Source organism: Rattus norvegicus, chromosome 15 (assembly GCF_021556685.1).
Source record: "Rattus norvegicus strain SHRSP/BbbUtx chromosome 15, alternate assembly SHRSP_T2T, whole genome shotgun sequence".
In the NCBI taxonomy this organism is placed as follows: Eukaryota; Metazoa; Chordata; class Mammalia; order Rodentia; family Muridae; genus Rattus; species Rattus norvegicus.
In genome coordinates this window covers 39282255-39354343 of record NC_141548.1, presented here as the reverse complement: position 1 = coordinate 39354343, position 72089 = coordinate 39282255, and the positions used below count along the sequence as shown (strand labels likewise).

Genomic DNA, 72089 nt, shown 5'->3' with positions numbered 1-72089 from the left:
TGGCTTCCCATGGACCCTCAGACAGGCTTCCCACCCCTGAGAATGTACCCCTATTCCTTATCAAAGCTGAGACCCACTGTCAAGCAAAAACAAGACTCTTCCTGAAATACCAAAGACACCTCCCTATTTTCCTTTCTTGGTGTAACCAAACCTTTCGTTTTAATACCTGCTTGAAGTGTTAAGTCATGTATCTGTAGCAATTTTGAACAAAAAAAAAATGTAAGTTTTGTGACGTAAATGAGGTGGGGATGTTTGTGTGAAATAAACACACAGATGTTGGGCAAACAAGATGGACCTATCGGTAAAGGCACTTGCCTGACGAGCCTGGTCACCCGACTTTGACCCTCAGAATCCAGGTAGAGGAAGGAAACAAACTCTGCTAAGCTGCTCTCGACCTCCACTTAGGCCCCCACATACACCTCATGCACACACAACAATAATGTTTGCGACAACTACAGTGAGGTGGGAGGCCACAGTAGAGACCAGCTCAAGGAGACAACACAGTGGTAGATCACCAAGTGCAGAAACTGCACCACCAAATAAATACCTAGGCACTCCCCAGCCCCACCACAAGGCTGGTCAGCCCACACACTGTGCTGAGCAAGCTCTCCTCTGAGCTCCATGTCCAGCCCCCAGTTACCACTTCAGTTTTATTTTCTTGTCCTAATTCAATCACTTCTCAGGCTTTTGATCAAGAGCAAAATTCAAGGAGTAGCAATGAGGAAGAAGCTAGAGGTGGAAGACTTAGGTGCTGTGCCTAATGATGAATTAAACCATTTTTCATTTTCAGAGGTATGTTAGACCTCCACACATCTACAGTATTTTCTGATACTGCTTTATTATAAAACAATCAGAAGTATGCTTAACATAATAACTTACCTGCTATAGAAATCATAACAAATAGTATTTATTTAAGTCTAATCTATAACATATTTTTGAAATCTGAACAAAAGTACCTATATAAAATGAGTTTATTCAGTGTTAAATATCATGTATTGAGCAATATTCATGGGTAACAAAATATCCTACTTCATACAATTTTAAAAGGGCTATAATCTCTTACTTTATTAGTGTTTATTATATAATAATGAATTATTGAAGTATTGGTTTGGCATTTATCAGAGCATCTACTAAATCCCGGCAACTAGTTCTACTAGTCCGACCCTCATTGATTTCCAATATTATGTCTCTGCCTAGTTTGTCAGTTGGTCTGTCCTCTACTTTGTTCTACAAGAGACTTTAAGGCCGGCTAGTTCACTAGTTCACATCAGAAGTGCTAAGTAGCACACTGTGTGTGTGTGTGTATGTTTGTATGTGTGTATATGTGTGTGTATGTGTGTGTATGTGTGTGTGTATGTGTGTATATGTGTGTATGTGTCTGTATGTGTGTGTATGTGTATGTGTGTATGCGTGTGTGTATGTGTGTGTATGTGTATGTGTGTATGCGTGTATGTGTGTGTATGTGTGTGTATGTGTGTATGTGTGTGTATGTGTGTGTATGTGTGTGTATGTGTGTATGTGTGTGTATGTGTGTGTATGTGTGTGTATGTGTGTATGTGTGCGTGTGTGTGTGTGTGTGTGTATAGTGTAGAAAGATCTCTCCACTTACGTCCTTCTCATAATATCTCATGGATAGAGATATTAGAGACAGATGGATAGACAGAGAGATGGATACAGATGACAGATGAATAGATATTGAGGAATAGAGGAGCAGATGGGTAGATACGTGATGGATAGACACATAGACACACACACAGAGCGAGAGAGAGAGAGAGAGAGAGAGAGAGAATGCCAGTGAAAGTGCTGATATTGGACAAAATACAACCAATTCATGAGATGAGTTGAGACAGTCAGTCAGTCACACTTCAGTCTTCTAACTTAGAACAGATTGTAACCTGACATGCCTTTTGTCATCATCCAGATGTCATAAATTAAATGTCACAGTTTTTCAGAATAAAAGTATCTGTTCTATATGTACATTATATTTGCTACAGGTTTTTAAGGAAACATGCATACACACATCATCCAACTATCATTTACATATCCACCTGCACGGAGCCATATTGGATTTGGTCCTAGCCGCTTTTTGACTGCATGGTTCAAAGTGGCTAGGTGACTCTGGGCTGTTTGGCCACAAGAGACTCACCCCTAAGATGACTGCCTTAAGTCTTAAGATTGCTGGACAAAACCTCTCCCATGAATTTACGGCACAGGAAGATAACATTCAAGGGATGCCTCAGCTCGAGCAGATACCAGTTATCTCCTCAGTCAACACCCAGTGTCTCCACCACCTGACCTCATCGCCTGACCTCTTTGCCTCCAGCTATCACTGCCTATACCCTCATCTCCCCCTCCTCTGTGTTTCACAAAGGTCACTCCCCCTACCTGAAAGCCCTAAAAGCTGTAACGTTCATCCCAATAAACGAGACCTTGACAACAGAATCTTGCTTGGTCTCCTTCTTCTCTCGCCCCCCATTTAGGCCCAAGGGTAGCGCCCCTTCGGGACCCTGAATAACTGGGTCCCTGCTGGCGGGGACATCCACCTATCTATATACCAACATATCTATATACCTATATATCTACCTACCTATTTTCACTCTGTAGCTTTTTAAAACAATATAAAAAATGTGGGGAAAATACAAAGACAAGCCGGGATGGGTCCTGTGCTGAGGGGTGTCTGGCAGAACAGAGCTATAAAGACTCATGGAGATTCAAGTGGAGTCAACTTGGCATTTTAAACTTGGCATTAATCTCTTTTACACATGAAAAGGATACCAGTACTGTTCATCCTAGGGAGCTAGACCTCTGGAGTTAACATAGCCGTCAGTCACAGAGCCGTCCTTAGTCACCTGAGAAACCACCACACAAAGACCAGAAACACTCAAGGAATACCACGTCTTTTTCTGATAGCATTATGGGAATCAGAGGGACGCTTGGTTAGTGAACAGGGAATCAGGTGGTGCAATGCAGACAGTCAGGCATATACATATAAACACAAACGAAAAACATGCTGTGGCTGCTGGTAGAGATCAGAAGAGAGCATTGGGTCTGCTGAAACTGAAGCATCCAATTACATGCTTAGAACTGAACTCAGTCTTCTGCAAGAACAGCGTGTGTGCTCTTAACCACTGAGCCATCTCTCTCTCCAGCCCCAAATAAAAATAAATTTAATTCAAAATAAAAGTTTAATTAGCTTCATTCAAAGTTGCAGAACCAATGTTCCCCATAGAACTAAGTGAGTCAGTGGTACTGGCCACTGGGTTAAGCCATTGAGGCTCCATGGAGTATAAATAGAATATCACTATACTGCCCAGGGCCTAATTCAGGCAAACACGAACATTAACAGTCAGCAGATAAACAGAAAGCCAAAGAAGATAAGCTAATAAGACTTGTCACAAAACCAGGAATTTGCATTAAATATAGAATGTTCCAGAGCCTTTATAAGCAAAAGACAGCCTACGAGCTTCTGTGGGCTTTGTTTTTCCTGCTCATCTAAGGTGATGTCATTTTTCTAGTTTAATGAAAACTTGAAAGTGGCTCAGCTGTGCGCGTCACCCCAGCACTGCGTCAGGAGCTGAAGGCGGCAGGCCAGTATGCACTACACTGACCCGGTCTCAGAGCCAACAAAAGAAAAACTACACACAGGCAAAGCGGAAGGGATTTTATTGTGCATTCCATCTAATCTATCAACTGGTAATTCTTCTTGACTTATGGCATCTATTAATTTCCCTCTGAACTTGTCAACCCACATTATTATTATACATGAAAAGTAAATTACAGTCATCAGCAGATATTTCCCTAAATAATTAAGTTTATGTGTTATAAATTAGAGCTAAACATGTGTTACTAGTTATTTCTTCTAAAATCCTATTTACATGTACTTAAGTGTGTAACTTTTTTTCTTAAGATTTATTAATTATATATGAGATCCCATGTGGTTACTGGGATCTGAACTCAGCACCTCTGGAAGAGCAGTCAGTGCTCTTAATCTCTGAGCCATCTCTCCAGCCTAAGAGTGTAACTCTTGAGTGTAAATCTTCAGGTTGTAATAGACACCTGTATCTGTGTACCCCAAATTCCCCTAAGATGCTGAATGGTATTACTATGACAACAGAAGTCCCCAGACATTCATTCATTCATTCATTCATTCATTCATCCATCCATCCGTTCACTTTGGCAGTGCTAAAGAGCCGGCCTGGAGCTGGCAAGGCCAAGTGTCCCCTTCCACGCAGAGCTACAACCCAACCCTTCATAACTTTTAAGAAGATACGGTTTTGAGTGGGCAGAGGATGGGGAACGTTTTGAAATGTCAATGCATTTGGAGTATAGCTGCGTGTAACTAGAGAAACTTCCAGTTAGTGTTAAATTTGCCTCTAGGTGAACAGAGCTGTAGGGGCGCTCGCTGCCTTAAGAAATAACCTGAAGTCACTGGAGCAAAACAGATTGTTCTCAAACTTTCAGATTACGGGAAAGGACAGATGTGAGCAGACCAAGCACCCCCACGCACACACACACACACACGCGCGCACACACACGCACACACATACACACACGCGCGCGCGCGCACACACACACACACGCGCACGCACACACACACGCGCACACACATACACACACGCGCGCACGCACGCACACACACGCGCACACACACGCGCACGCACACACACGCGCACACACACGCGCACGCACACACACGCACGCGCACGCACACACAAGCGCACGCACATACACACACACATGCGCGCACGCACACACAAACGCGCGCACACACACGCACGCACCCGCACGCGCACGCACCCGCACGCACGCACTCTACTGACTAGCACCCCTCTCCCATGCTCTACTGACCAGCACTCAGAAGGAAATGGGTTCCTTCACTCCCATCTTCTTGCCCCACTCAGGCTCCTCACATGATCTGGCTTCCAGGTCCGGGTGCTTTCTGAAAATTTTCTACTCCTCAGGCAAGTTAAATTTTCAACACCAGAAAGCTGTTTCTCCTAATGGCACGTTAGAAACTATTCAAAAAATGTTCTCTAACCATCTCATAAAATAATAACATTATTTACACTAACATACTTGTCTTCCTGTAACTTGCAGTCTCTAGCAACAGAACTTGGAACTCCTGTTACATCTGACCAGCTCCTAGACACTGTGATGTCATTAAGATATCATTTTCATATTTTTATTTTGCAAAATTTTAAGCATATACAATAGGACAGTGATAGTTTTCTACTGGGTGGATTACCACTTTTCCTGTAAACATTGATTATTTCTTTTGGAAGCATTTGTGGTTTTTGTGACCATAGCCAGTATAACTCAATACAGCATTGGGAGAAAACTCCCAAATGCTAGCTCCTCCCAACTTGAGACTTCCCTCTTATTTTTTTTTTTTTGAAGTAAATATATAGTACATGCAAATGTAAGTATTTATCTAATAATACTATTTTGTATTGAGTAATATTGATGAGTAAACAGAGAACATCCTTTATCCAACTATAAGAGCTATTGCATTATTGGGGTTTTTCCTTTTTTTTTTTTTTTAGTTTTTTGAGGCAGGGCTTCTCTATTTAGCCCTGGCTGTCTTAGAATTCATTCTGTAGATCAGGCTGGCCTTGAACTCACAGAAATCTACCTCCCTCTGCCTCCTGAGGGCTGGCATTAAAGCACTGCCTGGCCTATTAATGTCTCTCTCTCTCTTTCTTTAAGATTTATTTATTTCAAATGTGAGCACACTGTAGCTGTCTTCAGACACACTAGAAGGCATTGGGTCCCATTACAGATGGCTGTGAGCCACCATGTGGTTGCTGGGATTTGAACTCAGGACCTCTGGAAGAGCAGTCAGTGCTCTTAACCACTGAGCCATCTCTCCAGCCCCCCTATTAGTGTTTCTTAATAAAAAAAATTAATGAATTATTAAAGTTATCAATTTGTTCTCTAATCAGACTATCTAAATGAAAGCTCAGTATAGTGGCACACACCTAAACCTCTGGCAATTGGGAGACTGAGCTAGGAGGACTACAACTTCTAGGCTAGCCTGGATTAGTAAGTTGGAAGACAGCCTAAGCTGTATAGGAAGATCCTGTCAAGGCCCCACCCATCCCCCAGTGCGTTCATATGACTGATTAGGAATGAACAAATAAGTAACTATTACCTGCTCTTGTTCTTCATCTCCATAAATACATTATTATCCTCCATGTAGGTCTGTGGATTTTGTATTATATTTTCTATGTTATATAGACAGGGGCCCCATGAAAGTATTTACCCAGAGTTCTACATTCCCTGGAGTTAGCTGTACCTGAAATACATTTTGATAGAAAGGCAGGGAAATGGCTTCAGCAGTAGTGAAGGCTAGGGAGGCCACCCCGTGGTAGTGTCCTTGCCTAGCATACACAAGACCCTGGGATTAATCTCCAAAACCATTAACAAAACAAAGCAGCAACAAGATCAATAACAGGCCGATGCCTCGCCAGTCTTTGTGAACAGTGATGCCTTTGCAGCATCTTTATGAACGGTAATAATCTGTAGGGCTTTATAAACTCCATTTTCTGTCAGTCTCTCACCTTCATGTTTGAATTGTTAAGTTAGTGGGAACCTGTGTGAATTTGAAATGCCACTGTGGTGGTTTGAATGAGGGTGGTTTTCAGAGGTTTATATAGTATATTGGAATGCTGGGTCTGCATTTGGCGAAATGGTCTGGGAAGGATTAGGAGGTGTGTTACTGGGCTTTAGGGTTTCAAGAACCCATGCTACTATTTGGACCTAGCTGTCTGTTTCATGGTTGTTGTCAAAACATGTAAGCTCTCAGGGACTGCTCCAGTACCACCTTCTGCTGTGCTCCCTGCTCTGATGGTCATGAGCTCACGTCCTGATGTCAGCCCAATAAACTCTTCAACAAGTTGCTCAGGCATCTGCATAGCAATAGAACAGCTCCTTTGGTGATAAACCTTCTTGGGCCCTGTCAGAAAGGAAGAACTGAAGAGGAAAGCCTACCTTGAACATAGATTCAGGTCCTAGTGTTGGGGGCAGGGCGGAAACTAATAAAACTATTCAATAATTTTTCAATTCTTACAGACTATAGGACACACACACACACACACACACACACACACACACACAACTTAATGCTTCTTTAGAAGTGCCGCCTTTGATTACTGTAGTTGTGCATAAAAGCAGTTTCATTACCTGAACTTGTCTAACGGTCTTAGGCTCACCTTGCAAAACGTGTTATTCCAGTAAACTGCTGCATTGTTTCATGTACGTGTAGGTTTACCATCTTAAAGCATTCTAGTTAATGGATCTCCTTTCTCTTTTCATATATAGAAAATTCAAGCCACATATTGTTTGTCTTAGGGTTTCTTTTGCTGCAGTGAAACACCGGGACTAAAAGCAAGTTGGGGAAGAAAGGGTTTACTTAGCTTACACTTCCCGATCATATTCCTTCATTGAAGGAAGTCAGAACAAAAACTCAAGAAAGACTGGAACCCAGAGGCAGGAACTGATGTGGAAGCCATGGAGGGGTGCTGCTTACTGGCTTTGCTCAGTGTGCTTTCTTATAGAACCAGGACCACAGCCCAGGGATGATGGCACCACACACAACGAGTTAGGCCCTCCACCCCCCATTGATCACTAATTGAAAAAACGCCTTATAGCTGGGTCCTATAGAGGCATTTCCTCAGCTGAAGCTCCTTCTGATGACTTTAGCTTGTGCTGACACAAAGCCAGCCAGCACAGTGTTCGATTGATTTCAGTTCTCCTCTACAAACAGATACAGAATGATTCAGGATGTCTGTCTGTAGCAGATCAAAACGTTAATTCCTATAATTTGAGAGCACAAAAATGATAGGATTTCTGATGTTAATGCCACATATATCCTGGTCTCTTCCTACCTACTACTGAGCCAGATGGACCATACAAGGTAGATAATTGCTACCATGGACTACAGCAACTGCATCCAGGGAAGCAAATATATAAATGGCCAGTGTATGTCAGGACAATCCACTAGTCTAAAAACAAGATCACTAGTTCAAGGATGAAGGATGATCCAGGGGATGGACTGCACTGCTGGGATTTAGGGAAGGCTAGGTGGGCCAGTCTTGCCCCACTCAAGGATTTTTCCATGTTGTATTGGAAATTCAATGGAAGGTAAAACAAACAAACAAAACAACAAACAAAAAAACCTCATCATAGCTGAGCCTAGAACTCAGCTCTGTAGATATGAATGCAGGTGTTCCTTCATTTGTAGTAGTGGTTCGATCCTACAAACCCAATAAACGGAGAACACACAGAGAGGATCCAGGGCTGCTGCTCAGCGGTAGACTGCATACTTACCATGTATGTGTAAGGCCCTGCTTCATCCTCAGCACCCGAAGCAATTTCACCTACCCCACTAAACATCTCAGTCCTGGTACTTACTGATATGGATAATAGTTTTATATATATGCCTATAAAATCCATCAATAAAAATATACCAACCTTGCTAGAGAGGCAGAGCAGGTGAATCTCAGTGAGTTTAAGGCCAGTGTGGTCTGCAAAGAGAATCTAAGCCAGCCAGGGCAGCTGCTGCCCCAACAGGAAGAAGAATGTCATCCAGCTTGGACCAATGAGATGGCTTAGTGAGTAAAGGCACTTGTCTCCAAGTCTGATGACCCAGGCTTGACTCCAGGTCTTGGACAGAGAGATCTGGCTACACACAGGGCGCGGCACATGCGACGCACACACACGCGCGCACACACACGCGCGCGCACACACGCGCGCGCACACACACGCGCGCACACACACGCGCGCACACACACATACATGCACACAAACTAAATTAATGTAATTTAATTTTTTAAATACATTAAACTATATACTCAGATATCAGTGCACTTTTTGATATTACTTGTTTCCTCTTGTGGGTATACCAAGACAAGCATCTGTCTGAATCACTAGCATAGTGACTGAAAACGGTCTACATGTATTACAGGGTCTAGAGGTTAGTACACGTCTGAGCTGTGGGCTGCATTCCTCTGGTGGCTCTTGTCCACTTGTGCACTCAGTCTCTAGAAGCTACATGTTATGCCCTGCTTTCACCGTCCCCTCTCCCTCTCAGATTCTGACCCTCCTTCATCCCTCTTCTGAGGATGCCCTTGTGATTACATGGGGCCCACGTGGATAGCCCAGGGTGCTTTCTCCATCTTAAAACCTTTCATTTAATCAAATCTTCAAAGCCCTTTTTGTTTTAATTTAAACCACAGAAGGCAGCACATTCACAGGCGCGCTCAGCTGCAAAGCAAGCATGAGATGCATCCTTGACCACAGCTTCTGGGTGCTAACCTTGAGCAAACGTCCTCGGATTTCACTTTGAAGGTGAAGATGCTGGGCTCTTCTTACTCATCAGCTTTAGCTCACCACAACCACAGATTCTTTTTTTTTTTCGGAGCTGAGGACCAAACCCAGAGCCTTGTGCTTGCTAGGCAAGCGCTCTACCACTGAGCTAAATCCCCAACCCCACAACCACAGATTCTTAATTCAAACTATCCCAAAGAGCCAATCGTCTTTGATAAAGACTTTCTGTCTTCTCTCAGAAACTCCACAAGCCAGGCCTCCATTGTCTGCAGCGATGCTGGTAGTGTTCTTCCCACAGAAGCTCACCGAGCTCTCAACACTCAGCAGCCTTTTCAACCCAAAGTTCCAAAACTCTGCACTGTTCTACCACAAGATCAGGTCTGTCAGGGAAGTCCACCAGTCTCCATTCTAATTGGTTTCCTATTGCTGTGATAAAGCACAAAGCTCCCTCAGAAGCACTGGCTTGGCTTACACATTCTCGGCTCATCACCGAGAGAAGCCAAAAGCAGGAACAGAAGTAGGTCAGGGCTGGGAAGTGGGAGAAGTGCCGTTTACTGGCTTGCTCCCCACGGTTTACTCAGCCTGTTTTCTCATGCCCAGTGCTCAGGGGTAGCACACCCCCCGCCCACCTCCATGAGCCAGGCCTTCCCACATCAATCAATCATTAATCCGTTTAGTCAAGAAAATACCCTGCAGAGTTACTTACAGGCCAATCTGACAGGAGCATTTCTCAACTGAATTTCCATGTGATAGTCTGAATAGGAATGGCCACCATAGACTCATGTCTGTGAATGCTTGGCCCATCAGGAGTGGCACTATTAGGAAGTGTGGCCTTGTTAGCAGGAGCATGTCACTAGGGGAGGGCTTTGAGGTATTATAACCTCAAGTCTGGTTAGTGTGTCAGTCTCCCTCAAAGAGTAGGAAGCTTGAAGTGACTTCCAGTCTCTTCCTGTCTTTCTTTCTGTAGACTGCACTACACGTTTAATGAAGACTGATTTAACTACCAGACATCTACAAGTCAGGTTTCTTAGGTCCCAGGAAGTCAATATATACAGAAATGAGGTCAGGCTGGACTAAAAGAGGATTTCTGGCAATAAAAGCCAGCTTTCCTCAGGAACTTGTGAAGTAGGTTTTCTGTCTCCAACAAAAGTCCTCTCCCCAGCTACTCATTCTCCTTATGATCCGTGTGACCTGTCTACCTCCTGGTCTCTCGCTGTGCTCTCTGGCCATCTGCACTATTTTCTCCTGCCTCCCTGGCCCTGGTCATACCGGTCTGCTTTCCGTGCCCTGCTCTGGGCTCTTCTGATGCCTCTGATACCCACAGTGAAAACCTTCCCCTTCATGGTGTGGTCATCTCTGCAGCTTTGTTTTGTCTTTCTACTGTGCTCCCTTGCATACAGTTTTGTTATTGGTTTTTCCAGTCCTGGGGCTCAATCCATGACTGGCAAGAGCTCAACCACTGAGCTACATCTCTACTCAGGCTACAAAATAATTATTAAACATTTGATTAAATTTTAGAATAGAAAAAAAAAACCCTCTGGTGTTACTAGAAATTGAACCAAGAGCATACTAAAGAAGTCCTTAGCATCTGCGTGCAGCTGCAAGCAGACTGCTGTGAGTTTGAGGGCAGTCTCGTCTACACACAAATTCTAGCCCAGCCAGTCCTATACAATGAGACTGTCTCGAAGGAAAGAAAGGAAGAGAGAGAGAGAGAGAGAGAGAGAGAGAGAGAGAGAGGAAGAAGGAGGAGGAGGAGGAGAAAGAGGAGGAGGGGAGGGAGGGAGGGAGGAAGGAAGAAGGAGAAAGAAAGAAAGAAAGAAAGAAAGAAAGAAAGAAAGAAGGAAGGAAGGAAAGAAAGAAAGAGAGGGGAGGGGAGAGAGGAAGGAAGATAAGGAAGAAGGAAGGGAGGGAGGAAGGTGGGAAGCAGGCAGGCTTAATTAATATCACTGGTTCTCAGCCTAAAGCTCTCTTGGCCAGTCCAAAAGCATGTCTTTACTGTGGATAGTCCCAGGGTATTTCATGGGTGTTTATTTGTTGAGTAGTTTCAAACATGTTACAGTGATGGTTCTATTGCGTTTTGTTCTGGAATACTACGGATCAAACCCAGTGATAGCCTCCAGCTATCACTACCTATATCCGCACCTCCCCCTTCTCTGTGTTTCACAAAGGTCACTCCCCCTACCTGAAAGCCTTAAGTTGTAACGTTCACTCCAATAAAGGAGACCTTGACAACAGAATCTTGCTTGGTCTCCTTCTTCTCTCGCCCCCCATTTAGGCCCAAGGGTAGCGCCCCTTCGGGACCCTGAATAACTGGGTCCCCGCTGGCGGGGACAGCTACATATCTTAAATTAACAATATTTGATATACTTTTAAATAATCCACGTGTCGTTACTAAACATTTTAGGATTTCTTTTCACAATCTCAACCACCTATACATAATTTATTTTGTCATAAATATTATATAAACACCAAGAACTTCTTTTGCTTGTTTGTTTGTTGTTTGCAAATGTCAAAAGAAAGATTTTTGAGACAGGATCTTGCTATGAAGCCCAAGCTGCCTCAGCCTTTTGAGTACTAGGTTATATGTGTGACCACAGTGACCTCTTGCTCACTGGCCTTAATGTAGGTCAAAGACACATGTCACCTGAATATTTGAGACACTTTGGGAAACCTTTGATTATTTGTCACAGTGTCCCCCCCTAAACACGAGGCTGTATATGTTGTCTTCTTTGTCGTAAAAGTTGCTCAGAATATTACCTGCTCTTAGACAGGCCACTAGTTAAAATGCCCTCTCTACCCCAAGATGAGAGCAAACCCGAGAATCCTCAGTTTTACTGAGCCCCACCTAATCACCTTTATCTCTTATAAGGATGTAAAAACCAACTTTGGAATTACTCTGCTTTGCTTCCTGTATTAGTCAGGGTTCCTAGAGTAACAACTTATAGAACGATTCTCTTTATATATAAAGGGAAATCATTAGAATGACTTACAGGCTGCATTGCAGATAATCCAACAAAGGCTGTGACCAGAAAGTCCAAGAATCCAGCAGTTGTCCAGTCCACAAGGCCAGGGGTCTCAGCTGGTCTTCAGCAGACGAAGGCTGGAGTCCAAGGAAGGCTCTAATGCCAGTGAATGGATGGACTTGCTCACAAGGTGACGGAAGCAGGCAAGGAGAAAAAGCTTCCTTCTTCTCTGTCCTTATATAGGCTTCCGGCAGAAGGCGAGACCCAGATTAAAGGTGTGTCATCCCACCTCAGGATCCAGATTAAGGTTTGTCTCTTCCCACCTCAGAGGTCTGGGATAGAAGTGGATTCACCCACTTCAAACCAAGCCAAAAAGAATCTCCCACAGGTGAGAGATTGTATGTACATTTCCGGATTGTAGTTCTTTTACAGATGTAATCAAGTTGACAACCAAGAATATCCATCATAATTCCCATCTGTCTCTTTAATAGCCTGTTCCTAGAACTATTCTAGCAGTGGATGGTCAGGCCTAAACTGGCAAGGAATAGGCTCTCAGAGGTAGCACTTGGATTTAGAATAAGGGGACTACTGGCTAGACGGGGATGTCACAGCTCCCTTGGGTTGGTGACAGCCTGCTTTATCTTCTACTGGAGGAAAGATGGCTTTAAGTTTTGAGTAAAGAATTGTCGGTGCTGCATGCCCGTAAGAAGGATCGGGCGAAAGCCTGCGGGATTAAAGAAACACACACACACAGGTTATCCGTGTCAAGCCAGAAGAAGAAGAGAGACTCCTGTAGCTTTATTCACCACTTATATACCCAAGTTCCCCAGGTAGAAAATATCTGGGAAGCACAGTGAGAAACCCTGGCTCTGACTTCCTGGCTCTTGACTTCGGTAACAAAAGACCGACTATGTGACCTGAATTAATTAGGGAGAAATCCGAGAAGACCAGCCTAAATCTCAAGGACAAAGGCGGAGAGAGCAAAAGGCAGGAATTGACCACTGCCCAGGTGTGGCCCAGGTGTGTAGGTTCCACATGCATCAGCCAGGCTCAGCAGGGGTCAAACCTAGGAGGTTCTGACAAAGAATATTGTTTAAAAATTTTGTAAGGCCATTCTTAGAGAGCCTTTGCTATTACGTTCTTATTTTTTATATTAAAACATTTTGTAGCCTGATGTGGTAGCTGGCCCACACTTTTAATCTCAGCACTCGGGAGGCTGAGGCAGGCAGATCTCTGAGTTTGAGGCCAGCCTGGTCTACAGAGTGAGTTCCAAGACAGCCAGAATTACACAGAGAACCCTATCTCAAATCCCATCCCCAACCCTCCCCCCCAAAACAAACAAAAAACCCCATAGTTTGCACTATTCTTTGATTTTTCTGTACCCTTTTCAAATTTCTTTATTTTACCCAATGTTATTTGTTTTTTTCAAGACAGGATTTTTCTGTGCATATCCCTGGCTGTCCTAGAACTCACTTTGTAGACCTGGCTGTCCTCAACCTCACAAAGACCCGCTCTGCCTCTCGGTGCTGAGATTAAAGGCGTGTGCCATCACACCCAGCTCCAATCTTCTCTTTTATTCATAAATCTTTGTATCCTCTAAGTTGCCAACCTAGTGTACAGTTTTGGCAATTAAAAATACTAGGGTGCTGGAGAGATGGCTCAGCGGTTAAGAGCACTTACAGCTCTTCCAGAGGTCCAGAGTTCAAATCCCAGCAACCACATGGTGGCTCACAAACATCTGTAGTGAGATCTGATGCCCTCTTCTGGTGTATCTGAAGACAGATATAATAAAGAAATTAATCTTAAAATAAAATGAAATAAAATAAAAATACTAGATAACTCTTAAAGACATCCTGTGAGGAATGAATAATGCTGCTTATAGAACACTTTCAAGACAGCCAACAGTAGTGCGAAAAAATTAATTTTAAAATTTATATTTTGGGGCTGGAGAGACAGCTCAACCATTAAAGGCTAGGCTCACAGCCAAAAATCAAATCAATATTTTTGGTTGTTGATATAGATAATATACAATTCAATAAATTCAAATTAAATGAGTATAATTAACACCAGATTAAATTTAAATGTCAACATCTGGGGTAAGGACTTGAAGGACAAGAAAATAAGTAAATGTCACCCTGTGACCAGATCCCTGATGTGTTCAATTCAAGGAAGGTTGTATTTTCTAATGGTTTGGGAGGAGACAGGTTTGGGATGGTTCCATCTGTGCTGGCAGGAGTCTAAGGACACAGTTGAGGGAAGGACAGCTCTCACTGGAACCATACATGCCAGTCGCCTTCATGTGCCTCCCACATTAAGCCCACTTCTGCTATGTAGGTCAGTCTCAAAGGCTCTACAAACTCCTAAATCCAAACACCCAGTAGGGGGAGAGTTAGTGTTCAAACATGTGAGACCATGGGGTACATCCAAACAATGATAGAATGTATTCTTAAATAGAGCACCCTGTGGAGAGCTTTTGGGGCTGCTTCTAGAAACTTGGCAGGAATTTGACATTGGGCCAGGACAGGGAAGTAAGCTCAGGCAGGAATATGATTTGGGGCTAGAACAAAGAAATAGGTCTCAGGCAAGAATCTGACTTTGGGCTAGGACAGGGAAGTAGGCTCAGCCATCTCAGTCATCCTGATAAGCCTTAGAAACAGTGATCACAGGGCTTTGTTTATGGCCTTGCTTGTTCCTCGACTATCCGTGTTTATTGTCTTGCTTGTTCCTTAACCTAGAACTGGCTTTATTATCTGCATGTAGTTAAAATGGTATAAAAGCAGACTGAGAAAAAATAAACCAACCCGCCCCAGCCTCAGAACTGGCGGGGGTCAGGCTACCGAGTGGTCTAATTGTCTTTTTTCTTTTCAATCCTGGCTCCCTCCCTGGAGAACCCACTGACAGGCTGAGCTGGCTTGGTCAGTACCCTAGGGCAGGCGGTTTACACAGTGCCTATGCATGTAGGCATAACAGCCAAAGTGCATGAGTTGAATGCAGTGCCATCCCTCACGGAATGGGACTTTAGCTGCACTTCTGTCTTCTCTCAGATTCCTCATCTATAAATTAAAGAATACTATTTGCCCACAGAGGGCTGTTACAAGGTTAGTTTATATTACGCACTAATACATTAAGAACCTAATAATCTGAGGCACTGGATAAATGTCTGTTAACCTTTGTGTCAGTTTGGATTAGTCCACAAAATTAAAAACTGATAAATGATTTTTTTATTAATCATTTTATTCGTTTACATTTCAAATGATATCCTCTTCCTGGTTACCCCTCCACAAACCCCTCATCCCATCTCCCCTCTCCCCCCTCCCCTTTGCCTCTATGAGGGTGCTCCTCCACCCATTTACCCACTCCCACCTCATGCCTCTAGCATCCCCCTCTGCTGGGGTATCAAGCCTCCCTCCCCTCTCATTGATGTCAGATAAGGCCATCCTCTGCTACATATCTGATAAAACATTTTTAAAAAGACGTATTTATTATATATACATATACTGTAGCTGTCCTCAGCCACACCAGAAGAGGGCATCAGACTACATTGCAGATGGTTGTGAGCCACCATGTGGTTGCTGGGATTTGAACTCAGGACTTCTGGAAGAGCAGTCAGTGCTCTTTTTTTTTTTTTTTTTTTTTTTTTTTGGTTCTTTTTTTTTTCGGAGCTGGGGACCGAACCCAGGGCCTTGCGCTTCCTAGGTAAGCGCTCTACCACTGAGCTAAATCCCCAGCCCCCCAGTGCTCTTAACCACTGAGCTACCTCTCCAGCCCGATAAATAATTTCTTAAGAAAACATTTTTTAAAGATTTACTTATTTATTATTATAAGTACAGAGTAGCTGTCTTCAGACACACCAGCTGAGGGCATCAGATCCCATTACAAATGGTTGTGAGCCACCATGTGGTTGCTGGGATTTGAACTCAGGACCTCTGGAAGAGCAATCAGTGCTCTTAACCACTGAGGCATCTCTCCAGCCCTTAAGAAAACATTTTGTATGACCCAGAACAGAGTGTGAAACTCAATAGATGTCTGTCTTTCACAAACACAATCAAAGAAAATCCGAGCATGGATAAAGCCAACTGCCAAGCACAAGCTGTACACTCCCGGCAGCTCACCTGCTCGAGCTCAGGTCAGTGATGCAGACAAATTTTTTTTTGCCTGGGAGTCATTCTTTGTTATTGCTTTTGACTTAGATAAATGACTTTCTAACTGCAGAGAACCTTTTTTTGTTGTTGTTGTTGGCTTTATTTGTGATTGTTATTTAAAGTGACAGTGAAAGACTGTCAGAATATCTGTTTTTCAAAAAGAACTAGTAACACCTTTGAAAGTAATAAAGGTAGAGCCCAAATATGAGGAAGTCTCTGAGCTCATCGACACTCAGCTGCCAAGACTGGGGCATCTGTTCCAGGAGCAAACCGGTTTTGTTTGCTTCATTCTGTTGAGTACACCTGAGTTTCGATTAGTAAGGGCAAAGTATGTTGGGCAGTGCCCTAACAAATTACTTTCCCAACCAGGGACGATGACTTCTGCCTCTCTACATTGGTGGCCTACTCACAGCCATTCAACAGTCTTTAATTAGAGATGTGACAGGTTATTAAAGATCTACCACATGTACTGCTTTCAATAGCACTTCTAAGCAATAGGTTTGGTTTATAAAACAAATTTTATTCTTTACATTTGTTATAGCAGATTAGCTAATGTGGGGACTAACAAAACATGCAACAATGAAGCGCAATCTGCATTGTTAACGGAGTATCTTTAGAGGGTTGTAACTTTTAAGTTTAAACTTTAAAATGTGAGATGCTAAAAGATCTGAGGTAAATACGGGGTTGGAGTCAGACCCTCCCCCCAGGTTTTCTACCCATGTGGAATTGCACAGTCATTTAATCTATAAAGTAGGAACAGGATTAAGTTTGAAATGTTGCAAAAACTGTAGTTAAAATGGCATAAAGGCCGACTGGGAAAAATAAAAGAACCCACTTCAGCCTCAGAACTGGCTGGGGCCATGCTATGGTGTTGTCTAATTGTCTTTTTTCTTTTTACTTGTGTGTGTGTGTGTGTGTGTGTGTGTGTGTGTGTGTGTGTGTAATTACCAACCGAGTACTTCACAGATACAGAGACAGTGGAGAGAGATAGCCCTCAATCGTTTTAGCAATTACTTTAGATATTAATTTTGTAATTACTAACTCTCAAAGTACAAACAAGCCTTGGATAGTTTCCTGGGTATTATAATAAAAATATGTATGTATGTATGTATGAATTTAATGTGCATTGTTGTTTGAGTATATCAGATCCCCTGGAACTGGAGTTGCAGACAGCTGTAAGCTGTCATGTGGTTGCTGGGAATTGAACTCAGGACCTCTGGTAGTGCAGCCAGTGCTCTTAACCGCTAAGCTATATCTCCAGCTTTAAAAAACATTTATATAAATAGAAGATACCAAAGCCTGAAATTTTCCCTCATTTTAAGGATAAAAATCTCCATAAAGTATATTTACATTAAAAAGTTATTTGACTAAAAAGTATGGGAAACCATTTACTTAAGAATTGGGAATTTATGTTCAGTTTCCCAGATTTGATGAAGACCTGGAAAACTTTCAAGGTGGAAGAAACCTTATCTTGGAAGAGAAGTTTGAGCCAGATTCTTCTGGGACACCTGATGTCTGAAGGATAATCTAAACAACAGGCAGATAACAAGTGACCACCACTGGGACTGAGTTTCGCTTCACCGAGTCTCCGAAGATTCCCTTCACATTTCTAGGAACGGTTGGTGCACCAGAGAGCTGAGCAAGACGGTCTGACCGAAAAGCAAGCCTGAAGACCTGAGTTTGATCCCTGGATCCCCAAGATGGGGGAAGAAAACCTATTTCTGAGAGTTGTCCTCCGACCTCGCCTGGACACGGGAGCGCCTGAACGCAGGTCCTGAACACACAAATACGGTAATGACTTTTTAAAGTCGCCTTCCGGCCCTGTCCCCGCCTTCTGTGTTCCCAGGTGACCACTTGCAAGTCCTACTAGGTCCACGCAGCCATCAGCCCAGCGATAAATTCTGGTGCATGGAAAATGCGAAGAGCCTCGCCGCACATCCACAGGCCGGGGCGTCGGAGTCAGTGCGACAAGGAGAGAAAATTAACTCCTTCCCCAAAGGCGATCTGCTGCTATCAACCGGCTCTAAAAATCACTGCGGAGCCGCTACCAGTAGCGGGCCGAGTCAGCACGGAGCTGCTACGGAGGCTGAGGCGGTCAGAGCTGGAGTTCCAGACCCTAGGGAGCACAGAGGTCGGGTCTCAAAAACAACAGAATCAGCCTCAGGGAACTGGGAGGCTCTCAGAGGTGCCACTCACCTGCCAGCGTCAGAGCCAAGAGGATGACGCCGCAATTAAGCCTGCGCACGCCGCCACGCCCACCCCAAGTCAGTCAGGGCATTAGCCACGCCTACTTCCAGAAACACCGAACACCCCCCCCCTCTCTCCAACCCCGCCCTCTTCCATCCGTCAGGCCACTGGCCACGCCCTCTTCCAGTCAGTCAGGCCGAGGGCCTTGCTCAGCCCTCTACACCTCCACGCCCACCCGCCACACCCTCTTTTAGTCGAGCTGGCCGCTGGTCCCGCCCACCTCCCGACACTACCCCGCCCCACCGGGCGGTCCTCGCTTCTTCGCCGAGGGCCCCCGCCTCAGCCTACGCTTCGCCTCCCAGCCCGGGCGTCTCTGTGCGGGCTGCGAAGCTCCCGCGACCCAGAAGCACTCGGGCGCGGGCGGAGCAGCGGGGCTGTGTAGCTGCGCCATGGCCGCGTCGGCGTGGTGCTGCCTGCGTTGCTGCAGGGACGGCGGAACTGGCCACATTCCTCTCAAGGAGATGCCCGCCGTACAGTTGGACACGCAGCACATGGGTAAGGGCCTCCCGACTAGACCCAACGGCCCGCTGAGGGCCGAGGGAAATGGGGCGGGGACCACGTGACCACGCAGTCCCCTGTGGCCTCCCTGGCCTCGGCTCTCGGGCATGGGCTGTGCCTGCGTCGGAGGGCTCTCCCAGTGAGGAGTCAGGTGTTCCCAGGTGAGGAAAGCGGGGGCGCCCGCCATCAGTGCCCCGGTGTCGAGTGTCACCGGTGTTTGCTGAATCCTATCTTCAGCACTATCAAATATAGGCTGAAGCTTGTTCTGGGGGAGTAATTTCCCCCTCACTTCCTGAAGCCCAAACAAGGCGGGTTGCAGAAGCCTAGAGTAGTATACCTCAGGTCGTAACATGCCACTTCCACTAATATCTCCATTGCTGGACTCCTTAGTCACTGTTGGGAGCGCTGTAATTTTATCTGACTGTCGCCATCGGGTCAAGCGATTGCAAAATGGGACAGTGCTCCTTCCCATTCCTGTTTTTCCCAGTTCCCAATGGCTTAATAATTAATTTAATAATAATTTCTCATCCAACATTCTCCCCCTCTGCAGCATCTTTTCCCACATACTATTACTTCAGTTTTTAGATCCCCCAGCCCCATATAGTTCAAAGCTTCTGGAATATTGTCCAGGCAGATTTCCTAGAATAATTATTTCAGTATTTCCTCAAATACCTCATTGTCTAAAAGACTGTGTATTTAAGTAACACAAGCATTCTTATTATTTACAACAAAAGTCTTTTCTGCCCAGATAATCTACAAGTCTGGAAACATTGCCCATTATGTTTTCTATTGCAATACTATATACAGTCATTGTTTACTATCGTGCCAACACAAATTTACAGTCTCTAGTGTAGTACAGAATCTCAGTACTAAATACCTTTAAGCTCTTTCTTATCCATCACTGTAGACAGTGGATGTTCAGATCTTGTACTTTCTCTCAGGAAACATTTCTATTTAATTTGCTCATTCGTTGAATGAATATGACTTTCAGGTGACAAGATACTATATTAATGGCTGGAATAAGAGTAGAGACTGTAGTGGACGTTTGAGCCCCCACTGTGCTGTCTATTCGGTAGAACGTTCCTTATTCCTGGCCTTTGTCTTCTTTCAGGAAGAACTAAGTGATCCGTTTATCATTGCATTTTCCCTTTCTCCTGTGCTAACCAGCACCCTCAGGTACTGAGGGAAGGACGGTGATACATCTCCCAATTTCTTCCCTTCCATTGAACGTTTCTCTTAGCCTGTTTTACAATAAATTGAAATTATCCTCAAACACAGTAAAGCTTGATGTGAGAATCACAATAAAAAGAAGTGAGGTGTTGAGTAGAAGAATTATTCAAATATGGATTGTTCTTAAGTTGAAAATATGGAAAACTTACTGTTTGTGTTATGTAACCTAAAGGATATATTTGGTCTTTTTTGTTTGTTTCATACTAGTTTCATTTTGGTTTATTTTGTTGGTTTCTTAGTTGTTGTTTTGTTTTTAAAGGGGGATAGTTTTTATAATACTCAAGTTGTCTCCAATTCCTGGCCCCAAGCCACCCTGACACTTCAGCCTTCCACAGGACTACAGGTGTGTACCACCATGTCCAACTTGCTTTTTCACTTTCTTTCCTTAAAAAAAAAAAAAAAGAAAATATACATTTCATATCTAAACAATGATGCTGCATTACTTAAAACCATTTTGAAGCTTTTAAAATATTTTTTTGATTCGTATAATTGTAAATTGGTCTTTTAGGAGCAAATAACTTCCAAGGTAGCTATTATGAAAGGAATGGTTCTCATCCTGGTTGTGTTTTGCTACTGTTATCTATTTATTTTTGGCAACTTGATACATGCTAGAGTTACCTGGCAAGAAGGCCCTCAGCTGAGAAAAATGCTTTCATCCAGATTGCCTGTAGGCAAGTTTGTAGAGCTTTTTATGTTGTTTTTGTTTGGTTGGTTTTTGGTGTTTGTTTGTTTGTTTGTTTGTTTGTTTGGCTAATGATTGTTGTGGATGGGCCCAGCCCATGGCAGGTTGTCCTAAGCTGCATAAGCAGGTTAAGCATATCAGGAGCAGCAGGCCAGTAAGCAGAGTTCCTCCATGGCCTCTCCTTCAGTTCCTGCCTCCAGGTTCCTACCTTAAGGAGCTGCCTGTCTTCCTTCTATGTGGATTGTGATGTGGAATTGGAAGTGAAAGAAACCCTTTCCCTGAGTTGCTTTGGTCATAGTGTTTTACCATAGCAATAGAAATTTGACTAAGACACTATTCATTTGGAAATTTCTAATGTTAACACACATTCTATGGCTGTGTTTATAAAATGGTCTATCTATACTCAAATCTGATTGGACTTTTCAAAGTAGTACCAGTTATTAATAAAGCTATCTGAGCTACTTAGGTCCAAATACAGAATATCATTGTACTGGTTAAAGAGAGGTAAGCTTGAAGTTACTCTCTCCTAATTCACAAACACCCTTGAATGATCTTTGGTATATTCACCTTTCTGCATTAACTGTCTCAGTGAGGAAATACATCAAAGTAAGAATGAATGATTTAGAGTTGTTTCTTAGAGTTGTTTCTGAAGTTCCAACGCACCAAACAGCCTAGCTGTTTTGAAAATCTTTTCATATTTCCATTAACCTTATGTCATAGGATGAGATGAAAAGCAGTAAATTATTATAGAGGCAGGGTGTGTTTGGAAGACCAGTTCAGAAGAAATGAAGACCTTTTTAATTTCAAGTACTAAAATTACAACTCAGAATGTTTACATAAAGGAGGAATTTTCTTTTTAAAGTTTCATTTATTTTATGTGAGTACACTGTGGCTGTCTTCAGACACATCAGAAGAGGGTATCAGATTCCATTACAGATGGTTCTGAGCCACCATTGTAGTAGCTTAGAATTGAGCTCGGGACCTCTGAAAGAGCAGTCAGCGCTCTTAACCATTGAGCCATCTCTCCAGCCCAATGGAGGAATTTTATTTTTGTGACACAAGGTACAAAGCAGCACTGGCTTTAGGAAAAGACAGTGCTGCCAGAGATGAGCTTTATGTTCCTTTGGGTTTTGGTGTAATTATTGTTAAATCTCCTGCCTTCTACTTCTTACTCTAGAAGGCTAGTTGCCATGGTCATTTGCAGCAGCTCCCTACTTCTTTTCTTTTCCTTTTTTTTTTTTTTTTTTGCGGGGGTGGGGGGGTGGGGGGGGAGACTGGGTTTCTCTGTGTAATAGCCCTGGCTGTCCTGGAGCTCTCTTTGTAGACCAGGCTGTCCTCAAACTTACAGAGATCCACCTGCCTCTGTCTCCCAAGCACTGGGATTAAAGGCATGTGCCACCATCCCAGCTACTTTTTCTTATACTATCCAACAAAAACAAAAGTCTCTTCAGTTCTCTGCAGAAGTCCTGACACTTTCCCTGATTATTAGTTTGCTAGGTCACATAATTGCTCCTGATTTAATCAATGTGACCCCAAAATGTGAAGTGTACAGACTTAACCCACATCAAATGCTGAAGCCTAATACCAAGTCCTCAGAATTGTTGGATTTCAAGAGGGAAGTCTGTCCTTAAAAGGAAAGCCCATGCTACTTGTTTGCTACAAAGTGCGCTAGCACAGCTTATGTATTCATTCCCATGTTAGTTACTAAGTACCTGTTAGAAGCCAAGCATTGTGCTGTGTGACATCAAGGAAGATGCCCTTTATTCAAAACTACTAGAGTTATTTGTCAGATGGAAACAAATCATTTATAAAATTTGTTGTAATAATTTAGTGGTTTTGTTTTCATTTTAAAGTTGCATTTTATTGAGCTGGAGAGATGACTTAGTGGTTAAGAGCATCAACTAACTACTCTTCCAGGGGTCCTGAGATCAAATCTCAGCAACCACATGGTGGTTCACAACCCTCTGTAAATGAGATCTGATTCCCTGTTCTGGTGTGTCTGAGGACAGCTACAGTGTACTCATATATATAATAAATAAACAAATCTTTAAAAATTGCATTTTATTAATGTATTTGTCTATTGCATATATGTGTGTGTTTAGGAACAGATGTGGAGCCAGAGGATTACTTGTACTTGTGTTTCTGCTGCTTCAGCATATCCTATTGGTATGGTCTACCATAGTCAGCAGAGGTTAACTTTCAAGAAGTGGTTGTCTCCTTCTAACACGTAGAAGGTTGTTTGACTTGGTGGCAAATGACTGCTGAGTCATCTCTCCAGCTCAGAAGTTTTGTATGTGTGTGCACATGCGCACACTCTCTTGCTTGCATGCACACATGGAGGTCAGAGGACTACTTATTACCATGTGTGTTCCAGGGATCATACTCAAGTCTTCTGAGGCTTTTCGGCAGGCACCAGCTCTTAACATTTTTAATTAAACAACATATAAAAAAGTGCATTTACCTTGACAGTGTATGGTCTTAAAACAACCAGTTTAGAATGCTTTGTTTAGGTAGGAACTCAGACTTTTATTACTACTGTCAAGTTTTATGTGGCCCTTCTGGAGAAGTGCCACCTAGTCCTAATATTTGTATCTGCTTGGCTTATGATTTTATTGCCAGGGAGGAGATAATAATGACCATAGACTTTGGAAGTCACATGTATTTGTGTTAAATGATTTTTCTTACGTGTAAGAATTGTGCTTATGTGTATATACTTACATGTAAGAATTACTCATGATCTCTGATGTGCTTGCTTTTCAACACCAAAATTCAGAAGCAAAGTACTAATAGGTTCATATTTCAAAAGCAGTATTTTTCTTGCTGTCATCTATGAAGTTGTTTGAGATGAAACTAAACTTTTCTATAAAAATAAAGTGTTTAATGATGTTAAGATCTTAATGATAGTGGGGCATTGTGGCACATATCTATAATCCCATTCAGGAGAGTGAGAAAGAAAAATCAAAAGTTTGAGACTAGTACAGGCAGTACAGAGAGCCCTTGTCTCACAACTAATAGACTTGCTCACATTTTTGCCATGTGACTAGTAGTTCTCTTAGTGTCATGTTTTTCTAAGTTTTTCTGCGTCAGCCATTTCAACATGGCAGCTGTTCCTCCCATCATTGAGGTACTCCTCTACTCTTACTTGACCACTCCAGTGTGTGCCGTAGTTAGTATAAGACTGTTGCTAATGGCTTCTATTTAGTAGATACTCAGCTGTCTTCTAATAGATTGTCTTAAGTCATTCGATTAGAATTGAAAATTGTACCAGTATACTAAGCTTTTAAAGTTTCTATGGCCTGTGTTAAATGAAAATTGTTAGATTATCTACTCTGTTTATTGGTTAAAAATGAAATGAGTTAGTCTACTACCTTATTTTTTAATATTTTATTTATGTTGTATGTGCATTTATGGGGGCATGTATGTGCTATGGCTTCCATGTCAAGTCAGGGAACAACTTCTGGGAGTCAGTTCACCATGTAGGGTCCTGATCAATCTCGGGTGGTCATTAGGCTTGGTGCAAGTACCTGTTCCATCCAGATAAACATTTCACTGACCCCTTGACAAATAATTTAAATACTCAGCATAGTTTAGTTTATTTGAAACAACTTAATTGCAAAAGACTTGTTACAAATGAATATTATGTACAAGCAATCTCTTAAAAAGTAGAAAATAGGGGTTGGGGATTTAGCTCAGTGGTAGAGCGCTTGCCTAGCAAGCGCAAGGCCCCGGGTTCGGTCCCCAGCTCCGAAAAAAAAAGTAGAAAATAAAGTATTTAAAATAATCTATCAATATTCCCTGACTTTGAAAAGACTAATAATGTTCCTGATTTGTTGTTACTGTTGTTGTTGACTAAATTAGAGAATGGGCCTGGGGCACTGGCTTAGTGAATAAAGTACTTGCTGTGTGATGACTCATGTTTGGGTTCCCTGGTACCCACACAAAGCTGGGCATGACTGTACATTTCTGTAACTAGGCACTGATGGGACAAAACAAGATCTCAGGGGCTCTCTGGGCAGCCAGTCTAACCAGTCAGTGCCCTCCAGGTTCCAGCTGAGAAAATAAGGTGGGAAGCTATGAAGACTTCTGATACACCAGACACCTGATACAGACTTCTGATAACCAGACCTGTGTACTTGCTCTCCCTACCCCCATCTGTTACACATACACACCTAGTACACAAATTAACTGTGATTGTGGTATTTGTGTTTTGTTTAGGAACAGATGTTGTCATTGTGAAAAACGGAAGAAGAATCTGTGGCACTGGAGGTTGTTTAGCTAGTGCACCCTTACATCAGAACAAAAGCTACTTTGAGTTCAAAATCCAGTCTACCGGTTAGTATAATTGTACTTAACTGTTAAATGTCAGTGATTTTGAATATTAACAATTTTGAATATGAAAAAATTTTTAGGAGATGGTTAAGAAAAGTCCTAAACTCTGTATACAGGGCCCAGTCTTCCACTCTTGTGATTCAAATTAAATCAGTTTGCTAAATTAGGTTTTGTTTTCTCTTCTATGGAATAGGAACTTTAGGAGCTGCACTTTCTGCAGTAGGAGTTGCATGTATGACAGTGTTTTATGACGGGACATACTGAGCAGATGTTCTAGAGCCACCCTATGTGTTAAACCTATAAAGCATGTTGACTCTTGCTATATTTCATGTTAGGATAAAGAGTAATCTTTTGATTTGAACTTTCCCCTTAACTTTTTCTTAAAGATATAATTATTTATTTTATGTACACTGTAGCTGTCTTCAGACACACCAGAAGCATACATTGGATCCCATTATAGATGGTTGTGAGTCACCATGTGGTTGCTGGGAACTGAACTCAAGACCTCTGGAAGAGTAGTCTGTGCTCTTAACTGCTGAGCCATCTCTCCAACCCTTCTCCTTAACTCTTTTACCAAGATACCCTAGTTTGTTTTCTGAAGCAGTCATCAGATACAGACTTCTGTAACAAGTCTGAGGTGTGCACTTATGCTAGTTGCTGTAAGAAAGTAATGTCAGTACTTGGGAGTCAGAGCGTGGCAGATCTGTAAATTTATGACCACCCGAGCTGCCCACCGAGTTCTATACACATACAGTGAGCCATCACCGTGAGATGGCGAGTGCTTCCCAGCCATAGTGAGGCACGAAATCTTGGGAGAACACTGGTGTTGCAAAGTTCCCAACTTCGCAAGAGCCAGGAAACAGTAATGACACAGAAGAGGCTGGGGACAAGATATACTCTGCAGAGGTGCAAAGGCGTGCTCCCAGTAACTTCCTTCCTTCTAAACAAGTCCCAGTTCCTATTTTTATACCACCTTCTAATAATACCATTGTACTATGACTACACAAGGGACAAACCCCCGATGAAAGTAGAACCCTCTTGGTGCAGTCACTCTGTGTGACTAATCCATCAGCAAGGATCTACATGGCCCTTTGGGAGGGACACTTCACATCCAAACCATAAGACTTTTCTTTTGCAATTGTAGGGAGTTTCTTGAATTATATGGCAAATCTGTATGACTACTAGGATCATTACTTATAGCAGTATTATATATGGTCAGATATGTACAGTTTGTTTTGTTTTTAATAAAAGCTGTATTATAAAGAGACCCCTGGTGAAATCTTCGTGAATGATGTAACTACAGGGTAAAAAGACTATTATAAAGAGAATCCCACTCTTTGGACAATATAGTACTTCTGGAGCTGGTTCCCTATAGTAGTTTATCCTGGTTTTCTTAAGTGAATGGCATAAGGCCAACTCTGGCCACTGTGTTGTTGTAAGTTACTTCACTGGCTGCAGTTACTGTTGTCTCCCCAATATATACTTGCTTCTTAAAAGAATTCAGTCAATTCTGAAAAAGTATTAGCAACATGGAAATTCAAACCTCCTTCCATGTATAGTATTTCTTTTGATTTTAATAAAAACTAGAAAGCTAGCACCTTGAGAAAAGGTTCAAGACTTCAGATATTTTATTTGACTGGGCAAGAGAATATCTAGAGATATAATCTGGTAAGAGCACTTACTAGCATGTGAGAGGTACTGGATTTAGATCCCCAGCATTAAGAAAATTATTTTATGAGGCTGGAGAGATGGCTCAGTGGTTAAGAGCACCGGCTGCTCTTCCAGAGGTCCTGAGTTCAAATCCCAGCCACCACATGGTGGCTCACAACCATCTATAATGAGATCTGATGCCCTCTTCTGGTGTGTCTGAAAACAGCTACAGTGTACTTATATATAATAAATAAATAAATCTTTAAAAAAAGAAAATTATTTTTTATCTTATTCATGTTCAACTTCTGTATTATTATTCATAAGATATTGTTACTCATTGTAAATATAATAGAGCTGAGATAGATAGATAGATAGATAGACAGACAGACAGACAGACAGACAGATAGACAGATAAACAGAGAGTATGTTTTGCTGTGAATCAAGCCCAAGGCCAAGACTTCCACAAAGCTGTACTCACATCCTTAGCCCTAAAAACAAAAATCAAACAAAGAAACTTTAAGAGAAAATAGTAATGGTACTAGCTAGTGGCTTTTAAATATCCAGTGTATGCTTTGCTCATTCATTTAAAAACATTCTTAACCTATCCTAAGTGCTGAGTTTGGGTAGTCCCATATCTTTTTCTTACCTCGTGTCTTAGTTATTGTTCTATTGCTATGAAGAGACATCATGACCAAGGCAACTTTAAAAGTAGGTATTTAATCAGGGACTTGCTTACAGTTTCAGAAGGTAATCATCATGGAGGGGAGCATGGTGGCAGGCAGATAGGCATGGTGCTGGAGCAGTACTTGAAAGCTTACATCTTATCCACAGGAAGGAGGAAGAGAGGGGGGGTGAGGGAGGGAGAGAATATGCATGCTTTGCATGCTTGGTGTGGGCTTTCGAAACCTCAAAACACATCTTCAGTGACATACCTCCTCCAACAAGGTCACAGGCCAGGTCTCTTAATCCTTCCTAAACAGTCCACCAATTACAGACCAAGCATTCAAATATATCAGCCTATTGGGGCCATTCTCATTCAAACCACCACACCTTATAAGTACTATTAGACCCAACACTTGAAGAAACAGAGAAGTTAAGTACTTTGTCCAAGATAACAAAACTGATTGTTTAAACCCCAGCAATACAACTCTTGGCTCCCAGTTTATCTATAGAAAACGTAGTATACATTGTAGCTTACTTCACAAACTTTGTTACTATTGTATGTGTATAAAATTCTGGTGGGGGTGTGAAAATCAGAGTTCAGCCTTATATAATTGGTGGCTCTGTCCTCTTTCCACTTTGACTTGAGTTCTGAGGTTCAAACTCAGGTTTTCAGGCTTGTCTCTTTATCTGTTGAGGTATCTGACTGGCCCTGCAACCTACCTTTGCAAAAGTCGATTTTATAAACAAAAGCAAGCAACAATGGTATATACCCTTACTCCCAGCTCTAAGGGGACCCAGGCAGGCAGATCTCTGAATTGAAGGCCAACCTGGTCTATGTATATAGTGAGTTCCAAGTCCAAGCTAGCCAGAGCTACACAGTGAGACATGATTGGAAAAGGAAGGAAGGAAGACAGGCAAAATAAAAACAGTTGATATTCCCTTTTAAAATAAATCTTTTGGGGCTGGGGATTTAGCTCAGTGGTAGAGCGCTTACCTAGGAAGCGCAAGGCCCTGGGTTCGGTCCCCAGCTCCGAAAAAAAGAACCAAAAAATAAATAAATAAATAAATAAATCTTTTATATTTGTGTTCTTTAGATTTATGATTTATTTAAACTGTTGTATTTTTAGGAATCTGGGGTATAGGTGTTGCAACTCAGAAAGTTAACTTGAACCAGATTCCTCTTGGCCGTGACATGCATAGCCTGGTGATGAGAAATGATGGAGCCCTGTACCACAACAACGAAGAGAAAAACAGGCTGCCAGCAAACAGCCTTCCTCAGGAGGGAGATGTAGTGGTGAGTCTCCTGAGAGAGTTGCTGTCGTTGTAAATGATTAAACTTGAGCTGTTTTGAGTAGACATGGTTTTGTGACTTTTATTCCAAAGCCCTGGGAATGGTTCTAATGAGCTGGTACCATTTCCAAGAGAATGCTTGCTCAATACTGCTGCCTCACTTCACTGCTCTGGAATTTCTTGCAGACCAGAACATGAGGATGACTGATCCTGTGCAAGACCATCTTTAGGTTGACTGCTAAACAAAATACTACTGTCACAGAGAAGCCTTCTGATCATATTAGAGAATATTAGGCTTTTTTGAGGCCAGAGAGCTCTCAAAATATTTTACATTTATTAATTTAGAACATATTAGAAGTTATAGCAAGTGGTGCTCTTTGTTACATCCAATCTTATTAAATGCCTCTACTTTCAGAACCCTTCAAAGAATTGGGCTTAAAACTCCCCAGGGTTAGAACATAGCATGGTGACACATGCTTTTAATCCCAGCACTGAGGAGGCAGGGGCATCTCTATGAGTTTGAGGGCAACCTAGTCTATATAGTGAGTTTCAGACCAATCAGGTACATAGTGAGACCTTGTTCAAAAAAAAAATCTCAAAGCTTGCTTATAAAAGATTTTTTTTCAGTTTTGGTTATTGCTGGTCCTGGTAGTTTTAGTATGTTCCAGAACAGCCTGTGCTATATAGCAAGATCCCATTTAAAAGAGGAACAAAAAGGTCAGTTGCTAAAGAAAAAGAGACAAAAGGCATAAACTATTGTAAAATCTGCTTTGCTTTTTTTTTTTAAGTAGTTGTATGCTGGTTAGTTTTTGGTTGTTTTGTCAACTTGACACAAACTTGGGTCATCTGGGAAGAAGAACTCTCAATTGAGAAAATATTTCTGTTAGATCACTCTGTAGACTAGTCTGTGGGGACATTTTTTTTTCTTCTTTTTTTCGGAACTGGGGACCGAACCTAGGGCCTTATGCTTCCTAGGCATGTGCTCTACCACTGAGCTAAATCCCCAACCCCAGGGACATTTTCTTGATTAGTGATTAGTATGTAAGGGTCCAACCCACTGTGGATGGCGGTACCCCAGCACAAGTGGTCCTGGTCATAATAAAATACAAGCTGAGTGAGTCTTGGAGAATAAGTCCATTAGCAGCACGCCTGCATGCCTCTGCTCCAGTTCCTGCCTCCAGGCTCCTGCCCTGAATTCCTGCCCTGGCTTCCCTTTATGGATGAAGTGTAAGCTGTGAGATAAAATAAACCCTTTCCTCCTCAAGTTGCTTTTGGTCATGGTGTTTATCAGAGCAATAAAAAGCAAACTAAGACTACTCGATTTTTTTTATATTAGGTCATTGCCAGATACCTATAATAAGGCGCATCCTTATATAAATAATTTCTTGGGCAGGGTCTCACTATAGAGCCCTAACAGGCCTGAAACTCACTGTGTAGAACAGACTAACCTAGAAATCACAAAGGTCCACCTGCCTCTGCCTTCTGAGTACTGGCATCAGAGAAGTGTGCCACGGTGCCCAGCTAACTGACTAGTTCTTAAAAGAGAATTTTGCTGTCATGTTGAGGCTACCAACCTATTTATAACAAAAGATGAAATTGAAACATATTTCCTTCATTGCATACTGAACTTAGGCATATTTTTCCTTGCTGTCCCATCTCATTCATTGAGATGACTGATACCACTAGATGACAAATCTAAGAATGCCACTTTTAGTCTGTCAACATTATTAAATTAGATGTTTATGTTTTTATGCCGATTCTGGTAGTTTAAAAAAAAAAGACCCAAAATGTTACGTATAAGGAGAATCAAGAAAGCTGACCATATCATTTTCCTGATCTGAACGCTTGCTGATAAACTTTTCAAAGCTGTCATCAGTGGCAGCAGGAGGAGCTGCCTAGAACACAGGAAACCCTTGTTGTATTTTATGGTGTACTGTGGCAGACTCAGGGTTTTTACATCATATAAAAGGCAGGCTAGGCTGGAACACTACTTGAACTGAACTTGGCTGGGGGAGGTGGGATTGTTATACCCTGCCAAACGTTTTTAGTTCTGTTTTCCTGATAGATGCCCTATCTGTAACTTACCTTGCAGTGGATAACGGTGCCACTGGTGGTGGAGGGAGCCTGGACTCCACCTATAAAGAGGATCGCATTCTTTTTATGTAATTATGTTTTGATTTTTTAAAAATGAAAACAGACCTCTTTACTAAAAATGTAAAAAGTGCATTGTTCGTGCTTTTAAACTAAAATGAAACAGAAGCCATCACTCAAGTCATTGTTTAAGCTAGGGTTCATGGGTCACACATGTAATCACAGCTCTGGAAAGGCAGAAATAAGAGGATCACCTCAAATTCAAGGCCAGCCTGAGCTCTATATACCGAGTTCCAGCCCTGCTAGGGCTATTGGGTGAGACTATGCCTCATATCAATTACTCAATGTTTGTTTGTTTGTTTGTTTTTTGAGAACGGACCTTATGTAGCCCAGGCTGGCCACAGACTAAGTAGCTATATGTGATGACCTTTAGCTTCTGGGGTTCTGCTTTTCCTCAAAGCCTAGACTTACAGACATACTACCACATCCAGTTCCAGTGGTGCTGGGGACCAAGATCAGAGCTTTGGGCATGCTGGAAAGCACTCTTTCAACTGAGCTACAGTCCCAGTCCCCAAGCCATCATCCTACTCTAGCTTTGCTAAAACCTGAGAAACCCTTTATAGCCCTTACACATTGACTCTACTGAACCTTTGCTGAGAAGGGGAGTTGAGCCTAGGAAATGCTTATGAACTCCTAGAAAGCATCTGAGTTTGTCCATTGCTATAGTTGGCCTACATCCAGTTATTCAGAGACCATAAAAGCAGTATGCTACTCATTGATTTCTCTGTGGTTGTGCTTTATCATCTGGAAGAGCTCTCTGACTTCTGTTTATTCTTTCTCTTATTGATTGATTGATTGATTGATTGATTGATTATAAGTACACTGTAGCTGTTTTCAGACACACCAGAAGAAGGCATCAGATCTCATTACAGATGGTTGTGAACCACCATGTGGTTGCTGGGAATTGAACTCAGGACCTCTGGAAGAGCAGTCAGTGCTCTTAACTGCTGAGCTATCTCTCCAGCCCTATTCTTTTTAAGAATGATTTCTTACTGTGCTGTGTCTCACATATACTAGGCTGCCTCCCCAGGTCATCGTGTTTCTAGTCTTCATTCTTCAGGAGAAAGATCTGGTTTTGCACTAGTTATTAACTGCAGGTTGAATATGCCTTATCTGAAATGCTTGGGATGAGCAAAGTTTCCAACCTCAGGGTTTTGTTTGATGTTAGAGTTTTTATATATATACAGTAAAATTTCTTGATGCAATAGGACCCAAGGAAGGGTAAGCATGGAGACAATTTGCATTATAATATTTTTGTGGGTGTTTTTCTTGCCTGTATATGCACATGTACATGCCTAGTACCTGTAGAGGCCAGGAGGAGGCTTTAGATTCCTGGTCTTAGAGTTAGAGCTGTGATGAGGGAGCTAGGAACCAAACCCAGTCCTGTGCAAGAGCAGCCAGCGTGACTGTGAGCATCTCTGCAGCGTAAGACTTCCAGAGCTTTATTTGCATTGTACTATGGGATACCTTGCATGCCACGTGGAACTGGTGGCCCTCAGAGGACACAGCATAGGTCCTTTACTATTTGAGACCAGGATCAGATTCAGGCTTTGTGGCAAGCACATTTCCCTTGCTGAGCCATTTTGCTGGCCCAGTTTTGTACAGAACTTGTAGTGCACCTTTATTTTGACTGACTCATCATACAGCACCAGTTTTGGAACTTTCTATGTGGGGTATAATAGTGTAGTCTGAGTGTTCAGAAAGTTTCAGGTTTTGGAGCATTTCATATTTTCAACCATGGATACCAACCTGTACTGTACAAAATTTTAAAGAAAAGTAGAATATGGCATGATGAGTAAAAGTGTTCTGAAGAGAACCTTATGGTTTAAATCTCAGTTCTGCTACTTTCTAGCTCTGCAACCTTTCCGTGCTCCTGCTGCCTCATCTGTGAAGTGAAAGTAGCCGTCTTGTGGCATTAAATGACTGTGAAATGCCTAAAATAACGCTTCACGGTGCGGGCGGTCTCAAGTGACTAAGCACTGTAGTAATATGACTGATGCCACTTTCTAGCTGTCACTAGTGTATACACCAATACATTTTTATTCCTTTTTTAATTTTAGTTTTTTAAACTATTCTTTTTAACTAGGTACTCACCATCATTCAGATTAAATTATAGATAATAGTTTTACTTGAGACAAGGGTAAAAAGAGAAATGTATGATTTCTTAGAACTGACTTGTCTACAGATAACTTGTTCTTCCAGAGACCTGAGTTCAGTTCCTGGTACCCATAGTGATGGCTTACAACTGCCTATAACTCCAGCCCCAGGAAATTCAACACCCTTTTCTGGCCTCCTTGGATACCTGCCTGCATGTGGGCACATTCATAACCAGACACAAAAATAATAAAAAATATTTCTAAGTTTAGAAATAGGTAAAGTATTTTTTAAAATAATAAATACCATATATCAGTTCATCTCTTCATAACAGTTCACCCTAATGGGGAACAGTTTTCCCCATTAGCTAAAAGTCTAGAGAAAGACCAGTATTTTTTATGAGTTTAAAAGAGTCCTCATGACATATTTACTCTTACTACTTAAAAAATAAAATCCAGGTTATCCAAATATAATACTATAATTTAAACTCTTATCTTTGCTTTCCCTCTAATTGGAATTTTACATTATTAATACCCCACAACCCCAGTAGTCACTAGTAATGTTAAAGTAGACTGCCAGATTGTCAGCTGCAGTGAGAGGCCCTGTGACCCCATGCCTTGTCTCTGTAAGTGTGCTTCTCAGTCAGGGCTTTAGGCTATTGGGGTTTCTGTGCAAGCTATATTTTTATCCTTAACAGTTTCTCTTTCCTTCCTAGGGTATAACATATGACCATGTAGAATTAAATGTATATTTGAATGGGAAAAACATGCATTGTCCAGCATCAGGTATACGAGGGACCGTGTATCCAGTCGTGTATGGTAAGCGCCAATGCTGCTCTTCTTTCTGTTAGCAGGTTCATGTCGACTGTCGTTTGTCATTAGGTTAACTTCGTGGCTATCATTCAGAGGTCTGAAGGAGTCGGTCATAAGGACATCATGTAGAATGTACCCAGACCATTGCATTATCTTTGCAGAACTAAGGATAATATCTATTCCCTACATATTACAAAAGTTTTCTGAATATATAATAATTATAATTAAATATCTTATCATGGTCCCTTTGATCATATCATTTTTTGTTTTTATTTTTTAAATTTCTGTGATCTCTGTTTGCTGGAGTATGTGCCTATGTCCACATGTGTGCCTGGTGCTAGAGGACACAGAAGAACTAGAGTTACAGTTGGTCGTGAGCTGCCCATTGGGTGCTGGAAACTGAACCCTGCTTCTTTGGAAGACCAGCCAGTGCTTTTAACCAAGCCGTCTTTCCAGTCACTTCCTTGTCTACACACGGAGTTTTATGTTCTCTAGAAAGTCCAAAATTTCTCACTGAATTTACAATTTTTTTTTACTAATTATTAGTAAAGATTAGTTGACTAGGAGATGAAGTTGTAACAAGTATTTGAAATTAGGGAATTTTATGTGAATTGAGCATTTATTGCCTTTATAAAATTACCTACACATTGTCACACTTCTGAGAAAGATTTTGACTTAGAATAGTTTCAGATCAACAGTTTTGTTTTGATAGCCATGACGTATTAGTGCTATCGTTTCTGTATAGTTGGTCCCTAAGATCAGGCAGTATAGATGGCTCGTGATTCCTTTAATTTTTTTTTTATTATTATTAACTTGAGTATTTCTTATTTACATTTTGAGTGTTATTCCCTTTCCCGGTTTCCGGGCCAACATTCCCCTAACCCTTCCCCCTCCCCTTCTTTATGGGTGTTCCCCTCCCCATCCTCTGCCCATTGCCCCTCTCCCCCCAACAATCAAGTTCACTGGGGGTTCAGTCTTAGCAGGACCAAGGGCTTCCTTTAATTTTTTATTATAGGAAATTTCAAGCTTTCTCAGAAGTAAAGAGAATATTACAATAAAGCCTTCATGTACTTGTCACCCATTGCATTGTCCATTTGGAGCCGTCCAAGTTGCATCAAACCCAACACTTCCTTTTTCCCTCCTTCTTGGATTATTTTGAGACATATGTCAGACATATCGTTTTGTTAATATATATTTACATTTAGCTCTAAAAACAAGCTCTTAAGCCAGAAATGGTGGCACACACCTTTAATCTCAGGATTTGGGAGGCAGAGGCAGATGGAGATGCATAGGGAAACCCTGTCTCGAAAAAACAAAACAAAACAAAAAAAAAAAACCCAACCAAAAACCACTTTTCTTTGTCCTTTGAAAAACACTAACTGTGGGGTTGGGGATTTAGCTCAGTGGTAGAGTGCAAGCGCAAGGCCCTGGGTTCGGTCCCCAGCTCCAAAAAAAAAAAAAGAAAGAAAAACACTAACTGTAATGCTTTTATCATTCTGCTCTGCTCTTAGTACATAGCTTGCCAACTTCAGATCAATAAACTGTCTTTTCTGCCTGTGGTTTACTAGGTCTAAAATATTATCTTGATTATGTAACGTAGATTTGGGTTATAATAAAGCTATTACTAACCTTCTATGGGCTAGCGTGAGGGGTGTGGTCATGGGGACAAACACTAAATAATGACCGAAGCTAACAGCTTCTCTTCAGCTGTGCTTCAGTCATCTCCTTTTCTCCTAACAACTCATTTTCAGCGATTTTTACCTTTTATATCTTTGTGTGTGCTGTTCTTTTTATTTGATAAGTTCATATATATGTATAGTCATGCTGGTCATTTCTACTTCCCGTTACCCTGTCATCCTCACCCTTTGAGCCAGTTTCATCTACATAGTTTCAGAACAGCTATGACTGCATGGATAGATCCTGTTTCAAAAAAACAGAAACAAAAAAGAGTGTTTTTAAATTGAATATAGGTTAGTATTCTAACATACTGAGTAAGCTTAAAAGAAATTCTTTTCTTTACTTAAAAAATGTAGGGGCTGGAGAGATGGCTCAGTGGTAAAGAGCACCCGACTGCTCTTCCAGAGGTCCTGAGTTCAATTCCCAGCAACCACATGGTGGCTCACAACCATCTGTAAAGAGATCTGATGCCCTCTTCTGGTGTATCTGAAGACAGCTACAGTGTACTTATATATAATAAATGAAATGAAAAAAAAATGTAAATATTGGGGTTTGGAATTTAGCTCAATGGTAGAGCGCTTGGTAAGCGCAAGGCCCTGGGTTCAGTCCCCAGCTCCAAAAAAAAAAAAAAAAATGTAAATATAGCTTAATATTCTAAGCAACATAGCCTGAGAAAGTAAAGATCAGAGGAATAGCTACATTAATACAAGTGAGTGTATGGAATAAAATTATTATAAAACACTTCCTGGGGCTGGAAAGTTGGTTCCGCCACTAAGAGTACTTGCTGTTCTCACAGAGAACACAGGTTGTGTTTCTAGCACTTATATTGGGTGACTCACAACTGTCTTTACTGCACCAGCGAGGGATCTGGTGCCCTCTTCTGGACTCCGCAGGCATCTGTATTCATGTGGGCAAACAACTGCAGACATGTACACACAATTTGAAATAACAAAGTCTTTCAAACATAAAGTGCAAATTATGTAAAACATAAAATGAAACAAATTATATGTAACAAAATATATATTTTCTTTAATTTGATGAATAGGTTTGGTTAAACTAGATATTTTAATAGTCTGCTATTTAAAATAAAAACAGAATTAATTCCCTCTGCCATGCATCTTGTTTCATCCTTAATCCTAGGACAGTCTATTTTCACTCTCTCTATTTTTTGTTTGTTTTGTTTTTGTTTTTCAAGACAGAGTTTCTCTGCTTAGCTCTGGCTGTCCTAGATCTCGCCCTGTAGACCATACTAGCCTCAAACTCAGAGATACACTTGCTGCTCTGCCTCCAGAGAGCTGGGACTGAAGGTGTACACCACTGCTCCCTGGCTCACTGTCTACTCTTAAATGCAACCTATAGAGAGACAGTGCTATACAGCAGAGCCAACACTCAACTAATGTAAGCTGACAGTGATTTCTGACATTCTTCTTTTTCTCTGCAATGGTATTATTTTATTTTGTGATAAGCATGGTCAAGGTAATGAACATATTTATTGCTTCAGCGTTTCCTCCTGCTCTTGATAATCTTGATTTGGACCTCTCCAAGTTCTTACCAGGCAGCTGGGTCTGCATTTGCTTACTTCGATTAGCCTGCATTTCTTAAGTATTATGTATACAGGTTCAGACGGTTAATACTCCTTTTCTGGGTTGTAGCATATGTCAGTATTTCTTTTTTATTGCTGTAGTGAAAGCTCATTGTGTGCCTGTATTAGAATTGTTTATCCCAGGATCAGTGAGTAGGTATAGACTTATATGTGATATTTGATCATTATATGTAAAAAACTGCAGTAAGCATGAGTGTGTTTATTTGTATGACTATATCCTGTCATTTCTCTTTAGTAGCATTCTCATTACAAACCTTGTAGAAACTGACTAGAGTAGGTCACCTGGCTTACAGCAGTGCGCCAGTATCAATTTCCTGACTTGGATACTGCACTTAGAGATTACCACTGGGACAAGCTGGGGAAGGGCACAGTATACTCACTCACTCACTGGTATATTTTTGAACTTTCTGCAAATCAATAGTTTTTTCAAAATAGAACATTTTGGGGGTTTTTTATGTTGTGAGTACACCATCACTCTCTTCAGACACACCGGAAGAGGGCATCAGATCCCATTACAGATGGTTGTGAGCCACCATGTGGTTGCTGAGAATTGAACTCGGGACCTCTGGAAGAGCAGTCAGTGCTCTTAACCGCTGAGCCATCTCTCCAGCCCCGAACATTTTGGTTTTTAAAATTATTTATAACTGAGAGATCATCATTATCATTTTATTTAAGAGATAGCATCTTACCACATTTCCTCAGATGGTTTTAACCTTCTGAGCTAAGGATTTCCTCCTGCCTCAGCCCTCTACGTAGTTGAGACAACAGATATACATCTCCATATGTGGCTTGGGATCATTATTAATGATGTTTTGATAACTTCCTTTGTATGTTTTAGACAGATTTTGTTATAAAGATTTTGCAACCCAAGGCAAACAGATTTCCTGCCAACTATGAGAGCTAAGTTAAATCCTTAAGGTCCACAAGGTGCAAGGAGAGAACTGACTCCTGAAAGTTACCCTCTAAATTCTGAGTATGCACCATGTAATGAACCTAGGAGTACCCAGACACACACACACACACAGACACACACACAGACACACACAGACACACACACACACACACACACACATACACACACACACACAAATGTAACAGATTTTGTAGCCCAAATGGCAGATGTGTTTACTCTTATTGCTAATTAATACGACATTAAGGGCTGGAGAGATGGCTCAGGGGTTAAGAGCACTGACTGCTGCCCTTATAGAAGGAAGGCCTGAGTTCAATTTCCAGCTCATGTGGCCCCTCACAACCATCTGTACCTCTAGTTCAAGGAGACCCAGTGCCCTTTTCTAGCCTCCTCAGGCACCAGACATGCACAGTAGTACACAGACATGTTAGCACAATACCCATGAACACAAAATAATAAAACTAAAAGCCATAAATTATTATGTTAGGAAAGTAGTTTCTATTTAAATTGGTTTTTTTGGTGCTGGAACCCAGGAACTAGCAATTGCTAAGCCTGTGCTCTGTCACTAGGTTACATCCCCGCCTGAAAGCCGTTGTTTCATAATTATGTGTGCATTTAAATATTCTTCTAATCTAATTTCTTTCTTTTCTCCCTTCTAGTTGACGACAGTGCAATTTTGGATTGCCAGTTCAGTGAATTTTATCATACTCCTCCACCTGGTTTTGAAAAAATACTATTTGAGCAGCAGATCTTCTGAATGAGTTTGTTTTCAAAACTTAGACTTCTGCACCATCACACAGCGCTTACCACTTGATAAAGCTCTCCTTGATCTAGAGACAAGAACACATGCTTCTTATTGTTGTCTAAGGAACCCATATATCCATTATACCATACTAAGGTTTGATTTAAAAGATCTAGGCAATTTATTTAATCTTATTTAAACAAATAAACCATGGGTTTGATTAACAGTATTACGTGGTAACATGTATATAAATATTTAAAGGGAATTTTTCTTATAAAAAGTATTTGTTTGACAGTGATGTGTAATTGAGTGATTTTTTTTTTTGTCATCCTGAACTTGAGTCACCATGGCCTGTAATCCAATAATTTTGTGTCTCCTTGTCCTCTTTGATAAAATGAATTGGCAGAAATTTACATACCTGGCAGCTTAGTTTTGCTGATACATTCTTTCTGTTCATGGACTACTTTTCTTAAAACTGAAAGTGCTTCTTTTGCTGTGTTGTTTCCCTGCTTTCTGTTGCCTTTTGAAAACTGAAAAAGTTATCAGACCGTCTGTTGAAGACCATCAAGATTCGAAAGTGGTGATTGCACGCAGTGCCTGGCCGACATCTGCAGGAGTTAGGATGCTTTAATATAAATAAGCCAATAAGCACACGCCTTCCCACTTGGAGACAAGGTCAGGTAGATTTCTGTGAGTTTGAGGCTAGCCTAGTCTATATAGTGAGTATTCTAAGTACCAGGACAACCAGGGCTGTGTAGGGAGAACCCGTCAAAAAAAAAAAATCTAATTGATTGTTTGCTGTAAGGAATAATAAAGATGTATTAAGGAATATTCAGTATTGTATTTTAAAACATTCTTCCTGTTTTTTTAATTATATGGTAATAATTATAGAAATTTTCAAATAAGTGAGTCCTGATGATTCTGAGCCTTTGAGCTTGAGTCTCTTAGTTAGCAGCCTGACTAAGCTAATATATCTTCAAACAGTCACATTCTTTTCTCAAATAAGCAGTCAGGATGCATCACAACAAGTTGTATGGCATGTAGGGCAAGGAAAACATGACGCTAGAATTTGGAGAACAGTTACCCAGTGTCCTTCTGTCCTCTGCCGAGTTTTCAGAGTTCACCTTATACGAAGGGTAATTGTACTGCTCTGCTGAGAGCCTGTGACTCGTCAACAGTGTGTAAAATGCTCTAATTATCAGACACTTAATAAACATAGCCACCTTTGTTGTGAAGCAGTGGTTCTCGTGGTGTCTTAGACCAGCAGGATCACTGGGAAACTCGTTAGAGTAGGGGGCGTTTTGGACCCAGCCCAGACTTCTGCAGCAGATACTTAGCAGAGACATTTAGAACCTGTGCATACTAGATTTGAAAGGAATTGCATGATGTAAAATGTCTTGGAATTTAAGGCAGGCTGGTTTTAATCCCAGAAGCTATGGATACTTGTTATTTAGAGGACAAACATTTGGTAATATGCTTTGCAAATATATTTACATAAACCCACATTTTACCTCTGAAGATATATATAGGATTCAAACTATACGTGTTATTTCTTCATTTGCATTGTCTGTTTTAGTAATTTTGACTCACAACATGTTAAACTGGTGTGGTAGCACAAGACAGTAACCCAGCACTGGAGAGATCAGGGAAGAAGGCTCACAAATTTAAGGCCAGACTAGACTATGTACTGTAGTGCTCCTTCTCTCAATATACAGAGGAGGGTGGGTGGGTAGAGCTATGTGGAAAAGAGAAGTCTCTAATTTCAGTATACTTCTTTCAGTAGTCCTAAAATAACCTGTTATGTTTTAGGTTTTTTTTTATATCTATGTGTATATGTGCATTTGCATGTAGGTATCCAAAGAGCGCATCAGATCACCAAGCTGGAGTTGCATGCAGTTGTGAGCTGCCCAGTGTGGGTTCTGACAGTCCCCAGTGTGACAGGTCCCCAGTGTGGGTCCTGACAAGCAAATCCCAGCCCTCTGCAAGGGCAGCAAGTGCTTCTAATGGCTGAGCCGTCTCACCAACCCCAGCTCTTATTTATATTTTTAAAAGCTATTTTTTTAATCACACATTCTTTTTTCTTTTTCTAACATTGTACTTTTTCATTAACAATCTTATACATGTATATACTATATATTTCTTACCACTTTTCTTTTAATTTTAATGTTACAATCACATCATTTCCCCTTTCCCTTTCCTCCCTTAAAATCCTCCCATATAACCTTCCTTGCTTTCTTTTGAATTCACGGCCTCTATTTTATTACTAATAGTTGTTACATATATATATGTATACACACATGTATATTCCTTTTAGTATAGAATAGAGTTTATTCAGGGCATGGGGAGGGGAGTTAAGAAGGTAGTAGGAGCAGGGGGGGAGGGAGGGAGGGAGGGAGAGAGAGAATAGAATAAAATAGAGAAGTAGAAGCTCTGGAGAGAGATGGGGGAAGGGAATGGGAGGACAGAGCAGGGGCAGGAAGGCAAGAGCAAGAGAGAACAAGAGCACATGTATGTTCCCAAATGTAGTCTGCTCAGTCTGTATAATGTTAGCTCATCTGTGCATATGTACAGGGCTGACCATCTGGTATTGGATAACCAATTCATATTTTCTTCCCTGGAGAAGACTGTTTCTCCCACTCTTTGCATTCTTAGTTGACTGTAGTTCTTTGTGTAGGGTTGAGGCCATGTGGTCTTGCCCTTGTCCACTTTGGCCTGTTGAGTTACTGTTTAGGTAGTCATGTTGGTGAGATTTTTGGGTGTGAATTGTGGCATTAGTAGGAGACTCGGTCTCAGAGCAAACCCACGGATCCTCTGGCTCTTACAATCTCCCTACTTCCTTCTCTACAGTGTTCCCCGAACCCTAGGCATAGGAGTTGTCTTGTAGATGTATCCACTGGGACTGTGTTCCACAACTCTGCATTTCCATTGTTATGGTTTTCTGTTATGGTTTCTCTGTTGCAAATGGATCTGTTGCAAAGCAAAGTTTCACTGAGGGACAAAGATTATACTCACATTTGAAAATGAGGACTCGGAGCCTCCAGTAAATGAGAACATGTGGCATTTGTCTTTCTGGGTCTGAGGAACCTTGCTCAATATTATCTTTCTATCTAAGCTGTAAACATAATGGTTTTATTTTATTCGCAGCTGAATAGTATTCTATAGTATACCGCATTTTCATTATCCGCTCACTGGGGACATTTAGGTTGTATCCATGCCCTAGCCCTTGTGAATAAAGCAGTAGTGAACATGGCCGAGCAAGTATTCATGGAGTAGGATGCAGAGTCCTTTGTGTACATGCCAAGGAGTGTAATATCCGGGTCATATGGTAATTTATTTTACATTATTTTTGAGAGTTCTCCATATTGATTTTCATAGTGGCTGCACCAGTTTGCCATCCCACCAACAGTGGATGAGGGTTCCCTTTTCCTCACATCCCCTTTAACACTTGTTATTGGTTGTTTCATTGATCTCTGCCTGTCATATGTTATGTTAGCCTTAATCCTTAGGTGGCAACAAGTCCTTTTCTACATCCATACCATGGAGGGTATTGCCTATTCTAACAGTTTTAGTGTTTCAGGTTCTATTGTTAGGGTTGCTCCATTTGGAGTTAGTCTCTGTGTGTGATACTGATCTAACTTCACTCTGTAAGTGGACATCCAGTTACTGATCTAACTTCACTCTGTGTGTGGACATCTGGTTTTCTAGCTCTGCACCATTTGTTGAAGATGCTTTGTTTTCTCCAGCTATGTTTTTGGCATCTTTGTCAAATGTTAAGATGTATTTATTTTTATTTATTATATATGAGTACACTGTCGCTGTCTTCAGACACACCAGAAGAGGGCATCAGATCTCATTACAGATGGCTGTGAGCCACCATGTGGTTGCTCGGAATTGAACTCAGAACCTCGGGAAGAGCAGTCAGTGCTCTTAACCACTGAGCCATCTCTCCAGCCCATCTTGGTTAAATAATAAATAGCTGAAATTACAAATATTCATGTTTGGATCTTCATTTTGTCCTGTTGGTCTACATGTCTATGCCAGTATCATTGTTTATTACTGTGGATTACATATTGTGTTATTTGTTATATATGTATCATGTTTACTATATAGATTACTGTGTAATCTACTTTAAGATGGAATTATAATCCCTCCAGCATTTTTTTTTTTCGGAGCTGAGGACCGAACCCAGGGCCTTGAGCTTGCTAGGCAAGTGCTCTACCACTGAGCTAAATCCCCAACCCCCAGCATTGTTGTTTTTGTTGTTCTTCAGGATTGTTTTGGCTATCAGGTCTTTTGTGGTTCTATATGAGTTTTAGGATGGCTTCTCCTATTTCTGTGAAGAATAAAGTGAGTATTTGGGTAATTTGGGATTGCATTGAATTTGTAAATAGCTCTTGGTAAAATGGTCATTTTCACAGTATTTATTCTACCAATCTATAAGAATGGAATGTCTTGCCATTTCTAGTGTCTTTCTCTACCTCTTTTTTCAGAGGCTTGAAATTTTAGAGGTCCGTCACCTCCAGGTTAGACTTATTCCTAGATGTTTTATTTTATTTGATATTATTGAGTTGTGTCCATGAGCTTTTCTGTATGCTTGGTAGTAATATATAGAAAAGCTACTGATTTATGCAAGCTGATTCTATATCCTGTCACATTGTGTATTTGTTATAATTTCTAGAAGTTTTATAATAGAAAGGGTTGATGTTAATCTGCCTTTAAATTCAGAGGTAAATTTTTATATGCAATTGAGGTCAAAATGTTTGGTGCATATATGTTTAGGATATATGTTTAGGATAGTAATGTCTTCTTGGTTGACTGCTCCCTTAATAAGAATAAAGTGTCACTTTTCATATCTTCTGATTACTTTTAACTTGAAGTCTACTTGTCAGATATTTGGATAGCAATGCTTGCTTTCTTCCTGTCCTATTTGTCCATCCTTTTACTCTAAGCCATGCCTGTCTTTAAAGCTCAGCCGTAGACAACTGATGGATTTCGTTTCTTGATCCATTCAGTAAGCTTGTAGAGAGAATCGAAGCCATTGATATCTAAAGTTATTATTGAAATATGTCTATTCATTGTGGTCATGATGTGTTGGTTTTTGGTATTCTTTCTGTTCTTGGTGGTACTTTGTATTATAATAATTATGGCTTCATATTTCTTTCCACAGCCTCTCTCCTATGCTCATTCCTTTCTTTAGCCCAAAATATTGCTTCCTATACTTGCTTTTGGGTTTGACTTGTTGGGTATAAAATGTTTAGAGTATTTATGTTGTAGAAAGTTTTTCTTTCTTCTTCATTCATGTTAGGTGAGTGTTCCTGGCTAGATTACCCTAGGACGGTCATCATAGTCTTCTAGGATTGTGCACTGCTTCATGCTCTTCTGGCTTGCAAGGTTTCCATTGAGAAATCAATTGTTATTCTCATGGTTTTCTTTTTTTTTTTTAATTTTTTTTTATTTACTCATTTATTATATATAAGTACACTGTAGCTGTCTTCAGATACACCAAAAGAGGGCATCGGATCCCATTACAGATGGTTGTGAGCCACCATGTGGTTGCTGGGAATTGAACTCATGACCTCTGGAAGAGCAGTCGGGTGCTCTTAACCACTGAGCCATCTCTCCAGCCCAAAACTTAAAGCTTTTTTTTTTTTTTTTTTTTTTTTTTTGGTTCTTTTTTCCGGAGCTGGGGACCAAACCCAGGGCCTTGCGCTTGCTAGGTAAGCGCTCTACCACTGAGCTAAATCCCCAGCCCCCATGGTTTTCTTTTATATGTGACTTGCTTTTTTCCTTCTTACAGCTTTCAGTACACTTTCTTTGCTCTGTATACTTAGTGATTTTCACTGATGTGGATTTTCTCTTCTGGTTGTCTGTTCAGTGGTCTGTGTGCTGTTTGTGTCTATATGGATCTGTCTTTCCTTAGTTTGGGACAGTTTTCTTCTATGATCTTATTGAAGATATGCTCTATGCCATTGACTTGGGATTTTTCATCTCTGCTTATAATTCAGAGTTTTGTTGTTGTTTTAATGAAGTCCCACATGTTCCTTTCCTGTGGGATTGGTTTTGTTTGTTTTAGTTTTTCACACCCCTTGCTTATTTGATCTAGATACTCTATCTTCCAGTCCTGACATTCTGTCTTCTCCTTAATTCATTCTCCTTGTAAGGCTCTCCCTTGAGTTTTCTCATTGAGTTATTGGGGTTTTCAGTTCCGTCTTCATTTTGGCTTGTTTTTTTCAATGTTTCCGTCTCCTCACCAAATTCTATTCTCAAGGCCTGGATTGTCTTTATCGTTTTCATCATCGTGATGTTTGGTTTTCTTTTTCATATTTCATGCCTTCAAAACCAGTTCCATGTGTGTGATGCTTATGACACTGTCAGCTTACTCTACTCCTGTTGGAGATGTTGCCCAATCCCTTGACCACAGCTCTACGAGCTTCCAGCTGTTGTTGGCTCTAAAGATGCACCTTACTAGGCAGTTGCTTCTGAGGATCAGGGAACTCCTACAGCTTAGGTTTTCTTGCTTTAAATCTTTTGGATCTTTATAGGATGGAGCGTCTTTCCTATTGTCCCAGTGCAACACAGGAGGCTTCACCACAGTGGTGCTGACCTCAGTTACAGCTGCTATCTCAGCACCTGTCTGAAAACCACCAGCCTTGAAATGCTCTCCCATCAAACAAGCCAGTCCACCATCTTCATACGTAAGCACTCAAGCTCTCAGGACAGAGACAATGCAGCCAGATTCTTGTCCAAAATACCACGGGAATGGCTCCTAGTCTGGTTCCTTGTTGCTTTCTGAAGATTGTGAGCTGGACCTTTACTGTTATCATTTCTGTCACCTTTACTGTCTTCTAAGCTCCCAGCAGAATAGCCTGTTAAGCTCTGCTTCCATCATTCAACAACAAAGTGCCCAATGCCTCCATAGCCCAGCCATGTAGGCTAATCATAGCAGTGACTCCACTTTGCTTTCCGGTTTTTGTTCTAGTTTTTTTCCCTGTTGTTGTGATAAATTACTCTGACAAAAGCAACTTTAAGGGAGAAAGGGCTATTCAGCCTACTATTCAGTTATAGTCCATTTCTGTAGGAAAGTCCCTGTTGGAACTTGAAGCATTGGCCGCATCCACAGTGAAGAGCAGGGAGAATATGCACACACACCTCTGTGTGTGTGTGTGTGTGTGTGTGTGTGTGTGTGTGTGTCTGTGTCTGTGTCTGTGTCTGTGTCTGTATGTCTGTGTGTGTGTGTGTGTCTGTCTGTGTATGTCTGTCTGTCTCACTTTCAATCTCGAACTGTTTTCTTTTTTCTATGTATGTGTGCATGTGAATTCAGTGCCTGTGGAAGACAGAGAAGGGTGTCACATCACCTAGAACTGAGTTACAGGCAGTGAGCCAACCAGCATGGGTGCTGGGAATCTGGCTTAGGTCCTCTGCAAGAGTAGCATTTTCTTAACTGCTGAGCCATTTCTACATCCCTCCTGCTTGTAAGTCTATTTACAGGCCAGAGGTGAAGCCAGCAATGTGAGAGAAATTGGATGTGGCATTATTAATATATAATATAGTAACATTGGAGGATAGAGACCAAGTAGAATTTGATTTTTCGTAGATATAGCTCACTTACATTAACTGACATTATTTATGGATCCTGCAGCAAATACTGTTAAAAGCTGATTTGGCTGTCACATGAATGAGTGAAAACAATAGTAAAAGCAATTGAAATTCTGCTGCCTGCTGATTCAATATGAAATTCCCATTCAACTTACTGTCGTTCAATAATTGGAACCAAATTGGTAACAGCAGAAAATGGAATGTTGTCTGTAATTAGCAGTATAAACAAATCTCACAGCATAGCAATATGGAACTTTAAAGAAAAGTTCCATGATTGGTTGAATTTAGTCCGTAGTTCCATATATGTGATGACAAGTTAATTTATCAGTTAACTATGCAGTGTTTCATAAGCCACCACAGCATGGCCTTTCCTCAAAGAATTTTGCTAACTAATTCATCCATAAATATGTCTACAGTTTCCAAGTTATATTAGTATATGAAAAAATATAAGTTGTTAAATATCAATATGTAAAATCTGATTTATTTTTAAATCTAGAGCCTCTTGCATAGGAAATAGAATGAAGTAATTTACATCAAAATATTTTATCTTGGATGCTATTATAGGTTCACTTATTAGCTGATCTCTGATAATTTTTTAAGTCACTTGTTTGGAGTTAGAAAAATAATCTTAATAAATGTAAAGAGCTGAGAAGGTAGCTTAGTTGGTGCACTGCTTGCTACACACGTGAGGACCTGAGTTTGATCCCCAGACCTACATAAAAAGCTTTGCGATCTTTTATGGGTTCCTGGAGCTCACCAGCCAGCCTAGCCAAGACCCTGCCTCAAAAACTGAGTCAGATAGCTCCTGCAGAGTGATCTGAAATTGTCCTGTGTCCTCCATGCATTAGCACACACAATATGCTCATACGCAAACAAAAATAAAAGGGCAGACAGACTCTAGGAGAAAGCATGTGTGCATTAAACAATGATGCTGCTTTTTTGTGTTTGTTTGTTTGTTTTGTTTTGTTTTGAGACAGTCTCATATAGTCCAACCTGGCCTCAGTCTCACACTGTAACTGCACACACACACCCCTGAACTTCTGGTCTTGCTGTCTGTACTGTCGTGCCTGACTTATATGATGCTGAGAATCAAACCCAGAGCTGTGTACAAACCCTGTACCAACAAAACCACATTGCCATTCCAAGAATGATAACTTTAGGGGTTGGGGATTTAGCTCAGTGGTAGAGCGCTTGCCTAGCAAGTGCAAGGCCCTGGGTTCGGTCCCCAGCTCCAAAAAAAAGAAAAAAGAAAAATAAAAAAAGAATGATAACTTTAATATCTATACCTACAACCCTAAAGCTGATGTAGAAACCCAGCTCTGGTCCTTATAGGGCAGTGTGTTAACTGGCAACTTACTGAAAAAGACCTAGCACATTAGTCACTGGCATGTCAAGGAACAGTGTACCTCTAGACTACCAAGGAAGCCACCTGCAGAATGGACCATCCTCATCAACACTGCATCTTAAGAACACTGATTAGCAGAGTGCTAGGCTACTGAAATTCTGCATAATTAATATGTAACTGGGTGAATAATATTAAGAAAACTAGGAATAATCTAAGGAAACATTTAACCCACTGAGCATCTGGGACTAGAATGAATTGCAAAGTTCTAATTATAAGAGAGCAACTAGAAATTAAACATCAAAAGGTCCATACAGGGATCTGATTTGCACAATGTATTCCACGAAGGACAATTATGGATGTCCTCGGGCATTTGATGACTTGTCATTTGAGAAAAAAACAAAAGTTTAGTCTTTACTGCCTTGCGAGGGTAGAATAGGCAAGTCCACTGCCAAAAACAGCATTGATCCATTCACAGTGCTGGTTGCCTCACAGCCCAGATGCCTCCCGATAGACTTTACCTCTGGCACCACCCCCTCGGGGATCTAGTTTCTAACAAGGCTCTTGGGGGCATGTTGAAAGCAAAGCACGTGGCAAGGTCAGTAGATCAGGGAATGTTGGCCATCCATAAAATAATCATTCCAGAAAAGGTCATAGTGCGGGGTTGGGGATTTAGCTCAGTGGTAGAGCGCTTGCCTAGCAAGCACAAGGCCCTGGGTTCGGTCCCCAGCTCTGAAAAAAAAGGAAAAAAAAAAAAAAGGTCATAGTGCAGGGCTAGGAGTGGAGGTCTGTGGTAAGTTGCTTACTGGTATGCGTGCTGATCAGGGACCCAGTCCCCAGCACTTCAAGTCAGAGAAAGTGAAGGAAAAGTATGCATTGGAGGAGAAATGCCTTTCTGTGGTTTTCTAGGGCAAGGCAGATTAGGATTAGTTAATGTGAATGATATCACTAGTCTTGGACTGTAATCTCTGTCCTAGTTGTTGCCTAGTCAAGGCGTGATCGGGACAAAGAATATTGTCCTAGAGTGTAAGAGCCTACCTAATACAGGAGGTGGGCCCTCTGGTTAGTTTGTATGGAAAGTACATGCCGCTGGCAGAAAGAGCTGCTACCTATCTCTAGGGGTCAGCTGAGGTAGAAGCAGCCCTGTCCTGTCAACAAAATATCCAGAACACAACAGAAGCATGCCGTGTCTGCACAGGCAAAATGACTGTCCCAAAATCCTTGATGACATAGGTCAATGCTAAGTGTCTTCTAAAATTACAATCCTGTTCCAGTCAGGCTTTTGATAAATCCTAAGGTAATTAAGAAAACAAGAATCTATACTAGGACATCTCATATTAAGATTTACCCTGTTCGAAGCTGGGCAGTGGTGGCATATGCCTGTAATCCCAGCTCTTGGAAGGCAGAGGCAGGCAGGTCTTTGAATTTGAGGCCAGCCTACTCTACAGAGTGGGTTTCCAGGACAGCCAAGGAAAACACTGTCTTCAAAAACAAAAACAAAAATAAAAAAAAACAAAACTAAAAATATGTCTTGTCTTGAAGTGAAAGGCGATCCAGTCGTTTAGGAAAGTAGAGCTAGCTTGGCTTCTCAGCTTCATGAGCAGAGACAGAGACAGAGGTGACAAGTGAAGTGTTTGCAACAACAGTGACAACTGTGATTAGTCTTGTCAACTTGGCTGAATTGAGAAATGCCTAGGACACTGGCAAAGCACACTTGTGGAAGTGTCCGTGAGGGCGTTTCCAGAGACAATAGATCACGAGGCCTCTGACCTAGTGAATGAATTAGTCACCTGATGGAGTCATAAATGATGATATTATTGGGATGTGTGAAGTAGGAGGTGGGGCCTAGTCGGAAGAAGTAGGTCGCATTGGGAGGCAAGTGTCATGGGGCTGTGCCTTGCTGTGGCCCTTTCTATATCCCCTTTTCTCTGCCTCCTGAACTTCCCTCCTTTGTCTTGCTGTGCCCTTCTACCATAATGAAGAAAACCCTCTAACACCATGAGCCCAAGTAACTCCTCCTTTTTAATTGTAAGCATGCTGGTCAGAGCACTGTAGAAGTAGCATGTGTTGGTCTCCCATGTGTTCTGACTTTCAGGGAGAGGTCCTGAAGTTACCAGTTCAATTGATCATCCATTTTAAGCAACAAAACATGAAACATATTTCCTGGCATACTTCTGAACTTTGCTTATGGCATTTCCAGTGAAAATCTAGGAGGCTGGCGGGGGTTGGGGGGAAAGGGTGGGGGGTGGGGATCGAAAGCAGTTGAAAGAAGTGGGAGCCACTTCTTTGCGTCTGGGTATCTAGACTGAGAAAGATTCTGAGCAGATCTGTGGGAGCCTATGAGTATATTAGTAACTTTTCTAGTTGCTACAACAAATATCAGGCAAATCAAAGAGAGGAGGGGCTTATTTTGGCTCATTATTGAGGGTTCTGTCCACCCCAGCAGGGAGGCATGGGAGTAGAAAGGCTCTTGTCAATGCCTTATGAGCACAGTTTCACATTTCAGGGAACCAGGAAACAAAGAAAGGGGAATACTGGTGCTCAGCTGGTGGTTTCCTCTTTCTTCAGTCCAGGACTCCGGCCCATGAAATGTTCCCCCACATTCAGGGCAGGCACTTCCCCTTCGACTAGTCTCTGGAAGACGCCCTCGTTGTTTCTTACTCCAATCAAGTTGACAATAAAAATTCACTATCATAGTATATGTTGATGAATGGAGTGCTTAACAAATTACTGAAACTAAACAAGTAGGCAGATCTTGAGCTTTAAGAAGGAATCTCTGGGGGTTGGGGATTTAGCTCAGTGGTAGAGTGCTTGCCTAGCATGCGCAAGGCCTGCCCTGGGTTCGGTCCCCAGCTCCGGGGGGGGGGGGGGGGCGAAGAAAAGAAAAGAAAAAAAGAAAGAAGGAATCCCTGGGACTCAAGAGATAGCTCAGTGGTTAAGTTCTCAGCACCCATGTTGGGGGACTCACAATAGCCTGTATTTCCAGCTCCTACACTCTCTTTTGGCCTCCATGGGCACCTGTTCTTACTTGTACACACATCAAATAAAAAGAATAAAGGAGAGCTGGCTGTGCTACCATACATCTTTCATCGTAGCACTCTGGAGGCAGAGGAGGTGGACTGCTGTGAGATCAGCCAGCCTGCTCTACACAGTGAAGTCCAGGTCAACTGGAGCAAATAGCGAGACCCCGCCCCAAAATAAATAGATAGATAGATAGACAGACAGACAGACAGACAGACAGACAGATAGTGTGTAGAGGCTGAGGTAATAGCTCTTCTAGTGAAGTGCTCTCGCGCAAACATGAGAATCTGAATTCCATCTTTAGCACTCATGTTTAAAAGACGTCAAAGCAGTGCACATCTGTAATCCTAGCTCTGGGGCATCACAGACTGGAGGACCTGAGTCTGGCTGGCTAGCCAGCTTAGTCAGATCAACAAGCTCCAGGTGGATAGCCTCTGAGGAATGACACTCACGGTTGACCTCTGGCTTCCATGTGCACTCAGACACGTTTGAATTAAAACATGAAATAAAAGGAAGAGGATGTGACCACTCCTAAAGTGTGGAGAAGATTTTTATTATCGGAATAAGGGAGAAAACAGGCAGAATAAGCCCATAAGACTAAATTGGCCCATGAGAAGAGAGGCTGGGAAGGAGATGAAGAGAGGAGCCACCCACCAAAAGCTAAAACGGTTATGTGGATCAGGCCAAGGAAGGAGGGAGCAGAATTCCAGCACCTGAGAGGGAGTGGTTGAGGGTAGGGGGCAGGGTGAGAAGAGTTGGGAGGAGCCACAGGTTCTGAGGGTTGCTGGGAGAGCCGGCAGTGACCACTGTAACTTGTAAACAAGTAGCTCAGCATCAGCCACCAGAACCCCATATAAAGGCATGTCTAGAGGCAGAGGAGCTGTTACTTGTAAGCTGTTTAGGAATAGAATTACTCCATCCAAGGCTAGTCGAGGAAGACAGTTGTTTTGACTGGAGTGCTGGAGACTGAATCCACGCCTCATGCACGCTAAGCAAATATTCCACCACTGAACCACATTTCTAGCCTCAAACACAGTTTTAAAACTGAATTGGGAAGCAAGAAGCTGTGCTACAGAGAGCTGTCCCTTTACAAATTAGGAAAGTGTTAAGTTGCAAATCCAGGAAAAAGTAAAGTGCCTATATCAAAGTGGACCTGGTCACCAGATTCTCCCAGGATCCTTCATTGTTGTTTTAAAAACAAAAATTCCAAGCATTTGATTTGACCAATGAAGACTCAGGAGCCATATGCCGTGGTGAAAGCCTGCTAGCTCAGAGACACAGAGAAAGCACCATATACCTTCCTACTCCACCAATGTCCCAGAAGGAAAAACTCCTTCTCCATGCTGTTTTAATACCCTTCATTAACTCAATGTTTCTCCTTTCTACGTCCTCCTTATGTTCACTTCCTGTTAGCTGTCAGCTGGTCGCTTGTTCCGACTCTGTGTGTGTGTGTGTACATGTGTGTGTATTAAAGTTGACTTTATCCAATATTCAATATTCAATCCTGTTTGCAGAAAACTCTTTGGATTAACGGTATACTTACTTATTCTATTTTTATGTATATGAGTACACTGACGCTGTCTTCAGACACACACCAGAAGAGGACATCGGATCACATTACAGATGGTTGTGAGCCACCATGTAGTTACTGGGATTTGAATTTAGAGCCTGTGGAAGAGCAGTAAGTGCTCTTAACCACTGAGCCATCTCTCCAGCCCTAAAGGAGTATGCCTAGCTGAGCCACACAACAAGGTTTTTCCAGTACACAATCTTGGGGTTTGTGTGATCAAGCATCTTGTGACACCTTACTTCTTACCTTCTACAGGGTACTGCTGGCAAACCTGGTCCCCTACCCTAAACTCTCCAGCCCAGAGGCTGTGCTGTCAGAGGCTTTTCCTGTACAACCCAGACATTTTGGTTACCACCCCTTTTGTACCTTTGGCCTTCTGGCTGCTGTACCTTGTTCCCCTCTCTCCCCCTCCCTCCCCCTTCTCTCCATATATGGCGCAGCTCTGCCTAGCCGTGCTACTCTGGGCTCTCCTAGATGTCCTTGCCTCTGGCTGTGCTCTTTCTTTTATCTAGGAGCAGTCATGTCCTTTCCTTTTTATTTTTATTTTTATTTTTATTTTTATTTAGACTGTAACTTGAGTGAGGATAGATATCATGGCCAAGGTGACACAGAATTCCCAGAATGACAATGTTCATCAGATAATTACAAGCACTTTGATCTGCCATTCCATTAAGGGTTCATCTACCTTGCTGTGTGATCACATAAATCCATGTGTAACTCCTACAGGGTCTTGATACAAACTAGAAAGTTAGGAATATCTTCTTTTTTAACACTGACAGCATGAAAGACAAACTCATAAAACTAAGGGAAAAAAATCCTCATAAAACCACAGGAACCAGGAAAGGCCATCTGAAGTCACACTTGGTTACAAGAGTGCTTGGTCCTATAGAAGTGCCAAAAGTGACCGAGTGAGTAGTGACTTCTGCGCATTGTCTGTGTGGTGCCCTTCCATAAGTAAGGAAGAAATCCCAGCTAATCATTCACCCCACTAATGTGGATTATTTTCAGTCAGGGATGGCCCGGGCTGATAAGGAACACATATCTGGATTTTGTATTTGTATCCCCACACTTCAGCTGGACTGCCCAGTATCTGGAAATATCTGACAATCCATGAGTTTGAAATAATTTTATGATAATATATTTCTACATCTGTATTGTTAAAATCTCTTCTCGACTGTTTCTTCCAATAAGCTGATCTTTGTTTATTGATGCGTGTGTGGGGGAGGTGTGTGTATGTGTGTGTGTGTGTGTGTATGTGTGTGTGTGTATGTGTGTGTGTATGTGTGTGTGTGGTGTGTGTGTGTGTGGTGTGTGTGTGTGTGGTGTGTGTATGTGTGGTGTGTGTGTGTGGTGTGTGTGTGTGTGTGTGGTATGTGTGTGTGTGTGTGGTGTGTGTGTGGTGTGTGTGTGTGTGGTGTGTGTGTGTGGTGTGTGTGTGTGTGTGTGTGGTATGTGTGTGTGTGTGTGGTGTGTGTGTGGTGTGTGTGTGTGGTGTGTGTGTGTGTGGTGTGTGTGGTGTGTGTGTATGTGTGTGTGTGTGTGTGTGTGTGTGTGTGTGTGTGTGTGTGTGTGTAATGTCAGCACAGGGAAGCTTCTGGAACCATCACAGAAACACTGACAAGCATAGCAGAAGCTCCTAGCAGTTTGATTTTTATCTTGAAAGATAAGATGGCTGCTCGACTGACATAACCTGGTTTCAGAGACTACTCAGAGGATGATCGTCAAGTGCCAACACCACTCAGTAAAATGTCCTGAGGGTTCTTCATTTAGTAAATACAGTCAGCATCTTCTATGTGCAGTGGGCATGCTCCACTGGGGAAGCTCAGAGGCAGCCATAGCCTTGGTGATGTGTGTAACTCAGCTGCATGTTTCCTCCAGCAGCCCCACTGGAGGCAGCTGGACAAAACTGACCTAGACGTGTCTGTCCTGCAGTCAAAATGGCAGTATTTCTTGATGGCTGTTGTAGGATAAAAGGGCAAAAAAATCCCACCAATCCCTGAACAGGAAAACCCATCAATCTCTGAACAGGAAAACCTACCAATTCCTGAGCTTCCAAAGTCAGGCCACATAATCCCTCCAATCCCAAGCCACTCCCAAGAAATCCTATATATAAGCCCTGTCTTCTGCTTAGTTCCCTGCTGCTTCTCATTGGAGCAGATGCAGCCACTCCTGGGGTTTTCCCTCCTGATAAATCTCTTGTGAGAGGTTTGTTGTGTGGTGTGACTTTGTGGTATTGCTTGACTCTGATGTGGTGTAACTTTGTGGTATTTCTTGGCTCTGGGCTGCCAGGATGCCTCTTGCCCGCCTGAACAGAAAACCTTCCACTAGGGCAGCTGGAGCAGAGCTGTGACGCTTCTGATGGCGCCTGATTCTACCACACAGTCACCTTCACTATCCACAGAAGCCCTCCATCCAGCAGAGCGGAGCCCTTCCCAGATCATCCCCACTGCAGCACAGGCTTTGAAAGTATTGGGGTGCTGCCCATCTCTTGGCCCTGCCCATTGGCTCTGGGGCTTCCTCACTTACTCCACCACATACAACAAGGTTCACGCCCTAATTAACTACACCCCCAGTTCCACCTGGCCCGTGTGGTAGAATCGACAAATATTTATTATTTCTTCTGTCCCCTTGAAGTCCTGGCCGCAGACATGGTGTGACTTGTCACTGTAGCATAATGCTGTGGGCTCATCCTATGCCCTGTGCAAAGGATCACATCCCCCGCATACACAGAACATGGGAAGCAGAGAAGGGGTGGTAGGGAAGCAGCTTAGGCAGGCTCAGCTCATCTGCACGTTCTCAGGAGTAGGTTACCCTAACTCCGGATGTTCACGTTGCTCACGTGACGGCAGGACATTATGACTTCGCTTAGAGCTGAGGGTTTTTTTTTTTTTTTTTTTTTTTTTTTTTTTTTTTTTTTTTGTTCTTTTTTTCGGAGCTGGGGACCGAACCCAGGGCCTTGCGCTTCCTAGGTAAGCGCTCTACCACTGAGCTAAATCCCCAGCCCCTAGAGCTGAGGTTTTATTCCATTGGTTCAGCCTTGTTCTAGAGTGTTCTGTTCAGGCCATAGCCAATAGAATTTTTTTCAGTAGACCGTGTCTTCCGAGTCACAGTTAACTGCACTGAACGCAGTCCAGGGCAGAAACACCAGTGTTTCCAGTCGCTTGCAGACCCGCACGTCTGTGAGGAAACAGTGACCAATGAGCATCTCCGATGTCCACTGTGGCTTAGCACTGCAAGGAGATGGGGAATGGAGCATACTGCTAACCCTAATGGTAGCAAGAGTTGAAAGTGACAGACATACGTCCAGGAGTCATACGTCAGATTCCTTTCAGAAAGAGGTTTATTACGGAAAAGGGCCTTGGAGATTGCTGTCTATGTGCAGGTGAAGGCTGGCACAAGTTAAGGCAAGGCCTGTGATTGGGCAGTGAAAAAGTGAGGTGGGCACAGAGTTTTGAAGGGAGGAGAGAGAGGAGAAAAAGAGAAGAACAAAGATGGAGAAGTGTTGTGGTTTGCCCTGGAGTTATCTGTATTTTGATGCTAATTCCACTGCCCCAAGGACAGCTGCCCTGTCATGTACTCAGGACTCAGGTGACTTCACCAGAACCTTCTCCCCATTGAATTTGTAAAGTACAGGTGAGGTGCAGGTACAGGATAGAAGGAGGCCTGTCATTGGAGGAGAGGAAGGATGGGCGGAAGAGAAGTTTGGAGGAGGAGGAGGAGACTAGGACAGAGAGAGGAGAGAGAGAGGGGAGAAGCCATGGCAGGTGATGTTAAGATTCTGCTCTGTGTATTTACAGGTTGTTATCAATGTTCTTAAGGCATGGATGGTACCGGGCTTTGTATGTTTAAGAGGGCAATTATATCTTACCAATTGGATCTAAGATTACTGTGTTGTGTGTTCTTTTATGTGAGGGTTTGAGTGTAGGAAAGTGCGGCTGGGATGTGTTTCCGCCAAGATATCTAGCAGATATCTTGGGGCACCGTGGTGTGGACCAAGAGGGTAAAAGACAACAATACTTTTTATTTTTATATTTTTACAACAACACAGAAGGACGACCCAGATCCGTGTGGCCTTAAATGGCCACAGGTAGTTATGAATATTTCATAAGGGATGGAATTTTATAGGACAATTTATCTTATCTAGGTGGGCAGTTTATATCATTATCAATTGGTTATATGTTTATTGTATGGACCTTTTGTGGATTGAGAATTTAAGATATAAATCTGATTGCTAAATTACAAGCTTATCAAGTTTTGATTTTAACGGGTTATTGGGAGTTGAGACTATAACCGCAGGGGGTGGATGCTGGGAATGTGAGCAGAGTTCAATGGCAGAGAGCCAGGAGGGTGGCCACCACTGGAACCAGAGAATACCTAGAGATATCGTGGCATGGTGCCCTAGAACTGGCCACCACTGAGATGAATATACCCCACTAATGCCATATGGCTTGATGATGCTGGCTAACAAGGGTTTGTGGATATTTTTAATAATTACCACAACACGCCTGAAGACTATAGCTGGATTTTAAAATGGGTAGGAGGAAAATTAGACGGGAAAGAATACAGTAGGCTTTTAAAAGAAAAAAGGCTTCTTTTTAAAACCTGGAGGGGAACTTCATCAGGAGAGAGAAGGGAAGGACAGTGAGATAAGAGAGAGACAGCCACCATGAGACAGATGTGCTGGTGAGGCCACGAAGTCTCCAGAGCAGTCCCCAGACAATCCCAGGAAAAAGGAAATACCAAGCTTTGATGACTTAGGGGCTTCTTAGTTTTTCCTTCTCCCCAAATTTTTCATTGGCGGGAAATTTCACATAGAGTGACATAGCTTAAAAGACCCATGGAGGAGCTAAGTACTGATTAGGGCCAGACTTAGGGGCTACTGTTAGGCCTCAGCACAGTGGTTTCTTGATTCTCCATCCCCTGAGAGCTAGGAGGATCCTGACCCCTTCAGACTGAGGGGTCTGGCTTTTAAAGAGCAGGCAGTCTTAAAGAGGGACATGGTGGTGGTGGTGGTGACATTGGGTGTAGGCATGGGATGGATTCAGAAAAGAGATCCTAAATTAGTTTCTCAGCTTATGCTTCGGGCAAAGATCCGGCCTCAGAGCAAATGCCTTAAAAGCAAAGTTGGAGGAAGGTAAGCTCTGTAAAAGGATTCACCTGCTTTCAGGAGCCTGCAAACGTCTGACCCCGGGTGACTGGGCATTGTGATTGTGGAGAGATACAATGTTGCAATGTGATGGGGCTGGCGAGATGGCTCAGTGGATAAGAGCACTGACTGCTCTTCCAGAGGTCCTGAGTTCAATTCCCAGCAACCACATGGTGGCTCACAGCCATGTGTAATGGGATCTGATGCCCTCTTCTGGTGTGTCTGAAGATAGCTACAGTGTATTCGTATACATAAAATAAATAAATCCTTACAATGTTGCAATGCGATTGCGGAGAGATACAATGTTGCAATGTGATTGCAGAGAGATACAATTTTGCAATGATCAAACAGACAAAGTTGGGCTGGCAAGAGGCCTCAGGTAAAGGCACCTGCCACCAAGTCTTGATGGCTTGAGTTAAATCCCTAGGACCCAGAAGGAGAGGCCATCTCCCAAAAGGACCTCCAGACATACCATGCACCATAGCATATATATGTGTGTGAATGTATGTACACAATAAATAATAAATGTAAAAAGTTTTTTTAAAAAATGAAGTCAATTACCTTGAATCTACATTAGCCTCATTCAGTAGACACCATTGAGCTTCCCTCTGACCCTAGGGAACACTCTCCTTCAGAGACGGTCTCTGCCATCTCTAAGGATGTGATAAGATCTGCAGCCCGTAAAGATTTCCTGGGTGTCTTAGGGTTTCTGTTGCTGCAACAAAACACCGTGACCAAAAGCAAGTTGGAAAGGAAAGCGTTTCTTCAGCTTCCACTTTCACATTGCTATTCATCATCAAAGAGAGTCAGGACAGGAAGAGGGAAGGAACTTACGGACAGGAGCTGATGCAGAAGCCATGGTGGGGTGCTGCTTACTGGCTTGCTCCCCATGTCTTTGCTCAGCTTGCTTTCTTACAGAACCCAGGACTGTCATCCCTGGGATGATACCACCCACAGTGGGCCCGGCCCTCCCGCATCAACCACTAATTAAGAAAACGCCTTACGGCTGGATCTTGCAGAGGCATTTTCTCAGTTGAGGTTCCCTCCTTTCAGAAAACTCTAGTTAGTGTCAAGTTGATATAAAACCAGCCAGAACCGTGGGTTCAGCAAGACCCCAGTGAAGAGATTTCTCTGCCTCTGGCTGTGTGTCTATCTGATGATGTTCTGGCTAACTTGAATTGTGTTCCTAAAGCACAACTTACAATTCAATTCAGAGAAAACTATTTTCTTTGGGTCTCTAGAGATAACTTGTTGGCCGAGGATTAAGCTTCAGTGTTAGATCACTTTTCTGGTACAAGCAAAGCCTAGGTTTAATCCTCAGCGCACACATGCAAGTCGGTGTAAAGAAGATCTGATACCTCAGATCATACCTAGTCATCTGGGAGCAAAATCCCAGCAGCCATCCCACCGCCAAGTCAAAACGGGGAGGAATGGGAGCCAGCCGGTCCGATTCCAGTGTGTGGAGAGTGCAGTGTGAAGCCGGGGAATTGTAGGAAGCAAGGTCTCTTCAGTCCAGTGGTTTCTGAGGGAGAGGAGTGGAGTCTTCAGCATCATTCAGACCCTGCCAGTTTGAGGTGTCTAAAACACACCTTTTCTGGGACAATAAGATCTGTCTGTCCAACTCTCAGTCAAGGACTAGAGCAATCTTTAGCTCCTGCAGGCCATGTTGGCTCTTGTCTTTCATCCCAGTGGTCTGGAGGCAGAGGCAGGTGGATCTCTGAGTCACCCTGATGTATCCACTAAGTTCCAGGCCGTACAGGGATACATAGTGAAACCCTGTCTCAAACAAAGAAGTCTTTGAGCCCTTTTTATTCTTGAAGAAAAAATATGTATATGAAGTCCCAGAATGCATTAGTGTGCAGTGGAAAGGAACATGGCACACCTGAGGTTCCAGAATGTTCCCCGGTTAGTTCTAGTGACTGAACCACTCCTATCTCTCCCCAGACCAGTTTTGATGGTTCCTTGACTCTGTGAGTGGATAAGGGTGTGTCATGTGTGTGTCTTAAGCCCTTGGTGTGCTTGGCCGTAATAGGGATTTAGTTGTTTAGTTCCGTTTGGTTAAGAAAAGCAATTATGGCCCAGTGGCTTTTGAAAGAAAGTCTTCATTCCGATCACTGCTGCATATGGCCACCCTTGTGCTGGTTCTCGAGAAGCTCTGGGCAGATCCTGGGTATGCAGGTGGTTGGATGAGATGGGAGGACTCTTCACTCCGAGGACCTCACAGATTCCTTGGGACAAAAGCCTTATGAAGAGAGAGCACTACAGAAAGACAGGAAAAGAAAACCTCATAGGAACCCAGGAGGGAGCGGCACCACCTTTCTTTGTCTTGTGGTGAAAGGACAAACAGAAATGTTTATTGGCTTGTCCCCTCCCCACTCCACCCCCAGAGATTAAAGAGAGAGAGAGAGAGAGAGAGAGAGAGAGAGAGAGAGAGAGAGAGAGAATTTCAGTTAAAAAATGGGGATATTCCAAGTGGAGGAGACGTCATACATAAAGGCAGTTTGGTCAAAGAGTAGTGAGTGGTTGGTGGAATTAAAGAAACCGGGAGCCATGGGAGGGGCTTCTATGGTCAGCTAGAGAAGGATCCTCTATCCTGTTGATGGGGAGAGGCCAAGGCAAGGTGTTATGCAAGGGAGCTTTAATAACCGCACCAGCAAAACAGGCTGGTTTGGATCAGGGAGAGAGAAAAACCAGAGATGCCTATAGGCGAGGGCCGGGTCCATTGTGCTAAGGAGCTTAGCCAATGCCCTCAGTTTGCAGGAGGAAACGCTAACAAGCCTGCGACTTACATCAGCAGTGCGCGGAAAGATGTGATTTCTGTAGTTCTCAAGGCACTGCCTGTTAATGGGAATTTTGTTTTGTTTTGAAACAGGGGTTCATGTTTCAGGTTGACCTCGGCTTTCTGTGGAGCTGAGGATGATCTCGAATTCCTGATTCTCACGCTTTCACCTCTCAAGCACCAGGATTAGAGCTTTGTGCAATCATACTGACACTGGGGGTTGAGTTCAGGACTTCCTGCATCCTAAGCAAGCTCTCTACCAGCTGAGCCACGCCCCTAGCCCTGAAACATGGTTTTAAAGAAGAAAACACTCTGGGATTTGTGATGAAATCTTACCTTCCTAGCTCACCAGCACATTTACCTTCTCTAACGGTTGGAAACGTGTGTTCATGTGTTAGCTTTCTTTTTCTTTTTCTTTTTCTTTCTTTCTTTTTTTTTTTTTTTTTGGACCTGAGGACCGAACCCAGGGCCTTGCGCTTGCTAGACAAGCGCTCTACCACTGAGCTAAATCCCCAACGTGTGTTAGCTTCCTATTATTGTGATAAAACACCCGAGAGAAACACAGAAAAGTCAGAAAGGTTTGATTTAGTTCAGGTTAGCCCATGGCTGCTAAGGCAGTGAGGCAGAGATGGTGTGATGCAGCAAGCGTCACTTCAGGGCAGCCGGGAAGCACAGCAGAGAATAGCCTGGTCCCAGTATCTCCATCAGAGATGCTCTCCCAGAGACCCACTTCCTCCAGCTAGGTCCCAGCCTCTCAAGTTTCCGTAGGGGCCACAACTGCAGGTCACCTTCAACACAGGAACCTTTGGAGGACATGTCTACTCAAACCAAAAGAGAGTGGAAGGTGAACTTTGACCTTGCTCCCCAGTACTTAGAGCTTCAGAAAAGGGGCATAATAACTTTTAGGTGCTGTGTCAGAGATTCTACGGGTCTCCTAATACTTGTTGCTATTGCTCCTGCTGTTATTGGCCCCCTCCCCCCACTCCCACTTCTTTAACTTCAGTCTCCCAGCCTTTATGGTACTTTGATGCCTACAGTCCTGTGTTGTTCTGGCCTACAGATAGTCTTATAAACTTTCTGGGAAAAAAAATATATATATATATATTTAAAGATTTATTTAGGGGTTGGGGATTTAGCTCAGTGGTAGAGCGCTAAGGCCCTGGGTTCGGTCCCCAGCTCCGAAAAAAAGAAAAAAGAAGAAAAAAGATTTATTTATTTATTTATAGCTATCGTCAGACATACCAGAAGAGGGCACCAGATCCCCACTACAGATGGTTGTGAGCCACCATGTGGTTGCTAGGATTTGAACTCAAGACTCTGGAAAAGCAGTCAGTGCTCTTAACCACTGAGCCAGCCCTCCAGGGTATATTCTTAAAGGGCGGGGCGTATCCCTTCTTGCTAACATCGGCATCCTTATGGCTAGAAGGAGAAGACAACAAAGCAGCCATCTTTGAGAGATGGCATCCTCTCAGACAGATGATTTACAGCACCGCTGTGGAAGGTTCTTTGATCCTGTTGCCTTGCTACCTCACCTGCTTTGCACTGCTCACTACCCCGAACACAAGCGCAAATACGTGACCATCGTGTATAAACATTATTTTACTGCCTAATGCAATCCTAGTCCTCGGTGAAGGAATATGAAGCTTGGCAAGGAAGCTGGTGGGTCAGCCTGGAGGAAGTGGACCCGGCCTTGAGGTCCACTCAAGCTTACCCAGCTGTGCTTTCTGGCCAGTTTCTACCTTTTATTCCCCGAGATTTCAGCATCCCAATCCTGCACTCTCACTGCCACAGAGCTGTAGGCGCCCGACCTTTCCTGCCCCGGCGGACAGTGTCCTTTCCAACTGTGCGCCAAGCACACCTCTCCTCCCTTACATCGCTCAATCTCCCATCAGAGTGACAAGAAAAGTAAGGACCAGCGCTGCTCTGCCACTCTTGAGACCACAGTGATGGCAAACCTCAGTGACAATACTTCTAAGAATGAAAACATCTCAGTCTGGGAAAGAAAGAAGGATGGAAATAACTGGAATCCTGGATTACAATTCTTTAAGCACAAGGGCCAGGGACCTGCTAGTCTTGGTGGAGTTGTCGATAGGGAATCCATATCATCCCCGTGGGGCAGCCCTCTCTGAGAAGAGTATCTTGGATATGTGGCGAAAGGACGTTAGGTTGGCCCACAGTGCTGCTGTTGGCTATCAGCCATTCAGCAGAGAGCCAAAAATGAACCCACTCATGAGGGGTAGAAACCACTTGTCGGGCTGGAGAGATGGCTCAGTGGTCAAGAGCATTGACTGCTCTTCCAGAGGTCCTGAGTTCAATTCCCAGCAACCACATGGTGGCTCACAAGCATCTGTAATGAGATCTGGTGCCCTATTCTGGTGTGGCTGAAGACAGCTACAGTGTATTTACATATAATAAATAAATAAATCTTTTAAAAAAAGAAACCACATGTCTGTGACTAAATTCCAAGTAGAAATAAATGTTCACAAAAGTTTTTATAGAGTCTCACATATTCTCATGCATACATGTACATTCTCATACACATATACACAAACATATATATACACATATATATATGCATATATATGTATAATCTATACTATGTGGATATATTCCAGAAAACCATAACTAAGAGAACCCTCGTGATGGCTAATTTTGATCATCACTATTATTGGATTTAAAAATGCATAATTAGCAAATATGCTGTGGGCCTGTCTGTGAGGGCACATCTAGGGCATATCTAGGGACAGTTAGAACATAAGGGCCCTGACCAAAATAACAGATTAATACTTGACAGATTCATAATATGGAAGCATTCTTAGAAAATGGTAGAGGCAAGAGTGAGGTCCAGCCAGAGGAGCAGGGTCCCTGTGAGCAGGGTTTCATTACTGTGGACAGACACCATGACCAAGGCAACTCTTATAAAGGAAAACATTTAATTGGGGCGGGCTGACAGGCTCAGAAGTTCAGTCCATTATCATCATGGGAAATGTGTCAGTGTGCAGGTGGATGTGGTGAAGGAGGAGCCCAGAGTCTACGTCTTTATCTAAAGGTGGCCAGGAGAGAGGATTCTCTTCCCAGACAGTTAGGAAGAGGCTTTCATCCCCACTAAGCAGAGCTTGAACACAGGACCTCATCCCATAGTGACTCACTTCCACACCTACTCCAACAAGGACACACCTACTAATGGTTGCACTTTCCATGGGTCAAGCATGTTCGACCCACCACAGTGTCCTTGGGACTCTTTCTTACTCTGGGCCCTTCCTGCATTCCTCTCTTCTGCCTTCTAGCAGCCACAGTGGGGGCCACTGTATCCCACCACACCCTCGCTGTCATGATGGATTGAGACCTGGGAAAGCATGAGCATAATAAATCCTTCTTCCTCTTGTTTCTGCCTGGTGTGGTCACAGCAGTGAGAAAGCTGCTGCTCCCCCAGGGGAAGGTCCCTTCGGCAAAATCTCCCATGACCGCTCCACCACCACCCAACACAGGGGAAGTGAGACAGGAAAACCGGGGCGGAAAAGACACAGCCGTTTGCTGCTTGCGTCTGAGTCTTAATTATGTGCGTTTTACCCAGACATGTGACCTGTGGTTATGTTGCCAGAATGCTCGCAGACCTGAGAAGGCCTGGGCGAGCCAGGGCTGCTGAGTCTCAGATTCACGAGAGTTAAGTTATCAAGGAATAAAACCTTTAGTGAATGGGAAGGGTGAATGGGCAGCCTCTCCGCTAGAATGTTCACAGAGACATGCTTCAGTAAGTGGCCTTCCCAGCGTCAGCCCAGGGAGGAGAGGGTCCCAGACATACATTTGCTTTGGGTGACATTAGTTACTTTAAACCTCACCACATGTGATGTTATTGCCACAGCTACTGAACCTGAGTTTCGTCCCACTTCCAGGCTTCACCCAGTTGATAGGAAATTTCAAAGGCTGAAGAAACACCCCTCAACCTCCACCCACAGCCAGGGAGGAAGGACAAGATCTGCAGACTGCAGTCCTCAGGAGTCTGGCAGAGCATGTCTTCACGGGCAAGGCGAACAAGAAGAGAGCTCAGAAGCTGGGTCCCGGGTGCTTGAGAGCTCGTGCTCTGCAGTGACAGTGTCTCTTCCAGTCTCCATGTCTGATTTGTTTGCTCGTTTGTTTGTGACAAGGTTTCCCTATGGAGCCTAGCTAGCAGCTTCAACCTTCTGGTGACCTCAGCCTCCAGAATGCCGGGGTTACAGTCATGTCGGCCTAAATCTTGATATTTAAAAGTTAACTGTAGAGAAAGAACTGACCCAAGTGAGACAGTTGAACTTTGAATGCTGGCTCTATGTCTGATGGTGATATTCTTCTTTCGAGATAGGGTCTCAGGTAGCCCAGGCTGGATTTGTACTCACTCTGTAGCTGAGGATAACCTCGAACTATTGATCTTCCTTCTTTCACTTCCCAGGTGCCTGGGATTGCAGATGTTGAACACCACACTCAGTTTACGAAGTGCTTGAGATCAAACATCTAACCTGTCTACCTATAACCATCAATTTGCTGGCTCCTTGCCACCCTGATTAATTTTTATAAAATTAAATAAATAGTTATAATGTATATACTTTTGTATGTATAAAAGTGATCATGTTCCTCTCTCTCTCTCTCTCTCTCTCTCTCTCTCTCTCTCTCTCTCTGTGTGTGTGTGTGTGTGTGTGTGTGTGTGTGCGCGCGCGCGCATGTGTGTATGTGTAGACAGGTGCACATGCATGTGTGTATGAATGAATGCAGAGTCAGAGGTCAATGTTGACTAGATGATCTCTCTCCAGTTTGTTTGAGACAGGCTCTCTCTCTAAACCTAGACTTGCCAATTCAGCTAGCCTAGCTGAGCAGTGAGCTCCAGGGGTGCTATTCCCTTGCCCTCCATGATGCTAGGATTACAAGTGCACAGATGTGCTCAGCTTTTTTATGTGAGAGTTGGGGACCCTCATGCTTCCTGGCGAGCACCATCCTGGTGGAGCTATTGTCCCAACACTCCCTCCTTTTTGTACTAAGTGGAAGAGACCTGGGCTGAGATCAGAGCTATGCCCTTTCCAACTCTTTGAATAAAACATTATATAAAGCAGTGGGGTTTCAGGTTGTGCCTTGACCTAGAGACCCCATTTTACAAGCAGCTTCTGATTCTGCTCTGAGGGAAAAGGATGACTGCAGCCCCTGGGTGGACGCAGAAACTGTACCATGTGTTTGCCATCGCCCATCTAGCACAAATTAATGAATATCTAATTTCTGGAAGTAAATAGAGATCCACCTTGTAGTTAACTGGGAGCAGGGGTGGTGGTGGTGAATCGAGACTCTAGGGGCTTGTGGGTGGATTAAAGCCTTATTGTGGAAACCAGGCCCAAGAACTTATCAGGTATACCTACAAAGAAAGGGGTGTCACTTCCTCATCTGGACCTCATAAAATGATGCCTGATGCATGTGTCGGGTGCCAGGCAGAGGACTCTCCAGCTATCCCTAGAGTTCCGCTCAGGTTGGCTCCTTGCTGTTGCTGCAGCTGATTCAAGCATGCCCCATCTGCCCTCTGGTCCTGATCAGATGGTTTCTGTTCTCAGGCCTGGCTCTCGCTTCACAGCTGTATCTTGCAGCTTCTCTAGCAAGCGGCTCACTCCCAGCGACCTCATCTTTTTTTTTTTTAAATTATCTTTATTTACATTTCAAATGTTACCCCCTTTTCCCATTTCCCCTCCAGAAACTACCTAACCCATTCCACCCCCCAACCCCTGCTTCTATGAGGCTGCTCCCTCAACCACCCACCCACTCCCTCTGTCCTTCCCACCTTAGTATTCCCCTACACTAGGGCATCTGACCTTCACAGGACCAAGGGCTTCTCCTCCCATTGATGCCAGACAAGGTCATCCTCTGCTACATATACAGCTGGAGCCATGGGTCAATCCATGTGTACTCTTTGGATGGTGGCTTAGTCCCTGGGAACTCTGGGGTGTCTGGTTGGTTGACATTGTTGTTCTTCCTGTGGGGTTGCAAACCCCTTCAGCTCCTTCAGTCCTTTCTCTAACTCCTCCATTGGGGTCCCTGTGCTCAGTGGGATGCTTGGCCCCGAGCCTCCTCATCTGTATCGTTAAGGCTCTGGCAGAGCTGCTCATGTACAGCCACTGGACCCAATCACTATTGCTAATGCCAAGAAGCACTTGCTGACGGGGAGCCTGGTACGGATGCCTCCTGCCTCATTATCTTGTTAACACAGACTTCCCTTCAGCCCACTTCTGGAACTTCCTAAACTCTGCTACAGCCATCTCCAACTTGCCTTGATTTTGTAAACCACATACGTGCATGTAGGAGTATTTACTACATGATGCATGGTATGAGAGTCAGTGCTAGCAATTAAGACAGCAATTAAAGCATCTACATTTGCCTTGGCCAGACTATCAAAGAAAGCAGAATTAACTGTCTCATTCCTGTTGTTGAAACTGGGAAAGACTGTCTTTTCTGTCAGGTAAGTTCTTCAGGTGCACATCCGTTCCCACCCCTACCTGCTTCCCTACCTCACCCTGTACGTCCTCCTTTCTCCACGAACCCTGCCTTGTTACCCTCTTAGATCGTAAGATAGATGCCATAGTAAGGTTGCACCCCGGCCATTGCTGGACAGCCAAGCCCCCCTTGTGTTGGGTCAAAAGAGGAGAGCCATTTCTACTGTTCTGGACAGCTAAGCACCCTCGCTCAGGAGGAAGTGGCCTTGTTGCTGTCTCTTCATTTTAGCAGTGGTCTCTTGATTTGTAAACCAGCCTGGTCTTCAAAAATGTGCTAACTCTTATGGATTCATTGTAATCTAATAAGCTGCAGCACTGTATAGCAACACCCAAAGGGCATCTGTCTATCTTTCTGACAGAATGTGCTCACAACGGTCAGGCTTCTCCCCTCAGTATAATTATTAGATTCCCCATTGTCATGTGTTAATAGTTATCCCTTTTTAGTGGTGAGTAGTACTCCACTGCACTTGGACTATCACTATTCACTCCCCATTTTGAACTACTTCAGACCGTAAAGCTGCCGTGAGCATAGAAGTAACTGTCTCTGGGGACATCTGCTTCATCTGTCACAGGAGATGCCCAGCAGTGGCTGGCCAGGTTGTGTGGCAGATGGCCTAGTTAGTCTTTACCTGCCATGCCCCTTTAGAGAGGTATGAGAGCCTCACCCTTCCACCCTCTGCCCAAGTTATCATGGCCAGTCTTTTGGGTTTTGACAATCCTATCTCACTATCATACAGCCTTTTCCTCTGGACACAGCACGGCCAGCCATCCTATGCTGAGAGCGAGCCTAGCATTTGTTCTCTGGAGGAAGGCAGAGAAAGGGGTATTGCATTGGTGATTGCAAGGCCAAAAGCTGCGGGGGGGCGGGGGGAGTTAGCAATTTGACTCTTTTCTGGATCCCAAAGGCTGGTGGCTTCTAGCAATTTAACTCCTTGCCCATAGCAGCAGGGGATTAAGAAAAAAAGCTTCCTTACTTGGGCTCTTTTCTCTTTGGCTTAAGGGCCCCTGGTAGCCTGGTAAGAGGCTCAGAATTTATTAACTCTTCATGAGCCAGATAGAAAAGAAAAGGAAGAAAAAAAAAGAAAGTCTCACACACACACACACACACACACACACACACACACACACACACACACACTGGTAGGCCCCAAACACCTGTTTCATCAATTTCATAAGTACACATGCATACTTAGATACATACACATATACCTACATGTGTATGAATGTTCATACATATAGACATACATAACACATACACACACATATATAAAATACATACATACATACATACATACATTTGGTGGATGGAGCAGAGCCCCAACAGCTATACTTCATTTTTTTTTCTCAGCCCAGTTTTTACCTTCTTAGACAAAAGTTCTTTATAAAGTTACCTCATTGGTTGGAGAGATGGCTCAGCGGTTAAGAGCACCGACTGCTCTTCCAGAGGTCCTGAGCTCAAATCCCAGCAACCACATGGTGGCTCACAACCATCTGTAATGAGATCAGGTGTCCTCTTCTGGTGTCTGAAGGCAACTACAGTGTACTTATATATAATTAATAAATAAATCTTTAAAAAATATAAAGTTACCTCATAGATGAAATGTTACACAAAAAGGAATTACAGAAGGATGTTGATAGCAGTGTTTCATTCTGTAAGCTCATTATAAGTTCAAAGCAATAGTTTCACAGTGTCTTACTTTATCAGAGTGCACACTGTGGCTTCATCCTTGGACCTGACCTAGAATGAATGTTTTTCCTTGATCACAAATCTGTCCCAAGACTGTTTCTCTTCTTAGTGTAATTTATGAAAGCTGATTGTACTCCTTATAATGCAGTCTTTACTTACTATTCTATGAGGAGAGGACCCATTCTATTCTCGATTCTAACTTTACCATATCTTTCTGTCAAAACAACTAAAACCATCTCCTTAAGCTTTCTTCCTAAAATTATTTAAATCAAATCAGGAATGTTATAAAGTCATTAATTCATCTGAACAACATTAGTTCATGAAAGTACATCTTCATGCTGATCTGTAAGAAATTTGCCCGATAGGGTGGGCTGATGCCCAGGAATCATTGGGCTATGTAATAATGACAGGAAAGGCATGCCATCAGTGAGAAGCAATTCAGGGACAAAGTCGCTGAGGCCAGACCTCTCCAGAGTACAGCTATTGTAGCCATGCAAGATGATGGCCATCTCTAGGAAACTCACTTGCTTGCCATAGCCTTTCCTAGATGGCTTCTGTCCGTCTTAGCAGTAGGTATTATTGGAGCCATGGAGACGGGACAAACAGCAGCCGATAGAGAGGTCTGTGGTGATCAGACTGTGCTGGTCAGTCGTCAACTGTACATGAGCCATGGTCATCTGGGACGAGGAGCCTTAACTCAACAAATGCCTCTACCAGATTGGCCTGTGTATGCCTGTAGGACATTTCTTTTTAAATTAATGATTTCAGTACGAGGTCCAGCCAATTATGGGTGCTACCACTTCTGGGTAGGTGGTGCTGGGTGATAAAAGAAAGCAAACTGAATGAGCCATGGGGAACAAAGCAATAAGCACTCCTCCGTGGCTTATGCTTTAGTCCCTGCCTCCAGGTTCCTGCCTTGAGCTCCTGACCTGTCTTCCCTCTGTGATGGTCTGTGATCAGGATAATAAACGCTTTCCTCCTCAGGTTGCCTCTGCTCACTGTGTTTATCACAGCAATAGAAAAGCGAACTAGCACAGGCTGGTAATGCTGCCTGGCAGAGCGGAGAGAACTCCCTAGACTCATTTGAGATCCACCGCCATTTTCCTCCTGCCTCTAGCTGGTCTTAGAAGATCGTAGAGAACATGGAAGGTGCTGATTAACTGAATGGGTGAAGGACTCCATGATCAGTGGTCGTGAGGGCATCATCCCTGCTAGCATGGGACTTTGTGGTGATAACGCTCTTTAGTGTTAGTGACCCGTCACCATGCTCTGATAATTCATTAGCTCTATTTGTACTCCCATGGAGGAGTTTTGGTTTATAGTTGGTGCCCCACCTGGAGTGAATAGATGTCTGTTCATGTCTCTCCAGGAATCGGCACACATACCCAAAACTACATAGTTCAAAATAAAATCTGACCAGTGCCTCAAAAGCTTTTGGTGTTCACATTCTATCTCACCCCAAGACAAACACTATTTGGTCTGGCATCCTTGCCTACATCCCGTGTGTTCGAGTCCTCCTCTTAATGCCCATAACTAACTCGTCTGCTCCATTTTCACTGCACGAACTCTTTTTTTTAATGACTGCACAGTTTAAGCGTTTAAGAGTTTAAGTGTTTTTATCTTCTCAAGATTAATCCACATTGCAGCAGTCTTGAGAGACGAGTGCTTAACAGGAGGTGTTTGTGTCACAAGGGAGTCACGAGCACGTTAGTGCCGCTGTGGGCTGCAGGCTGAGACTCCTGTCTGTCCTGGTGTGCTGTGTTTTGAGGACATGGTGTGCCTCACCACGGGGAATGCAGCAGTGGTGGTGTTAAGCATGTCCCCACTCCCACAGACACGCAGGTGACACGGCAGCCTGCAATTCCAGCAATGTTTGGAAGGTGATCCCCAGAGCAGGCTGGCTGGCTACACTAGCCATATCAGCATGCTCTAGGTTCGACAGAGAGACCTTGCTTCAACAAATAAGGTGATGGTGATTGAGGAAGCCTCTCTGTGTTAAGTCAGCCCTCTGCACACATAGGAATGCCATATGTGTGCGTGTGTGTGTATGTATATGTATACATATATGCATACATATTTATATGTATATATGCATGCACATGGTGCACACACAAAATACTTAATAAAGGGCTAGAGAGATGGCTCCGCAGTTAAAAGCACTCACTATTCTTGCAGCAGACCAAGGTTCAGTTCCCAGCAACCGTGTGGCTCCTTACAAACATCCTTACCTCCAGTTCTAGGGTATCTGGCTCCCTCTTCCGGTCCCAGGCATGCCCACAGTGCACACACATACATGGAAGTGATGATAACAATTACATCTTTCAAAAGGAAAAAATATCGTAGTACTTGTGATGGCAATTATTCCTTGTCAGCTCCACTTGCTTTAGAATAGCCATGGAAATCCACCTCTGTAGCACTCCATAGGAGTGTTATAGGGGCTGGGGATTTAGCTCAGTGGCAGGCCCTGGGTTCAGTCCCCAGCTCCGGAAAAAAAAAAAAAAAGAGTGTTATACTCCCAGAAGGAGGAGTTACTGAAGGAGGCTCCGTCCTGAATGTAGCCAGCCCCAGGGAGGTGAGTCTTGGGCCATGGAAAACGGCAAGCAAGCAGAACGCCAGGGTTTGCTGCTTTGCTCTTCCTGACCATGGGTGCCATGTGACCAGCTACCTCATGTGCTCGACACCACAACTTCCCCATCGTGCCGGAATGCACCAAATGTGAGCCGAAAAAAGCCCTTCTCTCCTTATGCTGCCCCGGTCGGGTGATCTGTCACAGCCCTTCTCTCCTTATGCTGCCCCGGTCGGGTGATCTGTCACAGCCCTTCTCTCCTTATGCTGCCCCGGTCGGGTGATCTGTCACAGCCCTCTGTCCTTATGCTGCCCCGGTCAGGTGATCTGTCACAGCAGTGGGGATTTAACAATACATTCCCACTTCTGTCAGTAACACACGCACGGAGTAGACGAGAGCCCCAGCCTTCCTGTCACTCGAGACACTGCCCATCGCCAGGGAATAGAAGGTGTATTCTTGGCACATTGCCCTCTGGTTTCTGCACCATACATGGTCTGTGCCACTATAATCTAAGGTGACATTTACGGGAAATGACATAAACTGATGCTCTTAGACTAACATTAAGGAGAGAAAACCCCAAAGTCAGATCCTAATTCAACATCCATATCTCATGAGGAATTCTAGAACAGATAGCTAATAAACTTTCTCAAGCAAAGAACCAATTCATCAGTATTTAAGGGTACCATGGTCCCAAAAATCTCTAAACCTAGCAAAAATGGAGTCTGCAATTATACCATCCCACATGCCTCATAACTACCAATAGGATAGCATCTGCCCAGGCAGTTGGACAGAGGACCCTCCCAAGTAGTGCCTCTGTGAAAACAATAGGCAAGGGAAAAGAGCTTCCTGTGTGATAGGATTTGAGGTGGCCA

At 43.0% G+C, this 72089-nt stretch overlaps 1 protein-coding gene across 2 annotated transcripts; it reads left to right on the top strand.

Annotated features, from left to right (window-relative positions):
• The first annotated feature begins 18934 nt into the window (after window positions 1-18934).
• On the top strand, window positions 18935-40245 carry Spryd7 (SPRY domain containing 7). Of its 2 annotated transcripts, NM_001009635.1 has the most exons (5): window positions 18979-19174; window positions 25305-25421; window positions 28859-29025; window positions 33982-34084; window positions 38928-39302. In NM_001009635.1, exons 1-5 carry the CDS (start codon window positions 19069-19071, stop codon window positions 39023-39025), a joined length of 591 nt encoding a protein of 196 aa, NP_001009635.1. In that variant the 5' UTR covers window positions 18979-19068; the 3' UTR covers window positions 39026-39302. The 2 variants fall into 2 exon arrangements, with proteins under 2 accessions (XP_087441400.1, NP_001009635.1); XM_087585274.1 differs by lacking the exon at window positions 33982-34084 and having other exon boundaries at window positions 18935-19174; window positions 38928-40245.
• Window positions 40246-72089: the final 31844 nt, after the last annotated feature.

Excerpts from the sequence above, each read along its gene's own strand:
- Spryd7 (NM_001009635.1), top strand. The coding sequence starts at position 19,069 with ATGGCCGCGTCGGCGTGGTGCTGCCTGCGTTGCTGCAGGGACGGCGGA. Across the intron at positions 19,175-25,304 it reads GTTGGACACGCAGCACATGG|GAACAGATGTTGTCATTGTG; the intron begins GTAAGGGCCTCC and ends TGTTTTGTTTAG. Across the intron at positions 29,026-33,981 it reads CTCAGGAGGGAGATGTAGTG|GGTATAACATATGACCATGT; the intron begins GTGAGTCTCCTG and ends TTTCCTTCCTAG.